Source organism: Coptis chinensis, chromosome 6 (assembly GCF_015680905.1).
Source record: "Coptis chinensis isolate HL-2020 chromosome 6, ASM1568090v1, whole genome shotgun sequence".
Taxonomy (NCBI): domain Eukaryota; kingdom Viridiplantae; phylum Streptophyta; class Magnoliopsida; order Ranunculales; family Ranunculaceae; genus Coptis; species Coptis chinensis.
This window is the reverse complement of record NC_141461.1, coordinates 19,812,058-19,884,146: the sequence shown is the minus strand read 5'-3', so window position 1 is coordinate 19,884,146 and position 72,089 is coordinate 19,812,058. Positions and strand designations below refer to the sequence as shown.

General features: G+C 38.0%; 3 protein-coding genes and 1 pseudogene across 5 annotated transcripts; 3 read left to right on the top strand and 1 right to left on the bottom strand.

Moving 5' to 3' along the window:
• The first annotated feature begins 33,903 nt into the window (after window positions 1-33,903).
• On the top strand, window positions 33,904-45,174 carry LOC147491998 (phosphatidylinositol 3,4,5-trisphosphate 3-phosphatase and protein-tyrosine-phosphatase PTEN2A-like). The gene is made up of 13 exons (XM_086566726.1): window positions 33,904-34,257; window positions 34,521-35,047; window positions 36,155-36,256; window positions 36,356-36,412; window positions 37,050-37,115; window positions 38,063-38,239; window positions 38,348-38,434; window positions 38,547-38,611; window positions 38,692-38,768; window positions 39,964-40,010; window positions 43,864-43,994; window positions 44,226-44,295; window positions 44,477-45,174. Exons 2-13 carry the CDS (start codon window positions 34,610-34,612, stop codon window positions 45,014-45,016), a joined length of 1,857 nt encoding a protein of 618 aa, XP_086422852.1. The 5' UTR covers window positions 33,904-34,257; window positions 34,521-34,609; the 3' UTR covers window positions 45,017-45,174.
• Window positions 45,175-46,035: 861 nt separating this feature from the next.
• Window positions 46,036-49,412, top strand: LOC147491997 (Mannose-P-dolichol utilization defect 1 protein). Of its 2 annotated transcripts, none has more exons than XM_086566727.1 (8): window positions 46,036-46,248; window positions 46,356-46,509; window positions 47,102-47,174; window positions 47,300-47,366; window positions 47,532-47,591; window positions 48,325-48,385; window positions 48,482-48,523; window positions 48,971-49,412. In XM_086566727.1, exons 1-8 carry the CDS (start codon window positions 46,096-46,098, stop codon window positions 49,069-49,071), a joined length of 711 nt encoding a protein of 236 aa, XP_086422853.1. In that variant the 5' UTR covers window positions 46,036-46,095; the 3' UTR covers window positions 49,072-49,412. The 2 variants fall into 2 exon arrangements, with proteins under 2 accessions (XP_086422853.1, XP_086422854.1); XM_086566728.1 differs by having other exon boundaries at window positions 46,054-46,248; window positions 48,468-48,523.
• Window positions 49,413-51,752: 2,340 nt separating this feature from the next.
• On the bottom strand, window positions 51,753-53,545 carry LOC147491996 (putative F-box/LRR-repeat protein 8 pseudogene; annotated as a pseudogene). The gene has a single exon (XR_015199198.1). The product of XR_015199198.1 is annotated as a putative F-box/LRR-repeat protein 8 pseudogene (transcript).
• An 8,052-nt stretch (window positions 53,546-61,597) lies between these two features.
• LOC147491995 (uncharacterized) lies at window positions 61,598-62,317 on the top strand. Its single transcript, XM_086567375.1, has one exon. The coding sequence runs from the start codon at window positions 61,598-61,600 to the stop codon at window positions 62,315-62,317; it is 720 nt and encodes a 239-aa protein (XP_086423501.1).
• The last annotated feature ends 9,772 nt before the right edge of the window (window positions 62,318-72,089 follow it).

Here is a 72,089-nt window from a genome sequence, read left to right as displayed (position 1 = left end):
AAAACCCAAGATCCGGTTAAAGCCCACGCCAAAGGCACCCACGTTCCCCTATTTTCTTCTCCCCACAAAACCGGATCTTGGTCCCCAACATACACCCGGCGCGACCACTCCACCATCGAAATCGACCACAAGACGCGGTCAACCTCCACCAAACTCCACCCCTTCCTCCAAAGAGCACCTCCTCCACCTCCTCTTACTATTTGCACTATCAAAATTCAATTTAAACCGCTATGGCAGCACGAAGACGAATTACTAATCGAGAGAAATTTCAAAATCTATATAATTCGGGATGTTTCACCCATTTTTTGATGAGGAAATTGAAAGTAGAGAGTGGGAATATCTTTTGCATCGAATCCCAGCTCAATATTCAAGAAGATTTGGTGTTGAAATTTTATAACAATGGAGGTTTCGGGGTGACTGAATTTTGGATTACGGCGGATGGGATGGAACGTGAACTCACGCTGAGTTGATTTCGAATACCGCATTTATTCGATTAACTCGATAGCCCGACCTACGTTGTCGTCGAGTATCCGACCACGAGGATTTGATGTTTGACACGCTTCTCGAGGGGAGTACAACATCGCTCGAATCTGCGTGTACCCGGCATTCGCCGGGCGTAACCAATTAGCCGCCACTCAATGGTTGGCGACAACGCCGTCATTGAACTTCAAAGACGCGTCGGCGTGAACAAGACTTTCTTGCACCTCGCTGTGGATCCTACAGAGAGGAAGCACACTTTTCTGTATGGTCCATTTCCGGGCCATATTCTTACGACCGCGTCAAAACAAATTCGACTCCTCTTCTGTACTTGTTACTTCGGCTTATGCTTAATTTAGGGTTCCTACTACTTCTTTGAAACAAGGGCTTTCGAGAATTTTGGAATTTTGAGACTTGTGTTTTGGACCATTGGGACCCGGTAGCTAGAGATGACATTGAGCATGATAACGCACTACCTCCTCCTCCGCCTTCACCACCAGATCGTTTTTAACGAAGATACCATCGCCCGAATAAATACTCCTATGGATGCCTTGAGGAACATGAATTCTAGTATCGCAGGATGTTTCTTCGCCAGGGAAGAGATGATTACTTCTAATGAATTCCAAAGAAGAAATGAGAAATCGCCAAGGCCAATTCGAGAGAATGATGATGGCTAATCAGCGAAGAATTCCAAGATCGATTGCTACTGATCTATAGGCCACATTCTGCCTATCAACTTCGGCTGAAGTTAAAAGTAAGTGGGTCAAGGCGTAGAAACCGGGTTCATCTTCGCTAACCCGGAGGATTCCCAGTAGTTTTTTATTTTCTTTGGTTTAAAAATGACTATGTCATTTATTTCCCTAATGCATCGCATTTTTATTTTTTAGTGCTAAATTATTATATATCGGTTGATTTCTCATAATTTTGTATCTCCGCACCGGTTTAAATGAGAAATTATTTATGTTATCGCGAATATAGTACTTTCAAAAATATAAGTTTGCTCCTTGATTCATTGGGCCTACTCTCACAAGCCCAACGGTCGAACCCAAATGGTTCGATCCAAACGGTCACATGCCCAACGGTCAGAAACCAAGTTATAAATACAACTCTCCTTTCCTCTTTCACTCATTCCCTTCTCTCAATCTTCACAACTTCTTCTTCACAAATTTTCAATTTCTTGACAATAATGAATAAACTAGAGCGATGGGAAAAGGAGCAACGCGAATGGGCTATCACATTAATTGTGATGACAGTGTTTATCATCATTCTCTTGTCACTCATGCATAACACGATGCAGCATAACTAGATCTATGTAACCGTTTTTCTTTTTTCTGATTTTCATTTTGTATATTAGTATGGTGTGTTAAATAATTCTCACACATTTGTACGGGTTACGTATTAAATGGAGAAGTTCCGTATTAATTAGTTGTGTCTATTAGTTGTCTTTTCGTCTCTAATATATATATATATATATATATATATATAATAAGTAAATAAATAAATAAACCATAACAACGAAAAAATATCCAAAAATTCAACAAAATCATTAATGGATACACATGGTGTTCAGAGAAAATCACGCACGCTACAAGGTACACATAACACTTGTCACAGATGCGACTCGATTATTCTATCCATATTCTATTACTGAGTTATGATCATCAATTCTGAAATTACGTAAGTTTAACTACCCCCAATGAAAACTTTCCTCCGTCTTTTCTAAACATTCAACAATCTCATTAATTATATTTGGATATCTGACATGACAAAGACTTACTGTGGATCCCCTATGATGCTGTTCATAATCACATGGGTCATTAACTACACTTGGACTCCAGATTGGCTATAAATCTCTTCTTTTTAAGCCATTCTTATTCATACAATTTTCACTATCCTTCCCTCAATAATGGCTCAACCAAGAAAAATAACGGCAGAGAAAGACTACCTGAAATCTTTCGAAGAGGGCCGGTTTTCTCCTTATTTTGACACCAAAATCGTCAAATACCGATGGGCGCCTCTTCTATATCATTCATCAGCTAGTTATTCCCGAGAATTGGTTTTGATGTTCTACCAATTTAGCGGTTATGAAGATGGAAGATTCTATTTCAATGCCTATGGACAACGTTTGGAATTGAATAAGGACATGATCTCCGACATACTTCAAATCCCAATAAATAACCAGGAGTCCCTTTTTCAAGAGTCATCATTTGATTCCGCAAAAACTTTCTTCAGCTACCGTGATCTCTCATGGCGGCGTCGAAAATACACATCACATTGTTCTTCAACGCTCTTTGAAAACAGAATCAACGTGTTGTGCTCCAATCGGTTGGGACATAATGTGTTAGGTACATCACACCAATCTGAAGTCACAAAGCCTCAAATTTCACCTACTTTGGATTTTGCAAACTCGTAGAGATGACTTTTGTATGATCCAACACCTGCGGAACGTAATCACCAAGAAAACAAGAAGGTCGGCAGAGCTTTACCCACTTTGGTTACGCCAGATTATGATGCGTTGGGGTTACCCAAAGAATTTCTCCGAGACACCCCTTCAAAGAGCATATATAAAGGTCTTTCAAACGAGACTACTCTGTTGGTTTTGGACCCCTAATACTTTCGATAGATGAGCGAACACCCCAAGCTCAAATTCTGACCATTTATTTGATGAAAATGCCATGGTGAATATTATTAATCCCATGGATGGCATTAAACTCCTTCATCGGGGTTTGAGGGGAACTACCACGCTTCGTCGAGAATATCATCATCCACAACTCTTCGGGATTTCCAAGATCGTCAAGCAACTCATGATGTTGAATAGAAGAGATCTTGAAACTCATTCTCAATCCTTGCAAAATCACGCATCCTAATGGAAAATCAAATCGTACTCTCTGCCCGCCAGGGACATTCCGGATCAAACTTCGGCCAACAAATAGAAGACCTAAACGATGCGGTGCAAAATATGCATCTCCTAGATCAATATCGGAATCCATGATATTACTAAGTCAATAAGTATATAATCATATATGTTATTACGTTTTTCCCCGTGACTATGTATTTTATCTTATCCTTTTGTTTTATTTTTGTATGAAATGCTTAGTAGGATTGTCATCATTTCCATTGTGACTAATATAATTTTAACATGTGCTACAGGAGGGTCTATTTTCTTACATACTCATTTTTCCATCCAGTTGCCGTACCTAGTTTATTACTTCATCCACTATGGCATCTTCATCAATCACAGCATCTTCATCATCCATGGTCCCTCCCAAACTCATTCCTGAGCAATCCTTTCAGTCTATGATGGATTCCAATGCCTATGGCCATCTTTTCCATGATTACATCACAAACATTGGGTGGTCTTCCCTAATTCTTCAACCTGACCAAACTTATTCTCCTAGTTTGGCTGCATACTTTTATGCTAATATGGATGACACACCAGCATTCAACCATGCGCATGGTTTCTACTTAGACGGGTTCACAATCCGAGTTGATGACACACCTCATATCTTTTCTGAACAACAACTTGCTCTATCTTTGGACCTCCCATATCACTTAACCCGGTTTGCATCTTGGCGGTACATCTTTCATAATTCTTACCGTTCCTTTCGGTGGCAAAGCGTTTAGCGACTCTTATGGTGATGGTCTTGAGATCAAACGGAAGGAGATGGCCATGTGCCATGGCGAAAACATCACCATTCCATTAGCAAGCATGACCATGAACATGGGGACTGCCATGTTATTTGTACTCTAAACATTATGGGAGATTGGCATTTTTCTATCGCCAATGAGGTCGCTTATGTTTGTATTGATTGCACTAGCTTCGTGGTCATGCATTATTTAACATTTTAGGTTGTGTTGTCTCCACCTGAAAACGAGCTCGCGCACTTTTCGGGATAAGTATATACTTTTACCGATCACCGCTTGCGAATCATGAAGACACATTTCCCACGGTTTGCGGCTACTTTTTCATGACTGGGTCAAGGTGGATTCCATGTGCCCAAAGAAACGAATCATTAAATTTCATTGAGGTTTTTCATTAATGGAAGCGTCCCCGCCTCGATACCGAGGCATGTTCGATGTTACCCAAAGGATGAAAAGATGAAGACCAATTTGAGAGAATCCGAGACAAAGAATGGGCAGAAATTTGGCGGAACTATTATCTATTGGCGTGATGCTAAGGAAATGCATTTCCTTAAAGAGGGCCTTCACACGCCACGATCTGGGATGGTAAACTTGAGTTTGCCATTGTACATATATCTAGCTAAACCTTTTGTTTGGTGTGCTATTGTTTTTCACGTTTCATATGCGTGGTTTATTATATCGTGCTATGTTTAGTGTGCTATTGAACATTTTCTTGTTCTTTCGAATAATATATATTATGATCTCCAACCTCTCGGTTCCAAAGAATCTAGCCCTAATTTTGCTCCACGGTTCTCGTGTACTTTCTCTTTTAATTATTGATCCTTCGAGGACTAAGCATCATTCTGTTTTGGGGTGCTTTAAACCTATAGCAAGAATTAGGCATCTTGTAGCCTATATATAGTTTTTTTTTTTCATATTAATAATTGTACTTAGTGATAAAGTCTTGTTTCCTTTTCAATGATGAAAATTGTCTAGAAATCTCACATTAGTATCCGAATTAGGATTTGTTTTTAAGAAATTTTAGATAATAAATGACGCTAATAGTTTTATACATCTTTTCATGAATATTCATGTAATCGAGTATCATTGATTGTACATAGCAAGTAAGTTTCGAAACAACGGTTAGTTACTTAAACTATAAACCCCGTGAGAATCTAACCAAAAGCCTTGATATGAGTGATTTGTGTGTGATGACACGGAGGAGTAGTTTTTCCGATTAGAGGAAATTACGATCTACTTACTTGATCACCACTTTCGAACCCTGGGCGAGAATTTAGGCCTTCTTTGGATCGACATAGCTAAAAATTCTTACATTACAAATATTACCGCTAGTCACTCCAATCGAACCTTTCATCAAACCTTTCACTTTCACCACAAAAAATTCCTTACCCATCTATTAAACCAAATAAAAGAGACCTACCTAAGTGATGAGTATGAGAAATAGGATGAAATGTGGAAAGAATAAAGAGAAAGACTTGTCCCAAATTTAAGTCAGTTACTTGCTTCAGAAAAGAAAAATAGAATCATGTTCTTAAGCCTTATAAAAAAAAAAAAAATAAAAAAAATAAAAATAAAATAAAAATAAAAAAAATCTTAGTATCCAGAGGCTTAAGAACAAGGTTGGAAAAACTCAGTTAGAAGAAGGAAAGGAAAAAAAGGATTTCTCTAGTATAAATATATGAAGACCCTATTCTCTCATACTCGTAAATTTTGATTATCCATTTCCATTTTCTTGTACACTATCACCTAAGCCCCACAATACCTAATAAAGACCTCTAGCTCAATTAGGAGTAGGGTGGTGTGATAATAAGTAGTAGACGTGATTGATCGACATCGGCTCCTCTGACTGTCATTGAGATGTAAGGAAACGTGTGCCCACTGCACACTGGAGTTAACAAAACCTGAGTGGAAAATTTTGAGTGAATATGTGTTTCAACACATACCGCGGAGAACCCATTTAGGTATGCTCTCCAAGGATCCGAGAAACAACCCTGCTAGTATATTTCAATGAAAAGTTCAATGCATGAATAATCATATGTAGATGTTTTAATTATTGAATACATATTAACTTGAGTTTCAAAGAAATAAATCCTCGTTCCTGCTAAGGAGATGTATGGATATCCGAGATTAATTTAGGAAACAAGTTTCACATCCGAAGTCGTTGTAGTATAAAATGAAGTTTGTGAGTATCTTTTCTCGAAAAACTCTCACGAGGGCTATAACTCGGTCCACTAGGGAATTCCTAGTGGTTTAAGGCCTTGTTGCATATGGTCAATGCAATCGCACTCTTCTGCTTGAAAACGAGAATTAGTTTAGGACTACACATTTTTTGGCCACTTATCTATTTTAGTGTCTCTTCTTTGCTTGAGGACAAGCAAAAGTGTTTGTTTGGGGGTAGTGTGATAAGCATCCAAAAGTGTATTATGAAACCCCATTGAGACATATAAATTTGGTTCATTATGTGTTTAATAATCATGAAATAAATATGTTTTCATACTTTTTTGTGTATTTGCAAGAAACATGGAAATATTGGTTAAACCTGCAATAAAGCAAAGCCAGGAACGGCGCGCGATATATGAATTTTCTCAAACCCACGTAGAAGCATCATACTTCCAAAGCTCCTACCTCTCGAACCGGGACTCGAATCGCGACAAGAGAGCTGCTCGGACAAATCGTATGCATGAACTCTAACTCGCGATAGGCGGAAGTTGTAAAAGCGCCTAAAAATACCGGATCGCCATCGATCTGCATGGACCCACTATCGCGGGGCCACAAGATTGGATGAGTCATCAATCATGGAGCATGTCAAGACAAAGATAACAAATTATTGGTGCAAAGTTGACACCTTGCATGTAATAAATTAGATTAGGTGTTAATAGTGAGAAAAAGGCAAGGTGTCACTTTGTTTTAATGTGGTAGATAAAAATGAATCAATGTGGTTTGATAATTCACGTGGGAGGAAATGAGATTTCTCTCAAATGGAGAAGAAATTAGACAAAGGTGGGGGATACTCCATTTACTCCCTTGACTTATTTTCCTCACATGGCATTATTTTAGTTCCTTAGTGAAAATGAGAAGTTTTTATTTTTATTTTGCAAAAAAGCTTGTAATAGTTTTAATGGAGGAACACTTGTTCTTCTAGTTCTTCTAGAAATATATAAGTGAGTTTGGTTGTGGATTCTCTCTCTCTCTCTCTCTCTCTCTCTCTTTTTTAGTAGTTCATAAGTCCTTGTCCCAAGGATCATGAGCTAACTTCCCTTTGGGGAGTTAATCCAACTCATGTGAGGGAAAAACATTGGTTGTGAGTTTGGTAGGTTTTAGGATAAACAACTAACACTACATCCTATCCCAAAATGATAGTTGGTGTAGTGTCTAGTTAGAAATCAAACAATGAGCTTAGAGATAAGTCATTATTTGGTTTCACTTGCTAGCATGTATGAGCTCTTAAGTGAGCCATGCATGCTAGGGATCAATTATATTTTTCCGTTAGGGACTTGTCTATGAGTTTAGGAAGAATAAAACCTATTTCAAATCAACACTAATGGTAGCTCACATGAGGAGGATTAACTCTCCAACTTCTCTTCCAAATTTCTATTTTTAGTATCAAGTGCATGTTTTCAACTTAATGTTTTCTTAATGTTTAAGTAGGAATGATAAAAATCTAACATTTATAATAGACCCTTACTCCTTAGTTCCCTTATTGTAACATCCAATTTGTAGTTGTTCTATACTTTAGGTAGTTCGAATCCTTATTCTAACTCTACTCAACGAAGATCGTGAGTAAGGAACCTTGATTTCTTTTGCTTCAATTTAGAGAGTTCTAAACTCTAAGTGGTCGTAAAAAGCGAATATCAATGGTCATACTGGCTAGTGGAATAGTAAAGTCCGGCCATTGGCCAGCTTCGGCACGTTCTTTTACATGGGCAACGCCATTGCCATACCGGGCAGCAAAATCTTCCCTAGAATAGTCATTAAAGTCATTCTCTATCATGTATTGAATGGGGAGATCTGGCTGAAGAGGAGGAAGGTCTAGAGCCATAGCCACTGTTGGCTCATAAAAAGCGTCGGTGTTACCAATACGTAGTGTAAAACCATTCAAAGGGAAACCCTGGACAGCTGGTAGATCTTCCATGTGATCATAAAAATAAGTTTCCAAACCTGGGGAGTATGTCTGCTCCGGGTGTAGAATGAGAGAGTTCCAACCAACTTGAGTGATGTAGTCTCTGAATAGATGTCCATATGCCGGAGAATTCAGCAACGAATGGAAAGATTGTTCTGGATTCATCTTTGGCGCTTCCATTGTAGAAGATTTGAAAAAAAAATGTGACCTGTTTAGACAAGGATAGACAAATATTAGAGTATGATGAGAATAATAAAGTAAAAACAAATTACCATACGAAAATTAAAAACTAAAAAGAAAATGATAAATAATATAAAATTGCAAAATTTAAATGGTTTCATTGGGCCAAGTAACGGCGAGGATCCTTTTGTGGGAGGGATCTATTTATAAGATTTTCTATGCCGTCAATCCGTGCAACAGCCTGTTGCAACATTTTGCTTTCTCACCGTAAATCTCAACGTGGTTCTCCATTATGAGAGTGTGATTTGCCAAGAATTGGTTGTGGTACATGCAAGAATTGTGTTTGTTCCTCTTCGTTTATTGTCCGCAGTCCCGAAATTCAAGAAGGGGTGATGATAATGTTCGGCGTTTGAATAATGTCATCATCCTTGTTGAATTAAGCGAAGCCCTTCCATGGGATTAAATACGTTGCATAATGCATTTTCAGTGAAGATGTTGTCGGCAGAACAATCTTCGTTGGTTTCTGACCGACATGGGTTCTTTGCAACGCCGGGTTTCGAGAATCCGTTCCTACATACTGAGTGAATGGTAAGAATGTTAGCTGTTCAAAGAGGTGTATGAGGAGAAGTACTAGAAAAACCTTAATGTATCATGATAAGTGTCACAATGGTTGGTAAAGGAGCTGCCTTTTCCCCGCACGCATGATCGCATTCGAGAGAAATTTAATAATGCAAAATCATTGCGGTTACTCTCCAAGACCCGAGTAAATGGAGGAGGGGTTTGGTTATTTTGGAAGTCTTAGACGCGTCGAGGACATTATCAGCTACCCATTGGATCACGATAATTGGTTCTTTGTAAAGATCGCCGATAAACAATGCGGTTTTCGGTTGTATTCGCCGTGAAGGATAGTTGCAAACATCGATGCGGATATTATCGAAAGGTGAATCTGAAGGTGTACTCCTTGGTTTGTAATAGGAATTTGAAGTACCTCGAGATGATTTCCATAGTCAATTCATGTTCATCCGATTCGTAGCACGGACAAAGAATTGTCCGCTTTGGAAATAACCGCTTTTATAAAATAACAAGACCAATTCTCGGAATAAAATGCTTGTTTATGGTGTGTAAAGAGGGTACCATCCTCGACGTAATATTTCAGTGTCAAAAAAGGATGAAAAATACCATTTTGGAAATTTTCCATAAAATTTTGCTCGGCACTAAACTTCGAGTGAGGGCCATTAAAGATGGAGCGGTGAAAAAGATTATTTTGGAAAAAGGGAAGTTAAATTTTTTGAGGTGTCTATCCTTGTTATAAATAGGCACCCATCCGAAAATGTAAAAGATATGTTTCGAGGTGTCACGGTAGTTAGACCACGGTATCTTCTAAGATATCGCCAAAAAGGGATGTAGTGTGGATGAGAAGAATGGGGCATGTGACAAGGAGTGCCTTTTTTTTTTTTTTTTTTTAAGCGTATAAGTAGAAGGACAAGGAAAATGTAGATATAATGATCACAATAAGATGTAAGAACGCATAAACGGTATGGAAACACAACATAATGATACGATGACTTAATTACAAACCTAAATATTAGATAGAACTATATGCCACATTAACAACATGACTATAATAAAACAACCGAGCATGAAAACTTGAGTAGCATATTCAATCTGCTGCTGCTCAAACTATAACAACCCCAATTTTTAAACAACATAAATTAAATTATTTGATTGAAAATAACTATTATATTATGAAGTCTAGCTTATTCTAGAATTTGTTTAGCTATTGTTGATTTTTTTTAAAAAAAAGTTCATGTTTTTACTTGAATTGTTTGTTAGAACTTATGTGGGTATTTTATAATCATTTTGGGCTTGAAAGCATTGTTAAAATGTACCCATTCATATAGGTATGGACCTTGGGTATTTTTAGACCCATTGGAGGCCCATAGGTTAACTTAAACAGACTTAAAACATGGAATAAATAAGAGCTGCGAATTTTCTCTGTAAAAATATGATTATTCAAAATCAAAACCCTAGCCTCCAATAAAAAGAAGGGGAAGAGGAAGAAAAGAAAAAAAGGGGATGCAAAGTATTGGGCTCACCGCACTATTGATATTCATAGTTGTTTACATCTTGTAGACTTAATAAGGTGAGTTATATTTATTTCTTTTATTGTTTCCATAGAAATAGGATATGTTGTTTGTTATGTGTGATCATATGGATTGTATATTGGGAGGATAAAGCCATTAATAAATTGTATAGAGTTTTGTGAAGAAGATGAACAGTTAACAGTAAACACCATTCTAGAAAAGTTGTCTGCGCAGTCTTTTAATTCTGCTCAGATGGAGATCTTTCCGCACACGGATGTCTCTCAAATTTAATCCATAGTTTCCTGACACATTGTAGTCTGACATATTAAAATTTTAGACAGATCCAACGGTTGGATTTCTGTCGAGGCGCGCATAAGCGTGACACGTCGTAGTGTTTCTACACCAGAAAAACTGCAGTGTGCAGTCTTTTGTTTCTTCTTAGATGGTGACCTTTCCATACGCGGATTTGTATAAAATTTAATCCATAGTTTCCTGACACATTGTAGTCTGACATAATAAAATTTTAGACAGATCCAACGGTTGGATTTCTGTCGAGGTGCGCATAAGCGTGACAGGTCCTAGTGTTTCTACACCAGAAAAACTGCAGTGTGCAGTCTTTTGTTTCTTCTTAGATGGTGACCTTTCCGTACTCGGATTTGTATGAAATTTAATCTATAGTTTCCTGACACATTTTAGTCTTCCATATTAGATTTGTAGATTTATCCAATGGCTTGATATCTGTCAAGGCTTCCATTAGTGGGACTAGTCGTAGTAGAAACTACACCAGAAAACTGATGGGTGCAGTCCTTTGTTTCTGTTTAGATGGAGGTCAACCTATTATCGGATTGACCTAAAATTTAATCCATAGATTCTTGATATCCAGTTAAATGACATATACAAATTTTAGGCAGATCCAATGGTGGGTTGTCTGTCAAGGCACGGATTAACAAGGTTGTTAGAATTAGCTCAAGTTTAAAATAGATATAGTTGGGTGGTTACATGATGGCATTAGATGGTCAAGATTATACTTTCGATATATTCTTACTATCGGAAAATATTAGTGTGGAATGAAAATATATCTATATGTTTTATTTTATCGATTATTAAAATATTTGGAGAATTGGTTAAGAGCTACGTAAGGCTTAATTCTAATCTTAAAAGATTGGATAATGAGGCACCTTATGTACGGGTGCGGATTACTATATCTATAATATATATATTAGTTTGTGTGATAACTATGTGATTGTGTTAGAAATCTTGTTGTTTTGATACTACATAAATATATATGTGTGAGATAGAAGTTGTATATGAATATAGACTTTAGTATATGTAGATCCGTTTTGGACATTAGTGTGTGTGGACTTGAATTTGGGTTAATGAACTATTTGTTTACAATATTGTATATATGAGTGTGGTTATGTAAATTGTATTTGTTTGATTATAAGTCCGTTTATATTCAATGATGCTTAAGTGCTTGATTTGCCTTGACACGCCGAAAATGACTCTCTACATGTGTGGTCCGTTTTTGACATGAGTAATGCTAGTATAATTATAAGTGATAATAATGTTTTAATGTGTCGCCCACATCTTTAGAACTCTCCATGCCTCGGATTTGGTAATGAGATATTATGACTTGTGATGTCATGTGATAGATGGGTATTCATTGAATGTGCCATGAATGACCCGGTATTCATTGAATGTGTCATGAATGACCCAATAGTTTGACTGCCCTAGAGAGGAACTAAGGTATTCGGCCATGGGTCGTTGGTCGATTCCTTGAATGTACGGGAATGTAGGTTTTGGGTATTCCTTGAATGTGGCGGAATGACTCGGGGGCATTCATTGAATGTGCCATGAATGGCCCGTTAGTGTTATGATGATGGGTATTCCTTGAATGTGGCGAGGAATGACCCAAGGTATTCATTGAATGTGCCATGAATGACCTGATATATTTTGTTATGCCCAAAGGAGGCTTTGTGATTATGTGTATGGAAAGCCCGAGAGATGGTCGTGACTCACAAGTTACGAGTTTACAAGATGAAAATATGTTTCACGGAGGCGATATCCCGCTTGGGACATATGTCTTGTAGTGGTACTCGGTGTGAGTGAGGCGCATGGATATGTGTGATTTGGCAAATGTGTGTAGTGCAAATCGTGGAATAGGATCTAAAGGTTGGGCTGTGTCTTTGAAAAAATGAGTCAACAAGATAATTAATAAGCAAAGTAAAAATATTGATTTTTCGTGTGATGGAGTTATTGCATATGATGTATATGTTTTCTTATGAGAAATATATACGTGGTTTGTATGAGTTGATACCCACACGGGATGAATGTACTCCTTGGGTGTGATATTTTCCCCGTTCTCATAAGTAGACGAGTGGTTTTTAAGTAAAAATATATGAAGTGTGTGATATTATGGATGTGAAGTGGTGACTGTGAATAATATTAGTAAATGATTGTGATTTCTATGTGACCAAAAATGACTATAACGTGATATATTATTCGAAAATATTAATGAATTGTGATAGTCCGAGATCTATGGTTATGCACGAGAAACTTTATGATGTAATGATGTCATATGAATGACTACCCTTGATATAGGTATTATGATAAGTGGTATTCCTCGAATATCTTGGACCGAACTAGGTTATATCAATTAGACTTAAATGTCTTAAATGAGATTTGGTTATGAATGGAAATTTGACCGGGTTGAGATAAAACATTTTATTGTGATGTCTAACTCGTTTTTGCGAGGGTAGGATCGATTAATCTTTTTTCTCAGTAGGGGCGTAAATATCCTACCCTAAGACGGCGTGTTGGCTTAAAGGTAAAATATACCAAACTCATATTTAATTAGGTTATCATATGTGCATTTAATAAGTGGAATGTAAATGGTATTTATGTTGTGAGTTATTTTGGAAAGTGAGAATGATGAAATAATTGTTATATGAGATTCTTGGAATTTGTATATTGGGGTGAAATCTTACTTGGGAAGAAACTACACCGCGTTTTGGAAAACGGAACTATATTGTCTTCAAGTTGAAATGGTTGGTAATGTTATATTTATTAATTTAAAAGACTTTTATATATATTTTGTTGTTAGTCTACTTCATACCAAAGAAATTCAATTTGTCTGTGTTTGTTTGCTTTGTTTTGCAACGTGGGTGTGTTCTTAGGAACATAGATGGTGGAGTCAAGTGGATAAGGACACGTGGTTTTGGAGTTGCTCTTGGAATCTTCCGGTTTTAAGATTTTCCTCGAAGGGTACGGGTTTTGTTTTGAGACGGATGTAATAGAGTTGGTTAGTTTCTTTGTAGTTTAATAATGTGATTTAAAGATTGTTCCTTTTAGGTTTCTTTTGATTTCAGTTTTGTATATATCGTGTTTGATAACAGGGTTTTGGGTTTTGTTTCACCCCGGGTTCCCAGATAATTGAATATAATTGTTTTAAATATTGTCTGGAAATTTGGGGTGTGACACAAACTTTTCTAGTACATCCATGAATCTTGAGCTTGGAGTGATCTAAAAACGTTTTTTAGAATAAGAAGTGTAGAGGGAAGAATATGAAATGAGTGAATATGGAGGAAGAGTTGAACTTATTTATAGAAAGAAAATTGCCGTTTTCTGACCGTTTTTTAGATGTGGTTCATGACCGTTTTCTGACCGTTTTTTATTCGTTTTCATTATCGGTTTCTGAACGTTTTATAAAACGTTAGTTTACGTTAAAATTTGTTGTTTAAGTATGACATTTAAAATATATATTTATATATATGTATATAATTTATTATTACCAATATATGTTCCTACCTATATACTATAATATTAGATATAGCTAATATATCAAGATAGAAATTTTTAGGAAACATCTACTATTAAGCTGGAAAATGCAAACACGTAAATAAAATATCTTATATAAATATTATACAAGACCGGAAAAAATAAATCTAGCTACTGATGATCCTCGTGTGAGCGTAATCCTGGGCCGCAGAAGAAGAACACGAGTCCTACTTGACGTCGTGGCAAGATGAGCTCCCCGTGGAGGCTAATCGCTCCGGATATCACCCGAGTATCCATCACCGAGCTGAAATCGATGCCGGCTCGCCATGAACATTCACTGAACCGGTTCGGCGAGTAAGCATATTGTCCCGAATGCGGTCATGGAAGCTCTCATTTCCTCACTGGAATTACGCCCATCTTTCATTATCGACTTCGACTGGCGCAGTGGTCATATCTGTCCTTAACTCGCCCAAAGGTACGCCTCATCGATACCTGGCGAGTGTACATGTCTCTCAGACCACTGTTCATAGCACGTAAGGCCTCTATGGGGTGGGTGATCTTACTCATGGCAATCTCATCAAAGTAGGGTTGGTGAGAGGATCCTGCGCTAGCGTGCTCGGCAGCCCTAGGTGATGTGGGTTCCCAAGGGTCCTGTATGCATTTCTTGAAGACATACATATTCTCATATTGTGGTATAAGGAGTAGTGGGGTGGCGGACATAAAACCCAGATTAATCATAACTTGCGTTACTAGAACGGCAAGAGGGGCTGATCTAAGAGTGGCATGTGTGATAATATCAAAAAGAAAGGTAACGATGCAGAAGTTACCCTTTCGCTCTTGGAGGATCCAGAGAAGGTGGAGGAAGGTCTTGTTGATGTCTGAAGGCTTCGAGGTGCCAATGACGCTCGCTCCACCATTGATCGAGTCACAAAGCCTACCGGTTCCATCGCGACCGAAGCCGATACGCCGCATTTCCGCCGATGTTGTACTCTCCCTCGATTAGCATGTCGAGCATTAGGTCTTAAGTCCGTGGGTACACGGACCATCACCGAAGTCGATCGTGGTTGACCCGGAGGAATGCCCGTGATCCCGAGAGCAACACAGTGTGACTTCGTGGGCGCACACCCTCGACGGTGACTCCAAAAATGGTCGCCATTAAAGCTCCCATTGTTGTAGAATTTCATCACCAAATCCTTGGAATAAAGCCCTCTATTGGCATATAACAAACTCTCTCATCCTCTAGAGTGAATTTCGTGATCAAAGAATGGAGCAAACATCCCGTTTTCAAACAAATTTCCAAAAAAATTCCACACAAATCCGCTGTTTCCGCCATTCTTGTCTTAGAGAGGGATGGCTATTGATTCGATGAGGGAAGAAATGGGATGTTCTCAACGGAAGGAAAACTTGGTCGAGATGTGAGGGTCTCCGCGAGACCGGTTTTTAGTGTGGGCTGTCTCGTGTGAGACTAAATCGAGAGGGGGCAAGATCCGGTTTTTTAGGGAGAAGAATGATGTAAATGTGACGCGTGTGTTCCAGTTTTTTGTGTTTAAATGGACTGAGAATTCGATATTTTGGTTGGGCCAAAAAATTTCCCCAAGCCCAAATCAAGCCTAAAACCCGATTTAAGCCTAAAAAAATCTAAATGCTTACCCACGACTCGTTTGGACTCCGAATTGGACAAATGAGATATTGAAATGATCGGCACAAAAAATGCTATCCAATTGTATGAGTCATCCTCAAAGGTCACAAGAGTTTTTGAAAAGAAAGAGGGTGTTTTATTTATAAACCAAGATTTTATTTATATACAAAGGAGATAAATGTGAAGAACACTGGATGTCCAAAAGAGTCACCATCTATAATCATAGACAAACCGTCATGTCGGCTCGAGTGAACCTAATCCAGCCAGACTGTGGCTTCACCTCTATGTATTATGGGGTTAGGGGCAGGATGGTACCATCCTGGACCGCGGCGCTATGGTCTAATAAAATTGCCCTTATTACATACCGACTATCCTCAAACCGCCCTGGGAACCGAAAGTAACCAATTCTAGGGTTGGTCCGGTGGAATCCATTGCCCGTTTATGTTCCAAGTATGCGACATCCAAGGTTGGACACGAATCTCATGTGCAAAACTTAATGCAAAGGGAAAAGGCAATAATATACACATATCTACAAGATGAGTCTTTTAATGTCAGATCCTCAAGATGAATCGAGTCTTTTAACGTCCGATTCTCAAGACGAATCCCAACCCGGGAGGAGAAACGGCGGCGGCGGCGAGATTATCTATCCCGGTGGTGTTAGACAAAAAGTATACCTTAAACCGGCTAGTATCGGATAGGAAGTCGGGCCTAGATAATGGTGTTTGGCAATGCATACACCAACCCTATCCTTCACGCCGCGCCGCTTACGAGCAAAAAGAACTACGACCATTCCCTATTCGCGGATGAGTGAGACTTACACCAAATGATTAAATCTGAAGTTCATGAGGTAGAGAGTAGAAAAGGGAAGAGAAGGAAGGAGGTGAAATTTTAGGTACCCATCGTTTATCGAAAAAGCACGCTTACTCGTGTTGCGAAAGACATTTATACTTTCGGTTCAAAAAAAAAGTTTTCGTGGACTAAGGTTCCGGCGCTTGCAACCACACACTTCAAAGAACTTTGGAGATCATAAGATAGAAGATGGCCCGGCTACCAAAATGGCGCACCCTCTATATAAAAACAAGATTGAGTGCCAAAAAGAAACATCTAGTCCGCATTGTATACCGGATTCTCAAGAAGAGTCCGCGTTCAACATCCGTGAGCGTAATTAACTGTGTAATGTTTTAGGGCGTTGTCCATTGACTTGAAATTCAATCATTATCTTTGGATTAAGCAAAGAGATTGCCCCATAATGTTTCACAAATAACATAATGAAAGGACCGCACCATCGCGGTTTTCAATTTACCAAGAAAGATGTGTAACTGGGTTGTATGCGAAAAAACTTTTGGCCAATTTTGAAATCCTTACGCAAAATGTGCTTGTCGTGCACTCTTTTCATATTAATTTTGTAGGATTTCGAGAGATCATAAGCATCACTCCAAATCTCCTCTAGCTCATTTAATTGCAGTTTTCACTTCTCGCCTGCCTCGATGATATTGTAATTAAGGCTTTTGATAGCCCAAAGGGCACGATGCTCAAGTTCAACTGGCAGATGACAAGGTTTTCCAAAAACAATGCGGTAAGGAGACATCCCTATAGGTGTCTTAAATGTCGCTCGGTATGCCCACAAGGCATCCGATAAAGCGAGAGACCATCCTTTCTTGATGGGTTGACAGTTTTTCTCGAGAATAGACTTTATCTCTCCGTTGGAGACTTCCACTTGGCCACTCGTTTGTGGGTGGTATGGAGTAGCAACCTTGTGAGTAACTCCATATTTCTTCATTAAAACCCAAAAAAATTGTTACAAAATGTGTACCCCATCATCGATGATAGCTTTGGGAACACCAAAACGAGAAAAATATTTTCTTTTACAAATCTCACGACAGTCTTATGGTCATTTGAGCGACATGCGAGTACCTCGATCCATTTGGACACATAGTCTACAACGACTAAAATGTATAGAAAACCTTGAGAAATAGGGAAGGGTCCCATAAAATCAATGCCCCAAACATAATCAAGATAGGATTTAGGGGCATCATATTTCGTTTGGTAATTCGACCTAGGTGCTGACAACGAATGCAAGCTATGCAATGTTCGTGTGCATTGTGAAAAAGGGTAGGCCAGTAAAAACCACATTGTAACACCTTGGCCGCAGTTTTCTTTCCACTGAAATGACCTCCGCTAGATTGTTCATGGCAAAAGGATAATACGTCGGTGTGTTCCTAGTCGGGAATGCAGCGACGAATGAGTTGGTCGGAACAATACTTAAAGAGGTAGGGTTCATCCCAGAAATAATATTTCACAGTGGATAAGAACTTTTTATGATCAGGACGTGACCAAAAGGAGGGGACTTCCTCAGTAACTAGGTAGTTAACGATATCTGCATACCATGGAGATGAGAAAATAGAGTACAAGTATTTGTCTGGGAAGGAATTATTGATAGCTTCAGAATCACTATCGATGTCACCAACCAGCCTTGATAAATGGTCGGCTACGACATTTTCGATTCCTTTCTTGTCTTTGATTTCCAGGGTGAATTCTTGTAAGAGAAAGATCCAAATGAACAATCGTTGTTTTAAGGCCCTTTTTCGCGAGTAAGTACCGAATCAAGCATGGTCAAGATATATCGATGGTCGATGTTCCAACTAGGTAGGGGCGAAACTTATCCAAAGCATAGACAACAGCTAGGAACTCTTTCTCAGTTGTGGTATAATTACGTTGAGCGTCGTTAAGAGTTTTACTAGCGTAGTAAATGACAATGGGTTTGTCGTCACGTCGTTGGCCTAGTACGGCGCCAATAGCAAAGTCGCTAGCGTCACACATCAATTCGAATGGTTGAGACCAATCAGGGGGTTGAATGATAGGAGCGGTAGTCAGAGCAGTTTTTAGAGTATCAAAAGCTTGTTTGCAATTGAAATTGAAGTCGAATATTGCATCCTTAAGCAGGAGATTGGTTAAGGGTCGAGCAATTTTAGAAAAATCTTTAATGAATCTCCTGTAAAACCCAGCATGGCCTAAAAAGGCTCAAATATCACGAACTGTACGTGGGAAAGGTAGCGAAGCAATTTTAACAATTTTATCTTTATCAACCTCTATCCTATCTTTTGAAACAATATGACCTAGAACAAGTCCTTTGGTAACCATGAAATGACACTTCTCCCAATTTAGTACTAGATTTTTCTCTTCGCAACGCGTTAATACTTTAGAAAGGTTGGATAAGCAGTCGTCAAAGGAATTTCCGTAAATGGAAAAGTCGTCCATGAAGATTTCCATATAACGTTCCACCATATCACTAAAAATGTGAAGCATGCAGTGTTGGAAAGTGCCTGGGGCATTACAAAGACCAAAAGGCATTCGTTTGTATGCAAAGGTTCCAAAGGGACATGTGAAAGTTGTCTTTTCTTGATCGGCAGGATCGATGACAATTTGGAAGTATCCGAAATAGCCATCAAGAAAACAGTAGTAAGCATGACCGGCTAAACGTTCTAGCATCCGGTCAATGAATGGGAGAGGAAGTGATCTTTACTGGTTCCGGCATTAAGTTTGCGATAGTCAATGCAAATTCTCCATTTCAAAGGAATGCGAGTGGAGATGCACTCACCATTTTTATTTTATACAACTTGAATGCCGGACTTTTTGAGAACAACGTGGACAAGACTAACCCAGTCACTATCAGAGATAGGGTATATAATACCCGCATCAAGTAAACGTAAAACTTCCTCTCTCACTACTTCCTTCATGGCGGGATTAAGGCGGCGTTGTGGTTCTCGCGATGTCTTTGTCCCGTCATCAAGATGTATGCGATGCGTGCATATGCTAGGGTCTATTCCCTTGATATCATCTAAGGACCATCCAATAGCGGAGCGGTGTTCACGAATGACATGAATCAAACATGCCTCTTCGTCGGTAGTCAAGTGAGCAGAAATTATTATAGGGTGACTACCATCGAGATCGAGATGCATGTACTTCAAATCAGAGGGTAGATGTTTTAAATCCAGTTGGAGGATTGGGGATCAAGGATTCATGAGGGATCGTCTCTTCAATGGAAAAGAGCGAATCCGGTTCTTTTGAATCAGTTTGCAACGCAGCATTAGGGTCAAATAGTGGTACTGACTCTAATAATGCATGGACATCCTTTATGTACGAGTCATCGTCAAACTCCGGATTATCAAAAGAAAGAAATTGGTGTATCTCGTCTTGGGGAAAAGAGTTTGTGAAATAATCATGTTCCAGACTATCAACCAAGCTAATCTCACCCTCCATTATAGGATCGGGAAACTGTTTCATTAATTTGAACACGTTGAGTTCGATAGAAAGGTTCCTGAAAGATAATGTCATTGAACCGTCCCAACAATTTATGAGAGCGTTGGCAGTTGCAAGAAAAGAACGTCCCAAGATGATAGGGATGGAGTCACAGGTTACTTCAGTATCTAGAATGACAAAATCAACTGGGTAGTAAAAATCTTGGACCTTTACTATAACGTTCTCTACTATGCCCTTTGGGTACTTGATGGAGCGATCCGCGAGTTGCAGAGTCATATTGGTAGGTTTTAATTCATGAAGACCTAACTGCTTAAATAAGTAGTAGGGAAGTAGGTTAACACTGGCACCTAGGTCTAAAAGTGTGGTAGCGGTATACTTGTCGCCCAACGTGCATGGTACAGTTGGTCTACCTGGGTCTTTGGACTTTACCACACCATTGGTAGTGGTAATCGAGGGAAACTACTCAGTGAGGAACACTTGTTGAGGAACATTCGTACGTCGTTTGGTGGTGCACATGTCCTTCAAAAACTTGGCATGCTTGGGCAAATGCTTTAGCGCATCTAGGAAAGGTAAGTTTATGGTCAAATTTTTGAAGGTTTCACGGATCTCATCAAAATGGTCGTCATGTTTGTTCTTTACCAAACGGGCAGGGAACGGAGCTTTTGGGCGGAATCGCGTATAAGGATTAGTGGTATCTTTTCCTAGGGACGTCGGTGTAGATTTGGAAGGTACAACTTCGTCCGTTATAGGTTGTGAGGTAGGAGTTGGAAGGACGTCAGTCGTGGCTTCCGTCGATTCCTCGTCTGGCATACGTATATTATTATCGATGGTTTGGCCAAAACGGAGAGTGGTGATGGCATTTACCTCACCCTGGCTTGGATTACTAGATCCTGGTGCATTGTTGAGTTCAAAAGCAGTGTTTGTAGGCTTAGGGTTTGGAACTGCTTGGCCAGGGAACACGCCCTTTTGACTTTTATCCCCGAGCTAACAACCGAAGAGACCGGTGGATAGAAGCTAGGATTTGATTCTGTTGATTCATGTATGTCAGAAAAGTTTCAGCCGTTTTATCGGCTGTGGATTGTACCAGAGGAGCAGCAGGAACTAGTTCACGGTTATTATTCACGGGTTGATTTTGGTAGTCATATCCTTGATTAGCGGGAACAAGGTTGCGGTTGTTTTGGTACCCCATATTTGCGTTGTTGGGAAAATTACTTTGCCCTTGCTGAAATTGCGGAGGATTTCCTTGACGATAGGAATTGTAGTTCGCGGTTGGTCGTACAGGAACGTTGTTGACACCTGGAGGAGTTTGTTTTTGGAAAGGGGGTACCCAAGCTAAATTCGGATGTTGTTGCTAAGGTGCATTAGGGATGTTGAAAGCACAAGCCTCTTCAGAAGATTGGGGAGGGCACTCGTATACCAAAGGACAATAAGAATCGGCGTGCTCAAGACTTAAGCAAAGAAGGCATGGGGAAGCGTTGGCAGCCATAACCTGTTTGGGTTTTTGTTCATTTACTTGTACCGAAAGAGCATCGACCTTTTTGTTTAGGGACTCGATTAGAGTTTTTAATTCCGGATCAGGTTTGACCTCGAACATAGACGTAACTTTGGCAAGAGTGTCTTTAGAAGATCTAGAAGAATCAGTGTTTCCCCAATGGGTGCTTCGTGAAGCCTGTTTCTCAATAAAAGTGTATGCTTCAAGAAATTTTGTCCATAAAACAACCGCCGCTCATGATATCTAATGTTTCTTTTTGATGGTCGAGACCACCATTAAAGAATGAACGGACTAATACAAATGTCAAGTTGATGATGGGGACATTCGAGAAGCAGATCAGTAAATCTACTCCATGCTTCCGAAAAGGATTCCTGGGGGTGCTAGCGAAAGAATTGAATCTTTTGAAGCATTTCAGTAGTTTTCTTCCTCGAAAGTATAAAACTTTATCATGAATGTTTGTGCGAAGTTTGGCCCATGTGTCAATGGATTGCGGGCGCTTGTCCAAATGAGCCAAACCGGCTTTATCGGCTAAGGTGAAGGGAAACAACCTAAGCAAGACTTGTTCGCTGGTAACGGTCGGGATGGCGGAAAGTGGTGACTACTTGTTGCATCCGACGAAGATGATTGTACGGTTTTTCATGGTCTAAACCATGGTAAACAGTAACAAACCGAAAATGTTTGGCGGGAATGCAAAAATCACCTACAATCGTGTCGAAGTTTAATGCAGAAGCGGGCCTTCAGTAAAGGCGAGATAGAAATCCGAAAGGGATTTCTCGACTGTGATATTTTCCTCAGCCATAATTAAAGGAGATAATGGCAACGGAGATGTTTGACGAGGTTGATTTACGGTGGAGGAACTATGTCTAGGTGATAACATAAACAGTTGTTTCTTGTATTTTCGACGACGATGTGTAAGTTCTAATTCCTTATGCTTACCAGACCGTAGTCTCATACAAATATAAATTTTAATTTAAGGCTCATAAGGAACGAATAATGACTAGAGGTTTTAGAATTTAGGAAGGAAGGAGATGAAGCACGTCTTCTTGAGCTGTTGCTAACTCGAGCAAATAAGCTAGGATAACGTGTGAATATTCCAGCAGCCTAGGTCACCGGAGAGGGTTGAGGGAGGTTGTCCGTGCTAGCACGTTCCTTAATTAGACAACCTCAATCTTTTCGAGTTTCCTAGACACTGATGGAATAGGATGATAATTTATGATGGTGTATTATGCGGGGTATTATTAAGATTATTAAGATGAAAATTTTAATTACTATGATTTTTATTTTTTTATTATTTTATTATTTTATTTTTAGTTTACGTAATTAATGTATTATGGAGACGTGATTATGAAATATGCAATTAAAAACGATAGATGCCAAAATAGAAACTAAACATGCTAGTTTACACAGGAATGTCTACACATGCAATCCAAAATTACTTTATACGTGCAACTATATGTGAGTTATATGTGAGCTAGGGGAATGTCGAGAACGAACTCATGCAATTGAATACCGCGTACGTGAATTGATGTAACATACACATACAAAAATATTCTAAACAGGTGGTTTGAAACTACGCATATATCCAAATATATTCGAATCATATTAACTGTGTTAATATGTAATAACGAACCACATTTACATACAAGGAGTTCTCATGCCAATATACAAATATACGAGGTAAAACAGGTTATAGCAAATAATATCCTCGACAAAGTTTGAGGAGTTTAAGAGTTTGAAACCTGGAGTCCTGCGATTCCTCGTATAGCGATCGACTAACTCCCGAGCTTATGCTTACTAGAAAAACAGGACCGTAGAGTCCAAAAGTAGTAATCGAAAAGGAAAGTGGCCTATACCTGAAAACCGGAGTGTTGATACTCCAGGTTAGTCTCGCATGCTACTAATTTAGTCTCGTCCGAGACTCTTTTGTCTGTTCAGTACTTCAAATTCCTACGGAATACTTAGACTGTGCTAATTAAAATAAACAAAACTTGATTCACAGATATTTGTTAGTAGAAAAAGTTAGGGTAAAAAGTTACGTAACTCGTTAGTATTGTAACAGAAATGAAAATTAAAAAGATGAGGAGGTAGGGGAGGGGGTTTTTATGGATGTATTCCAGTTATTACGTTAAGTCCAGAGTCCTTCGGCGTGCAGCGGCGCCATTTGATAAACCATCGTTTTCACACGTTATTTGGTTTTTATACTTTAGTTAAGTCCGAGTTCCACAAATCAAGTCCAAGTCCAAAGACCAAAGTCCAAAGTCCAAAGTCCGTTATTAGTCGTGACGCTTTTAGTCAAGTTACCTTACTCACGGGTTTGGTAGGATAGGTCGAAAAGTAAGGGATCGCCCAAACCTTAGGGCTCGGATAGGTTCACAACCGAATTACAACTTTTGGTGAGTAGGATTTTTAAGTTTTTTAATTGGTTTAATCAATTTTACGGTAATGCAATTAATGTAAATTACTACGGTGATTTTATGTAGGTAAACAAAGATGGAGAAACAGGGAGAGAGTTAATCATGCTCATGCAAGAATCATTTTTCAATAGTCTATATTACCACATTACTACATCTCTAATTCGTCTCGTGTTTGGAGACGACGTCGAGTATTGATCCCTAGCACATGCCCGCATCTCTAGGTCGCATTGCACTAGCATAAGGAGTTTAACTAATAACTCATCTCTAGTATATCATTTCAGCTCCTGGCTCGATTTCACATCAGCTGGACAAATTAGAGAGCTGTTTGACACCAGAGAGTCACGCGCGAGACATTTTAGGTCGCTACACAGAGACTGTTCTAGAGCATCGGCAAATTCAACTTTGTACCTCTCGCCATTTTGGGACCGGATGTCAAATCTAAGCCTAATTCCTAAGTAGTAATTCTAGAATATTAAAGAGTCAATCCGGATTTTTACACGAGCAGCATAACCCTCCCCCTGAGGGAAGGGGGATTAGCTCATGGTCATAGAAGGAATAATAAAACTTGTCTTTGTATACATTAAGTAAATAAATCTTTGGACAGAATTAAACTAGAAAAAGAAATGACTATTATTAAGGGTAAAATAACTTACGATTTTAAAATTTCTTTGGAATGGAAATGACAGAATGTAAGTACTGAAGAAATAAACTAACTAGGCGGAAGCTAAAGCATGAAAATGCTGAAGGGGAAATAATGAAGGCGACCCCCTCATATATATAGGTTGGATGGCTTGTGAACCATTTAATTGAGTTTTGTTCGTTAGCTAATTGATTTGTTCAAAACTTTGAGAATCAAAGTTTTGTTTTGATCTGTTTAGCTTTTTGTCTTTTGCTTTTAAGTTTTTGTTTTGTAGCTCATTTCAATTCAAACCACCTGGTTTGAATTGGTACGTGTCTTCTCTCTTGCCAGGTGGTACCAAATTGAAACCATCCTTTGCCACCTGCCTATGCTGACTCGTCATGCCTTCTGGACCCGCAGAGTGGGTCCACTTAGTGTGTCCAGTGGCGGCGCCGATTTTGGCGTTTTTACGACTTTCGTCCTTAGCGAGTTCGCCGCCTCGTCGCTATGGCAAACTTCACTAGCCAACGCGTCGGCATCTAGATTTATCCGATTTGAGCTTTGGAAGTTTGCCGCTTCTTTATATGTAGACCGCTTACGACCGGGTTTTGTTCTTTTGGAAACTTCGGCTCTAGTCAGGCTTTGTTGGGCTTCACGGGGGTTGAGTGGGAAACTTCAAATATTCCCGTATTCCCGTACTTCGATGCATATTTTATCACTATATTTATTTTAATTGCGGAAACCTGCAAAAGTATGAAAATATAATTATTACATGATTATTAAACACATAATCGGCCAAAATGCTATATCTCTCGGGGTTTAATATTACAGTTTTGGGTGCCTATCAATTTACCATTATAAAACTTGTTGTGGACTCTCCCGATGGCCGCAGTGCTATCTCAGTGTATCAAGGTAGCAGCCACCTGTCTATGCCAAACCAGTATGTGAGTGAGTAGGTCCCGTAACCAACCAGCCTCCTCACTTGCACTAGCAAAAGCAATCAGCTCAGACTCCATAGTAGATTGTGCTATAATAGTATGTTTTTTGGACTTCCAAGACACAACACCTCCACCAATGCAGAATACATATCCACTAGTAGCCTTAGAGTATTCTGAAAGAGTATTCCAATCAGGATCAATATACCCTTCAAGAATAGTCGCAGGAAATCTCTCATAATGAATACCTAAGTTGATTGTTCTTTGTAGGTATCTCACTAACCTGCCTATTGCTTGCCAATATTCAACACTAGGGTTACTAGTGTACCTGCACAAAACACCTACTGCATAGGCAATGTCAGGTCTTGTACAATCTGTAGCATATCTTAAACTACCAATGATACTAGCATATTCTTTCTGATTCACAAGTTCACCATTATTAATAAACAATTTAACACTTGAATCAAAAGGTGAGCAAACAGGGCTTACAATCGAAGTAGTTATACTTCTTTAATACTTTCTCAACGTAGTGTGACTGATCTAACCATATGTTGTCATCTGATGATCTTATAATTTTAATCCCTAAAATTACTTCTGCTTCTCCTAAGCCTTTCATATCAAAGTTAGAAGACAATAAGTCTTTGGTCTCTTTTACAGCATGCAAATTAGACCTAAAAATCAATAGATCGTTAACATATATATAAGCATATTATAACACATGTATTCCATCAGAGTACTTATAGTATGCATTTGTCACTTTCGTTTATGTAGAAACCATTAGCAATCATAAAGTTATCAAATTTTTCATGTCATTGTTTCGGTGCCTGTTTTAAACCATAAAGTGACTTCGCTAACTTGCATACCTTTTTACTATTACTTTGTTCTACATAACCTACTGGTTGTTCCATGTAAATCTCCTCTTCTAAATCCCCGTTTAGAAAGGTTGTGTTAATATCCATCTGATGAACAACTAGATTATGAACAACAACAATAGATAATAATACTCTGATTGAAGTTATCCTAGTAACTGGTGAATATGTATCAAAGAAGTCAAAATTCTCTTTTTGTCAAAAACCTTTGACAACTAGTCTAGCCTTGAACTTTTCTACTGAACCATTGGTTTTAAACTTCCTTTTTAAAACCTATTTGCTTCCTATAGTTTTACAACCATGAGGCAAATCCACTAACTCCCAAGTCTTGTTTTCCATGAGAGAATCTATCTCACTTTGAATGACTTCTCTCCAAAACACAGAGTCAGAAGAGGCAAGAGCTTCTTTTATGGAGGAGGGATCTCCTTCCAAAGAAAATGTCACAAAATCATATCCTAGATCTTTAGCGACCCTAGCTCTTTTACTTCTTATTGGTTCAGTTACAGTGTTTGTGTATGTGTCCCTATCATGCAATCTAGATTCATCAGAAGCATAAACATCTTTGGTAGGGGTCTTAGAGGAAGATGCACCCCCAATATTTCTAGATAAATAGGGAAAACTATCTTCTAAAAACTCAGCATCGGATGATTCAATAATAACATTACTCTTTATATCCAGAAATCTATAGGCCTTACTATTCATAACATAGCCTAAAAAGACACACTCATAGGCCTTACTCTCAAGCTTAGAGATTTTGGGGTCATGTTTCCTTACAAAGGCCAGACAACCCCATGTCTTGAAATAACTCAAGTTGGGTTTTCTATTTTTCCATAGCTCATAAGGTGTAACCTTAGTCTTAGAACTAGCAATTCTATTCAAAACATAGCATACAGTTCAAATAGTTTCACCCCATAAACTTGAGGATGTTCCAGAACTAAGCAACATAACAACAGTTAATTAAGCAACATAACAACAGTTAATTCCTTAAGTGTTATGTTCTTACGTTCAGCTACACCATTCATTTCAGGTGAATAAGGAGATGTTGTCTCGTGAATTATACCGTGTGATTATAAGAAAAGATTAAAATCAGTAGAACCATACTCAGTACCTCTATCACTTTGAATTACTTTAATGTTTCTATCATGCTGATTTTGAACCTCAATAACATAAGCTTTAAAAGCACTTAAAACAGCACTCTTATTCTTCAACAAATAAACATAGGTAAATTTTGAGAAATCATCAATGAAAGTAATAAAATATTTTTTACCACCTCTAGTTAGAACACCTTCAAGTTCACAAATATAAGAATGTACTTCTCTCAACTGATTTGTGAGGTTTCTTAGTGATTTTGGCCTTAGTGCGTGATTCACAGTGTACAAAATCATCATTCTTCAAGATAAGAATTAAATCTAGTGTGCTCATGTTCTACATACTTCTTATTAATATGACATAATTTACCATGCCAAATATTAACATAATAAGTAATCATGTAAGCAAAAGTATAAGTTTTATTCATGTAAGCAACATTCAACTTAAGCATCCCCATTACATGCATATCCCTTGCCAACAAAAATTCCAGACTTAGTGATCACATACTGATCACTACCTATCACTTGCTAAAAACCAGCCTTGTTCAAAATAAAACCAGAAACTAAATTCTTCCTAATATCATGTGTATGAAGAACATCCTTCAAAACTAGTTTCTTCCAATCCCAGAAGTAAACACCAACTTTATATCACCAGAACCTACGGCTAATAGAACTTCCTGGTTCACAGTTGTGGTATAACTTTTGAACCATTTTCTATCAAAACAGACATGCCTAGAAGCACCAGTATCAGCCCACCATCCCTCAGAGACATTGACAGAGTTGACTTCAGTTATCATTGCCACAAAAGTGTCCTCGGTGACATTAGCCTCATTCCAGTTCTTGCAGTTACGAGCATATATAATGTCCTTTCCTTTTACATGTATAACAAACAACTTCTGTCATGTCTACTAGTGGCCTTTGGTTCATATTAACCTGGTTCTGGTTCTTATGTGGAGCTTTCTTATTATTATTAGGTTTTGTTCTTCATTGCCTTTTTATTAGGTTTCAAATTAGAATTGGTTTTATTAACATGTTGTTTTATGATATTAACTTTAGCCTTGGCAGATGACATAGCCACTTCCTCATTGTGGTCCTATTTTTGGGATTCTTCTTCAATCTGGAGTCTCATAATGAGACTCTCCATAAAAAAACTCCTTTGATTTATGTCTAAGAATGTTTCTGAAATCCTTCCATATGGGAGGAAGCTTATTAATGATGACTGCAACTTGAAATTGCTCGTCAATTTTCATTCATTCCCTCATAAAGTATTTCATATATGAACAATTAACCGACTTGTCATCCACCATATGGAATTTAAGGTAACGACTTACAACGTACTTTTTTGAGCCAGCCTCCTTAGTATCATACTTCTTCTGCAGGGCATCCCACACATCATAAGCAGTTGGAAGATAGCAGTATAGGTCGTCAATAAGTGCATTCATGATATAGTCCTTGCACTTGAAATCCGCAACATTTTATTTGTTGACAGCAACAGTAAGAGCAGGTTCCAACATATCTTTCACCATAGGTCGTTTCTCTGTCAAAACTAACATTATCAACCTTCATGAAGGTCAGATAAAATGCCATTTTTGTTTTCCATTGTTTGAAGTTTTGACCGACAACCTTGAAAGGGCGATTACTATTTTTGTAGTTTATGAACTAGCTTCCTTCCTCGTGTTCCATTGTTAAACATACACAATACCTTAAAATTTTTTGGAAACAATCTACAAAAAAACATGATTAATAATGAAAATTGGAAGCTGAGGCATGTACTAGGTCGCTCTCTTTAAGGTATTGCGGGTCTGTTCCTCCTGGTGCAGATAGACACGGAACCTCCAAGATACAACAACCTCTGTAAACGTCTTGATGATCACTGCACAGCAAAAATCAAAACCAGAAAAGAGAACAAAAACTAATAGTCTACTATCATTATAAGTGAGAGAAGTTTTTCTTAAAGAGAGGGAAGATGCTGCGATCAACTGGTGTGTATTGGATTGCTGCATAGCCAGGTTTTTATAGGTAAGTGAAAGCGCAAAAAGGGTTATGAGTGGAAGATTGGTAACAACCCAATTCCAAAAACGAAACGTCTTCTCCATTTTAACCAATTGGTTATGCACAGAGAAGGTATCAAGAGCCCAAGCCCAATATGATAACACTCGATTTAAAATAACCAACATATATATATATATATATATATATATATATATATATATATATATATATATATATATATATATATATATATATATATAAAAAAGAAAACTCCCCTATCTACAGTATCAATTTCCACTTTTTCCCATTTAATTTTTCATTTATTTCAACTATTATTCAAACCAAATTAATGTAATAAGTTATAAAATAGAAGGGTGTAAAGGTAATTTAGTCACTATACTTTCCATCTACAAGACATTTCCTTCCAGTTTTACCCTCTTTTGTTTTCAAAAATTACAATACTTACAAAATCCAATACTACTTTAAAGAAAACTCCCCTATCTACTATATCAATTTCCACTTTTTCCCATTTAATTTTTCATTTATTTTAAGTATTGTTCAACCCAAATTAATGTAATAAGTTATAAAATAGAAGGGTATAAAGGTAATTTAGTCACTATACTTTCCATCTACAGGACATTTCCTTTCCAGTTTTACCCTCTTTTGTTTCCAAAAATTACAATCCTTACAAAATCCAATAGTGTTAATTTGAATTAAAATAAGGGTATATATATCACTTTAATCCAATCAAACTTTTCAACAAAACGCATGGCCCAACATGTATCGCACGTGTGTTGGAAAAGATTAAAATAATAATAATAATAATCTTTTTTCAAACATTTTATTTTCCAATTATACCCTTACTCATTTAATTAATTTACAATATCCAAAACATAAAAATCGAGTAAATTCAATTAAAGACAATATTCATAATTTACAATTATATTATAGGGATATTTAGGTATGGGTCCTAATAATAGTTGGTTTATTAGGGTTTGGTCCAAAAAAGCTTGAATATTAGGGTTTAGTCCTAGTTACGGTTGTTGGCAATTATGCAACATCACATGAATATATAAGTTAGACTTTGATACAAAAATAAGGTCATCTTCTAGGACTTGGTCCCTACTATTATTTGACAAATTAGAGTTTAGTCCTACATGTTCAAGTTGTATCTAGAAATTAATCAAATATCAAGAGTCATCCCGAAGGGGGATTGGGAACCTTGTCAACCTCATTGGATTAGGCCTATCAATCACTTTCAAGGAAATATTCCATCTTCTATCGGAAATATTCAGACATTGCAAAATTTATATCCGGAAAACAACGACTTGACTAGATTTATCCCGATCTAGTAATCATTACTCACTTGTCCCTCTTGGCTTTATCAACAAACAGTTGGAAGGAAGCATTCATACATTTTTGGTGATTTCAACAAACCATACCTCAACAAATCTTGGTATTTAATCCCCATCGATTATGCTAGACCTCTCTCGTAATTCTTTCTTAGGCCCCCTATCTCTAGAAGTAGGCAACTTACAAAATCTTGGTGCCTTGGCGCCTCGCATGTTTGGAAAGAACTTTACTTGTAGAATAACTTTTTGAAGGAACAATTCCTCTCCTTGAGTTCTCTAAAATTTCTCTAAAGAATATTCTTTCTTAGGCCCCTATCTCTAGATTTACAAAATCTTGACTTATCAAGCAAAATAGTCGGGTGAAATACCAAGTAATCTTGTTTGGTTCACTAATTTGGAAGAACTTTACTTGTAGAATAACATTTTTGGAACAATTCCTCGATAGTTCTCTAAAGAATATCCGATATATTGACTTATCAAACATTGTTTGAAAAGGAGAGCTTTTCGATATCTCCAAAGATAATCTTTAAAACATGTTTGAAGGCAAGGTACCCATAAAAGGTATCTTTAAAAACAAATTAAACTTCAGTTGCTAAAATTTCAAGCTTTGTGGGGGTGTTCAAGAACTAAACTTCCAAAGTGTCAAAATTTCAAGATTTGAAGGTTTCATATAGAGATCTTTTTCGAGCTATAAGCGGTTTTCTCCAACTAACATTACTAGCTCGGTAGTTTTAGGTCCGTCTTTAAAGGAATCCTCCAAAGAAGATGAAATGATTGTTTTCCAAAAAACCTTCACCACACGGATGCTTCCAAGAGTTTCATGATTGTGAATCATTTAAAACATCCATCACATAAATCTTGTTAAGATCCTAAGTTGTTGTTAAATTACAGATTTGAGGTAATGATTTCAAAGCACTAGTTTTTCAATGCCAAACGGAAGTTGATAAGTAGGACTAAACTCTAATTTGTCAAATAACAAGAGGGACCAAGTCCTAAAGATGACCTTATTTCTTGTATCAAAGTCTAACTTATATATTCAAGAGGGGTAATATTTCAAAAATACAAGCATTGATTGACCACAATCAACCCGGTTTGACGGACAACCAACAACCAAAACTAGGACTAAACCCTAATATTCAAGTTTTTCTGGACTAAATCCTAATAAACCAACTATTATTAGGACTAAGACCTAAAAAACCCTATATTATAATGAAGTTTTTTTTTTCATTTGTTTTTTCTTTGTAAAAATTAGGATGAAATTGAGAGTGCTGGAAATTAAAATAAATGTTTATTAGTAGGGAACTTATTATTCAAGTTGAAACATGAAAGTGTTTACTTTTTATTTATTTTTTATTTAATTTAATAATAAGGCTTAACAAATAAAATAAAATAAAATAGACTTATGAAAGAAAAAATAATCTATTTATCACAAAAAAAAAACAAAAAAAACAAAAAATAGAGTTTGAGCCTAAAGCCCACATTTCCAATTTAATTATGGATAAAAGACATTTGGTTTTTTATTTATGCATAAAGCCCACCCGATTGACTTTTTAGTTAGATTACCACTTTGCCCCTTAAGACAAAACAAATCACGTCAAATAAGAAACCCAACTTAAATTTCTCTTATGAACTTTGTCTCGAAATTTCGCATTCGATCGGTAATTTTGCCCTTAAAATTCTCTCTCGATTTCTCTCCATAAAATTTTCCCTAAACTAGATATCTCACTGCAATATAAATGTTGCATTGTCAACTATATATACTGCAACATGGATATTACACTGTCTATTAATATTGCAACAACCACTGTCAATTCAATTACTGCAATATAGATGTTGCACTGTCTATTACTATTGCAATAACCACTGCAACATGAATGTTGTACTGTCTGTTATTACTGCAATATAGATATTGTATTGTCTATTACTACTACAATAACCACTGCAACATGAATGTTGCACTGTCAAACTCTATTGTAACATGTATGTTGCATTGTCTATTACTATTGCAACAATCATATATTATCAACTCCGATTGTGACATGGATGTTGCACTGGCAACTCTACAACAACATGGATGTTGCACTAGCTATTACTACTGCAATAACCACTATCAACTCCCACTGCGACATAGATGCACTGGCAACTCTATTGCAACATGAATGTTTGCATTGTCTATTATTATTGCAACAATCACTGTAAACTCCCACTGCAACATGAATATTGTATTGTCTGTACTATTACTGCTGCAACAACCATTGTCAACTTTCATTGTAATATGGATGTTGCACTGTCAACGTACTCCCACTGCAACACTAGACTCAAGTCACCTCACATTACACTTGATATGTCGAGTTCTTTTGTCACATAACTAAGATAAACAATGCAATGTTCTTCAAGTTTAGAAATTAACCGAAATATTATATTAATGACTAAAAATACACAAAAACAACATAGATTCTATTGACTATATGTAGTATCATTTATTTGTGGCTACAAATTTTGATCACAACACATACAAATGATATCAACTATACATATATATACTACCATCAAAATGAATATTGATCCATATGGATTCGAACTATCACCTTCATACTTAATGAGCGCTCTTCCATTTTGAGCATACATGTCATTTTATTATTCTCACACATGCATGTACTAATGGACATACTTAGTAGAAAGTTTGTTGTAGAGTGGATTAATATAGTAGAAAGTTTGTTGCAGAGTGTATTAAGGGCTCCAAACATGTAGGACATTCTACAAATGACAATTTGTACATGAGGAAGGTACTTGTAATAAAGCATGGTATAAACTCACAAAAGCAAAAGGCTACTTTTTTTTAGTATAAAACCAAAAAAAGATGTTAGCTTATTCAAGAATACATTTTTATATAAGTAATAAGTTGTTTAATTAATCAACTTACACAAACTATAAAAATGAGTTATCTATCAAGTTACTTATAAAAAAAAAAAGGGATGGACTTTAGCAGTAATTAATAAAGTCAATAGATTTTAGGTTGATAAAGACCGGAATGGAATCAGGATTTTGAACCTAGTTTTTGGATTCGTGCACAAATTGCTATGTATATATTTCAAAACAATAATTAGAAATTCAACGTGAGTTCAGTATGTGTTGAGTACTGCCACGTGTTCCATAAACAAGAACAACACTTGATGGCGCCATCACACGATTGAACCCTCTCTCTCTCTCTCTTCACAAAAAATAAATCCCGAACAAACAAAAACTCTAATAAAAAATAAAATCTCATTTCCCATTTCAAAAACCCTAGAACGACGACTTCTCATCAATCAAATCAGGTATTAACACGCTCTTCTTTTACAGATTATCTATTACTCCCAATTTGGTCAATTTAGATCTTGTTTCAAATGAATATCGTTTGGTCAATTTTGACTCATTTTTTTTTTTTATATATAAATTGACTTTTAATATTAGGAGTCCCTTTAGAAGGAAGGAAGGAATTTGTTTTTCCTTGTTTTGACATAATGAAAGCATCTGAACACATTGTGCATCGTGGTCCTATAACTTTTATTTATTTTTTCTTATGTCTTATATATTGCAGTTCTTTGGTCTCCTCCCAAATCAGTTTATGTCTCTTAGTATATTGTTTAGCTGTGATTGGCTTTGAAACATATAACTTGTGGTTGGAGAATGGATTCTGAATCTGCTGATTCATCGTCTTTGCCTCCTGGTAAAGTTCCTGATAAGCAAGCTCCTGATATTCAAGTTCCTGCTTCTTCTGGACAAGATAAATCTCCACGCAATGCACCATCTGTGTTATCACCATCTGGTATATCGTCATGGGCCAGAAATCTCAAAATTCCACATCCCTTGGCTGCATCTTCAGAGGAATCAGAGACTGGAAATGCTGGGAAATCAACCTTTGCACGTTTTACCAGTGGGATTGGCTTGCGTTTGTCTCCTAAATCACCTGTGTCAGAAGGGGGTGATGAGGGCACCTCGACAACTCCACAAACTGGTGTTCTTGGATCATTCACGAAAGGGATAGTGGACTCATCTAAAAATGCTGTAAAGGCCGTGCAGGTCAAGGCTCGGCACATGGTCTCTCAAAACAAAAGAAGATACCAGGTAGCTTTTCATTTCCGCTTATACTTTTCATTTCCTGTTATTGTTTTTATAGAAAGTGTGAACTGCATAGTGTATCTTTGTTTTTTAATAAGATTTTTTCTAAGACACTTTGTTCGTTGTCACGATGCTTTATTATGTTTACATTAAATGGTAAGCTTAATTCGTGTGTACTGCTAATATCCCACCACAATGCATATTTTGTCTAGCATGCTGAAAAAATGATCTTGATATGTGTGATGTTGTAAGGAAATTGCATTCTCTTGATCACGAGTTCCTTTTGAGGTAAAACTAATTTGCATTGGTAGCTCCTATATTGACTTGGGAATTAATTAGGCATCCTTAATTTATGAACAAAATTAACACCTAATGTGCCAAGAGAAAGGATAGTGGATGAGTGTGTGATTGACAGAATCCACATTCAACATATACAAAGGGAAAGAGATCATTTTCCAACTGGGACCCACCCATAAGTTATATAGTTATGTCTTATGCATGGTTAGGAACTTAGGATCTTGAGTGTGCTTAACAAATAGGGACTTAGGGTGTGCTTGAGAAAAACGGGGTTAACCTAAAAAGTGAAACCGGTGGGATTTCCATTTCTATGCGTGTTATTAAATCACTTTGACAATGAAATTAGATTGACACTGTAGTGTATCCTATCTCTAGCTTATCATAATGCTTATGGAAGATTGGATATCTGTCCAATGTAGCTTTTAACATGCTTTTACTGGTCAGAAGAAAAAGGAAGGCACACTTTTACTGAAATGCCTTCACATTGTTGTTTTAGTATGTATTTACTGATGCATTGATATGGAAGTTTCTGGGAGTTCCAAAGCTGCTGGTGGTATATGAGGTACTTGTATAACAGTGAGTGGCAGGCATAGCTGCATACTTAGGCACTAATGTAAGGATACATTTGTATGTATTTTTTGGTATGACCAAGTTGGTGGTATACGAGACCCTTGTTGTACTTTTTACGATATAATATTTTTGTTTTTAACTCTGAATGAGTTTCTTTGAAAGACACACAACTTTTTAATTAGCCTCATTCTGCTGGTCAAATACCTCTTCCTCATTATATAACCACGATTTTAAATCGCTTTGCAGGAAGGAGGATTTGATTTGGATATGACATATATCACTGAGAATATTATTGCCATGGGGTTCCCTGCTGGTGATATGAGTTCTGGATTGCTTGGATATTTTGAGGTAAAGAAACATTTGACTATTTTGCACTTCAAGTTATTAGTTTGAATTGAATGATCTTAGCTCAACAACATTACGTTGATATTTGGACAACTTATGCAGGGGCTCTATCGAAACCACATGGAAGAAGTGATCAAATTTTTTGAAACGCATCACAAGGTAATGTTTGTAATGATGCTTCTTATGATTGTATGTCATATCAATAACAAGTTAAGAGAGTGATGTTTGGTGTGGGTGAAGTTGAAATTATTTAGGAGTTGGAAAGCATTTTGGGGTCTAAAGTGTTCTTTCTCCGAGCAGTCGGATGCTAGATAAAGTGATACAAAAAATGTTGGATATAGTGTTGCAAACGCTTAATCGAAGTATGGAGAAGAGGTTTTTATCACTCTCATCTAAATCACCGTCTCACTTTTCCTGTACTATTTTTCTGAAATATCCGCTTAACATCTTTTTGTACAGTGTTTTTGTTATTATTGTTTCAATGTTGGTGGTTTATGGATGGGATATGATTACATAGTTATTTGTGGATCGATTGGTTTAAGAAGTAGAATGTCACTAGCTTTAAAGAATTGTTTAGTATTGGCTTCTGAAAACAAAAATATGGACGCTTGTTTGAAATTTGAATATCCAAATTTGTATCAGATACATGCCCATGGTAGGAGGTTTGGCATTTGGAATTTGGTTGGGTGTAGTCTAATTAATTGAAAAATAAAACAAATTAATGGCTGTACTTATATTTCATCTTCAAATCAATTACCCATTAGCTTGCTTATGGTGTCTTTTCATCCTTCTGTAGGGAAAGTATAAAGTTTACAATCTTTGTTCAGAGAGACTATATGATGCATCACTTTTTGAAGGAAAGGTATGCTATTTGTGTTTTATGCAGATTATTTTACTTGAGATCTTGTAGTCATGCCTTTAGCTGCAGTTGCTTGTTATGCTGAGTTGAACCTTTTAAAAGATTGATGCATGCATGGGGATAGCACCTCTTCTTTTGAAAATTATCAAGGTCATAAATAAGGGGCAAGTATAAACATATTTAACAGATAAGGTACCTTAATAGCTATACCAAAACCATAATATTGGTATCTGCCTAGATTTTGAGCTTTATGCTTTTACCTCTTTACCCCTTAACCGTATGTCCGTATCTCTGAATCCCATCCACTTCTCCTTGTACTTAAAGGTACAAGTGTGGGAGTTACTTCCATTTTTTTTTTTTTCTCTTTTTTATAGATGTATTACGGGATAGTTCACTCTGTATTCTTGGAGGGTCATGAGATTCATGTAGCTGGCGATATATATGGGATAAACTCCTACTGTCCTGACTATATCTTATACTATTATAGTTTTGGAGTTTTTTATTCTTCAATAAACAATTTGGGAGTTGATCTAGTGATGTTGTCCAAGAAAGTATTAAATTCTGTGGGCTTAGAAGTGGTCATACATGTTTACCCTTTATCCCATCATCTGATATAATTTATGCATTGAAATCACTGAAGCTCTGGATGTTTGACAGATGTCAAGTGAGCACTAAACTGGTGACCATCCTTTGCTTAAAATACAATAGACCTTTCTGACAATAATGTGAAAACAAGTTTTTTATTAGTGTCAATTGAAGTCCAAAATGGTGTGCAATAGGTTTTTCCCTGAGATATAATAATAGTACATTTTTTGTTATCCAAGCAATGACACTGGCCTCTTAGTTTGATGATTTGGTATTCCTGAGCCAGCTATTGACTTATCAATTTTTGTAAAAGAGTTGCTCTGTAAGTTTTGTGCTTCTAATATTTTTTCCCCTACTCGTGCCAGGTGGCTTGTTTCCCATTTGACGACCATAACTGCCCGCCAATCCAACTTATAAAATCATTTTGTCAAAGTGCATACTCATGGTTGAAGGAGGATATCGAGAATGTGGTTGTTGTTCACTGTAAAGCTGGCATGGCTAGGACAGGATTGATGATTTCCAGCCTTCTTTTATACCTCAAGGTGCACTCATAACGATGTCTTCACCTTTGTAGTTTTCATCTAGGTTCTGTTTGATATGCAGTATGCATTTTCAAGAGAATGATGCTATTGTTACTACCCTCATTACAGTTCTTCCCAACAGCCGAGGAGTCCATTGACTACTACAACCAGAAAAGATGTGTGGATGGGAAGGGGCTGGTTCTTCCAAGTCAGATTGTCAGTCCTTTTTCTTTTTTGTTTAATTTATGTGTATTAGTTATTCATAATTTTTGAAGAGATGCATATCTTTCACAACTGTTTGACAAATGCTATTTTTATCTTCTTATAGAGATATGTCAAATACTTTGAGCGCATCTTAACATACTTCAATGGAGAAAATCAGCCTGGACGCCGGTACTAATTGTTTTATCTTTGTCCCTGCATAATACTTTGCTATTAGAATAGCTTATAACTTAACATTGCCTTCTGAATAGGTGCATGCTTAGAGGATTTCGTCTGCACAGATGTCCTTATTGGATTAGGCCCTCTATTACTATCTCTGATCATAATGGTATTCAATTGAGATCTTTCTTCCTGTCATTTCTTACGTGATAGCTTTTGCTTAGTACTCGCTTACACCTTTTATAGTTTATCTTTCTAAGATCTCACTTTCATTGCCTTGATCCTTGAAAATTTCTCTCTTTGTTACTGTTATTATAAGTAATGCCTCATTTTTTTTATTATCTCAACTTAGAAGAGCATGTTTATGTAGTTCAATCTGGTGTCCACAGTTGTTTATGAACCCTTTATTTGGAAAGATATGAATTTTTCAGGCATTCTGTTATGTCTTTAGTAATAGATATCCGTTTCCACCTTCATACAAATCTTTGTCTGTTTGCAACTTATGTAGCACACATGATGCGTAAACACAGCCGTGATAATGAACTTACTGTATCGGTTGGAGAGTTGGTTTGGTTTGTGAATGCCATGGAATTGGAGAAGTATATTGTCATCTGTCATTCTGTTGCATTAAAATTTATTTTGCCTGGCCGATAAAAGAAACTTGTTTGAAAGTAGCTATCCAAGTCAGTATGGAGAAGCTTGTTTGATCACGTATTCATGTCCACATGGCCTTTACCGAGTTGCAAATTTGAATTTAGTGTCATTCTACTTAAACAATCCATCTAACTGCTCATTCAACTAGGGGTCATATGTCAGGTGTGCCATTAAGATTGGCCTTGCCTTTTGTATTCTTGATGCCTGAAGGCTTGATTCTTGTCAGATTTGAAGTGATGAGCACCATGTGGCTGGCGTGTAGACAATTTTCTATCTACATATGAAACCATAATTCCATAATGAACATGAGATAGGCGCTTGTCATATAGAACCAGATAACGTCATACTTTGGCTCTATATGAGATTGAATTGAGGGAGCTTTCTCGTCAGGATCTTGTCACTGCAAACGTCAGTCTCATAGAATGAATAAGAATATCCCATTCCAAAATTAGTTGCCTTACTGACTGCAACTTGAATGTTAAAACTATCCATTTCTGTGTGGTCTTGTTCGTTCTTCATATGTGACTAGGGGACAAATGCACAATACAATGATCGTGATCCCATTGCTTTTTATACTTTATGAAACTATTTAGCTCCCGGTCATGGCATCTTAACTACTTCATCTTTAGAGACTGTTTTCACTTTAGCTAGTAGCTGGCTTGGTGGGCTGTTACTTTTTCAATATGATTTAACATTTCCTTGATATGCAGGAGTTCTATTCTCTACAAAAAAGCACCCAAGAACTAAGGACCTAATGGTATATTGTCTTCTTCAAATTGAATATCCCATTTTCAACTATTTATTCACACTGTAATTTGTTTTAACTTCAAACTTTTTATCATATTTTTGGTTCCATCTGATGTATCTTGTTGGCGGAAGCTTCAATAATGGATGAACATCAATTATGATTAATGGACAAAACACCTAAATCTAGGGTTTAAACCTTCAAACATGAAGAAAGAAATAATATTCATAAACAACCATCTAACAATGAAGGCCTAGATGGCTTTATATAATAAACCTTGTTCCTAATTCGAATTAGAAACCAAAATAGAAACCTTACTAAATAACCTAGATCTAAAACAAATAGGAAACTCTTCTAACTTAATAAAACTACCAATAATATAATTAGAAGCTTCCATGCCCATGCATCATACTCCCCGGCTTGAAAGAAACTCGTCCTCGAATTTTGCATGTAGACCCGCCAAATTCAACAAAACTCTTGTACTTTACCATCACCCTCCCGCGGTTCAAAGGAATTCAGCCTCAAATTTTGCCTTTGTATCCGGTTATAAAAAGAAACAACCGCCATAATGTTGCAGCATTATCTGGAAGAATCCAATGATAAGAACCATGGGATTTAAACACGGCAAATACGTCCTGTGTTTCACTATTCTGTCCGAGAGAAACATCCTCTATGAAATTGGAGAGGAAAGTATCTACATATTCTGACTTTTCGCTTGTTGCATATCATCTGAAATAGTTTCAGATTGCATGAATGCATTGGCATCATTAGCAGAACTGAAATTTGAGTCACTAGTAAATTTTGCTTGACTTGACAATCCAAAAGTAGAAAGATGGGCACGAGAGAGAAGCTCAAAATCATCTTGAGAGGTGATAATGAGGTGGTCATCTTCTGACTTAGCAATATCAGTAGTAGCCATGGTAATCTTGAAAGTATTAGTTGCATCGGTAATGGATGATTGCACATTGTCTATCTGAAAAAAATTGGCTTCAAGGTTTTCCTGTGTTTGATGTAGTCGTTCAGCAACTATATTCTTATCAACCTTATGCTTAGGCTCACATAATCCCATCAAACCAGATTCTCCCTTTAGTCTCCCTCTTCTTTTAAAGCGGTTACTGCTTGGAATAACTTCCATAACATATGTCTAATACATGACATTTGATATGCCAAACACAACACGTAATCCAAGTCTGATTGAGACTTGTCTTCTCGAAAGTCCAATTATCGAAAATTGAAGAGAGGTCAGAAATTGGTACCTTAATCATGGAAGAATTGCATTTCTTTTTGGGTTCCTCAAGCACATTACGAGTTGCTGCAGGAACTTGAACATTCAATGGAAAATTTAAGTAGTCAGTAGATGTTCCACTTTGTAAAGCACTATCCTTACAGTTTGCACCCAATCTGATCAAAGGAAATTCAGGTTCGTTTTCGTTAGTGTGAAATTCTGAAGTAGTCGTCGAGTGTATCACTTCAGCCAAAACTTTGTTCTTATGGGTGGGTGGAAAAGGTGAACCTTGCTGCTTTGTGTTAGCAGGAACTTCTTGGAGGGTAGTTGAGATCAGTTTATTGCTTTGAACTCCAGCATGGATCTCTTGCAATAGGTCTTGATCATTGGCATGAACCCGCTGATACTGTTGTTGACGATAGTCACTGATTATGGTTTGGCGAAACAAAAGGTGTTGTCACCTTCGCTCATATTCATAATTATCTGGCGGAGAAATTTCCCATGTAGGTTCACGATTCCGACTTTTTCTGTTTTGAGATGAACTACCAAGTTGATCAGGAAGAGAAGGTTGGGGAGTTCGCTTGACCAACAAAGGTGAATTTTTATAGTGATGGTAGTGACAATTTTTAAGAGGGGAAACACCATCCCTCGTTGCATGGTTGGAATCGGCATTATACATTGATTCGTGGGAGGAAAATTCGCATCCCTTCTCTGACTTGAATTTTCGTCTCAAACTAACAACCGGTGATGGAGGAGGGGAAGGAGGTTCATACCTTCTCGAATGAGTAAAACTCTCGCGGCGGTTGTGATCCAAATCAAAAGCTTTCTCATAATTGTGATCGGTATAATACTTCGATCTATGGAAACTTTGATGATTGGGCGGCGGCGGTGAGTTTCTTCTACTTCTCCTACGATACTCCATGAAAATTAACCAAGACAATTGAAGAATCCTTTTTTTCACAGTGAACAGTGTTTCGATGAACAATGTCTCGACAAATAGTACTCGTGAACAGTGTTTTTTGAAAATAAATTCCCAAAGATCGATTGGCTCTTGATACCAATTTGATGTATCTTGTTGGCAGAAGCATCAATTATGATTAATGGACAAAACACCTAAATTTAGGGTTTAAACCTGTGTTGCATGGGTACGGGACGGAGTGTCTGGTTTGGACACGGGTATGACAATTTGGGCACGGCGAGATCTGAGAATTAGGTACTGTTTTGCTTGTGGCCGGGTGTCCGTGTCCGTGTCCGTATCTGTATTTGTGTCTGCACGACACGGGTACGCGATACAGAGGAAATTAGGGTGTACCCATGCAACAGAGGTTTAAACCTTCAAACATGAAGAAAGAAATAATATTCATAAACAACCATCTAACAATGAAGGCTTAGATGCCTTTATGTAATAAACCTTGTTCCTAATTCTATTTAGAAACCAAAATAGAAACCTTACTAAATAACCTTGATCTAAAACAAATAGGAAACTCTTCTAACTTAATAAAACTACTAATAATATAATTAGAAGCTTCCATGCCCATGCATCACCATCAATATCATATGTGCCAATTCGAACTAGTGGAAAGTTCTAATTCAGAAGAATTTGAATGGTACGACAGTGTAAATCTAGGAAAACTGAAGAGGAAAAATAAGAGTAGTTTCTAAAAACATTTAAAGCTATTAGTTTTAGGTTTTCTTTTGTCTCTCTTTCTCTCTTGGTTTACTTCAAGTTTTTCATCCTAGCTACTTCTCTTGTATTTTATCTTACATTTGTGCATATTATGTTCTCAGATCTGTACAAGTGTAGGGATTTTTAAACTTATTTCTTTTAGTATAAAGGACCACTGCAAAGATAGAAATTAAATTACATAAAGATCTTTTCCCCCCTCAAGAAATTCCAACATGATAATAAAGATAGAAAACTCAAGCGCTTACTTTGGGGAAGGCATTGACATGATTTGAGACGACTATTATACAATAGTTAGTAGAAGGCCATATAAAGAGGTTGCATATCAGTAAATAAGTGGGCCCATTGACATCTAAATGAACTAACACAGTGAACAGAATACGTAATAAATATCAAAGCTTCGTCAAACTATTTTGGCTGACGAGGAAAAATGCAGCATTAGAAGGAACTCCTGAGGTAATAAATTAATTATGCGTTCACTTCTAAGCTATTGAATATTTACTCTACTTGATTTTTGCCAACAGGATGTTATGTTTTGTTATAGAATTGTTTAACTTTTGGGAGTAATTAAACTTGCTCTGATGAGTCCCTATACTGGACAAATGCTCCTTTGACCAGTGGCCATGAATTCTGGCAATAGTCTAACGTGGGATTAGAGACGATCTTGTTCTTATACCTGTGATGTAAACATCTCTATGTTTGTAATTTGGGCTTTGAGGATGGTGGATCAGTTTTATTCCATGCCCCTTCTGGAAGAGGTGGTCATTTACTTGTCCCCTTTCAACCAAATCCTGTAGGCTGTCTGAGTTTGTTGGAGTGAGAGGAACTAAACTATCCTGTGCAAATTAAAGTTGCTAACCGTTTGTTACTGGAAAAAGTTTGCTTGATATGAGACAGAATATCTTGAACCAAAGTCTCCTACTGCATGATGAATATGTTCTTGCATCTTTTTGCAGCCTGAAGAATTTTGGTTTAGTGCACCTAAGAAAGGGATCATGGTCTTTGCTCTACCTGGTGAACCTGGTCTGACAGAGCTGGCAGGCGACTTCAAAGTCCATTTTCATGACCGCCAAGGAGATTTCTACTGGTATGTACATTATAATTTGGTTGATTAGTTCTTGTAACTAGTTGTATGCCTGTAAACTAGTAGTTACTTTGTAATTATCATACGGAGAATTACATTTCTTACTATAACATCCATGTCTAGAGTAGAATTTGGTAAGCTGTATTTTATGCATTTTAGTTATTTTCTAAAATGTAGTGTTATCTTGACTTTTGTTAGTGAATAGCTGCTAAATTGGATTCTATATTTTTTCAGTTGGTTGAATACGACAATGACGGAAAATAGAAAAATCTTGAACACATCTGATCTTGACAGTTTCGACAAGGTAAATTATAGGAGCTATCTCGCATTCGATTGTTTAAGAAAATATGGTTATTTGCAAAACAAGATTTTCTTTGTGAGAAGTAGTTCCAAGTGTTAATGGATGTTGTTTCTTCATTTTACTCTCTTTTTGTCGGTGCTTGTCTTATAACATCGATCTGTTGGACATGGATTGTCCTCTGCAGAGGAAACTTCCCTCCCCAGGATTTCTGGTTGAGGTTGTACTTGTGGACTATGATGGAACTGTTCCAGCAAAGGCCACAGCTGAAGCTACCAGCAAGAAACCGGATGAGAGTACTAGCACTGGTGTTGCCACCGGCGATGGGGCTCCAGCTACCAACCCAAGTAAAGGTTCTGGAAGCAGTGATAAAGATGATGTATTCTCCGACGGTGAGGCCGAAGAAAGTGTATCTTCAAAACGTAGACAAGCTGAAGTAGCCCCCTCCTCTGGACAAGTTTCTGCTGCTGTAGGCGATCATAGAACTGGGACCACACCTGGGGAAATAGCAGCTGTAACACGAGGAACTGAACAAGTTTCGCTGGGAGGTGAGGGAACTACTACAAAGACCTCTGCTGCCAGTGAATCAAAGACCGAGGGTGTTACTGGTGCCTCAGGCCTCGAGGTCCCCAAGTCAGAACCAGAAAGGGTTAGTGAATTCAAGGCAATTGCCGCTGATGCTTCAGTTTTTACATTTGGGGATGAAGATGACTATGAAAGTGAGTGAACTATGGTGATAACACATGATGGCTGTTTGTGACTTGTGTACATTTTTTTCCCGATAATACTCTTGTGTACATAAGTGATCTGTTAGAAGTTGCACACACCTCTTCCTGGATGTCCGAGTAATTCTTACTTCAAAGTAAACATGTCTTTCAAAAATGATTTCACATGTGTTGCTTTTGGTTGACCTCTTCTTTGATGTGTCTAGTGTTGAAATTGAAAATCATTTGTTCCAATAAAGAAAAAATAAAATGTACAATATATCAATGTTCCAATACAATTTGAGTTTCAACGTAGTGTTCTTTAAATCGTCTCGAAGCTCATTTGTCTGATCGGTAACAATTTCTTCAATTAGGACTTGGCGATAGTTAATTAATGGGTCCTATTATTGACAGACCCAGATTGTGTTGGGCAGACCCCACACATTTATGTTGGGCACAGGCACAACATAGAGTCCAATACACCTCCCACCAACAATAGCCCGAACGTTTCGTCTCCTTGAGCCACCTTCTTCTCCAACCGACTGATTTCTCTCCCTCTCCCTCTCAACCACCATTTAAATCGCTTAGAACCTATAAATTTATATAATATTTCAGAACGAAGCCATGAAAGTGAAATTGTTGTTAAGAACAAAGCCATGGAAATTGGCTGAAAGAAAATTGAACCACGTAATTTGAAGAAAGCAAGTAAAGAAATTATGATTGCAAAATTCTCACTAGTTATAAATGGCCGAAATAATTGAAAAATGGAAATGGCAAATATCTATCGTCCATAGTGTTTAACTTGGTTGTACCCAATGGACAAGATTGCCCGAACACAAAACACAAAACACAAAACATGTTTTTTTAGGGCATTGACAAACTTGGAAGGTGCCCATAGCGAGTACCTTAATTAATTACTACAATACCACCTCATCAGCACTCAGCGGCCCAGCCTGGGTAAAATGACCTAAATATCGACATATGTCACGATATGTCAGAACCATGACTTAATTCCGCGCCACAATTTCGATGATTTCGAAGTGAGACCTTTTAAAAGAAAGTCTTTAACGCTAACGAATCTAAAAAACTCAGAAGAAGAAGAATGAGGACGGAGATATTTGGAATAGATTTGAGCTGCGTGGTGGGATCGCTAACCGATGGGAAAATACCAGAAAAGGAGTGCCTACTCCCACTCATATCTAAACTCCTCGGTTACTCCATCGTTGCTGCTTCCACCATCGTCAAACTCCCCCAGGTAATTAAACACTTTTTTCTTTTTCTTTTACGATACGATATAATTTTTATTGGTTGATAAATTTGGAGTTTTAGTTTTATTATGACATTTCTTTATCTTTTTTGCAGATCTTGAAAATATTGCAGCATCGTAGTGTGAGGGGACTAAGTGTTGCAGCCTTTGAGCTTGAAGTTGTTGGTTTCACAATTGCTCTGTCTTATTGCCTTCACAAAGGGCTCCCTTTTTCAGCTTTTGGGGAGTTGCTTTTCCTATTAATCCAAGGTAATTTACTTATTCAACAGCGCATCTACTTTTGGTTTCGACTTTCGACATAGGAGAATGTAAGACTCTAAGAAACATTATGGGGTTCATAAACCATAATAGCTTGTGCCACACCTGTAGTCAGCCGTCTGGAGGTTTGTCCCTTAGGGTTATGAAAGTTGGGCTCTAGTGGATTCTCTCTGTTACTGATTCATTTCTCGAGTTGACGGAAAGGACAAAAGGTATATGAAGTCAATTATTTGTTTCTGTGGACGTTACGGGCATATTCGTGTCAATTAGCTAATGGGCAATATTTTGTCTCAGGGTGACTTGGTTGCAAGAGGATCCAACACATTATCTTACATGTTTGGTCTAGCTTATGCATTTGAGTATGAAAGTCTTGTGATTGATGGATGCCTTTAGTGATACATACTCCTAGCAACTTTCATTGATAAACTCTATAGATTGATGTACTTACTCCTACTGGACATTTTTACGTTGTCCTCCATGAGGCAGTGAAGATACTTTGATGTTTATTTAAATTACTTTGGTAATACTTTGTTTTGACTTCACATTTCAAGGATCTGACCAGTTCTGTTTTTGCCTGTTGCAGCTATAATCTTAGTTGGTATAATTTACTATTTCTCACAACCATTGGGAACCAAAACATGGGTTAGAGCGTTAATGTATCCTACCCTACCTTCCTGTTATGAGTCGTATTTTGTTCAAGTATGCTGAGATCTTCATTGTAAAATGAATTTGATCTGTTAGAGAATGTAATTTGGTTTTCCTTATATCACTGCTTGTTCAGATACTGTGCTCTATCACCCACCATTTTAGCAGGGCAGATCGACCCTGTTCTCTTTGAGGCCCTCTATGTGAGTTTCTGCCTTTTCTGTCATTCAGTACTACGTTCGTTTGTCTCATTCTCTTTATGAATTTATTCCTAAATACATAAGCATGCGTCGGTGCAAATAACCTAATATCCAGGCAGTGTTTGTTGACTCTAAGTTTCTATGTTCTAACCGAGAATATCTTTACAGGCTTCTCAGCATGCAATTTTCTTCTTTGCAAGGGTCCCACAAATATGGGAAAATTATAAGGTAAATTGTGAAACCATTGCTTGCTGTTTTGATTGTTAATTTTTTTTTTCCTAGCTGCACCTGCCCATCGGAGAGAATGAACTGCAGAATTCATTAGAGAATGGATTGCTTCTTTCGCCTCTTCGGTTGTAAGCAGGAAGCAGCTGTCTAAGACTTTGAATTCTCATATAGTTTTAGTTTATAGTCTATAGTGATACGGAACTGCTGTAAGAGTGGGTAGAGCAGTAGGGTGGGGTGGGGGAGGAGAGATGTAAGAAAAATGATCACCAAACCAATTTGTTTCTTTTGGTACTCAATCATTTTTTGCTGGTATACCCATTTCTACTCACAATGCTCTAACGTTATATGTTCTTTATGATTTCTTTTAGAGATTGTTAAATTCTTCGTGATGGACCTCCGTTTCTAAATTATGGGAAATAACCTGAAACCTTGCTTGGCAACCATATTTCCTTCTAGTCTTTCTGGATCTTCAGCCTTGACTTTTCCTTTGAGAAAGAACTAGAGTCCCAATTTCACCCCAGGGGTGTTTGATGTCTCATATGCTCCTTTAGAAAACCTTGTAGCTTGGGTTTGAAAAAGTCAAAAACCTATAGTTATAATACTAGATCTAACACTAGACCTTTCAGGTTTATTATTCTCAAGAACGTATATATTCCCGTCGTAATTTTTTCTTCAAATTATTTTGCAGTAACCTTTCTAATAATTTTTGTTATAACCATTTTGCATTGATCAGAATAAAAGTACAGGGGAACTTAGCTTCTTGACATCTTTTATGAACTTTGCTGGTTCAATGGGTGAGTCTACATTGTTGTTCGCATTATTTTGGCCAAAGTTGGACTTCCTATGGTGCACTGGTAATGTAATTAATTTTTAAAGTTTTTGCTTTGCAGTAAGAGTCTTTACCAGCGTTCAGGAACAAGTTCCAATGAGTGGTATCCTTGAATTTGACTGATATACATTCCTTCATTGTCTTTATTTATGTTCTGAATCTGTTAAAAACCATACGTAGTGTAGTGTTATAACTTAAATATTTAAATATGTCAGAAGTTCAAAGTAAGATACGAAATACCATTTGAATCTTTTAAAACCGGCAGTTTACACGAGCGGCTTAGGGGAACAGTGTTTTATAGGGAAAGCCCTCACAATCTATTTTAGTTCAAGTCACATGTATCAGTGTAATTAATAGATATCCATGCTTTCTTTTGGTGATTGTATGCCATTATCTCTATGTATCCAATTGTATATGTCGGAGAAACTTCTCTGGGCCTTACAGCTGGACTACATATGTTGAGAAATTGTCTTGGTATCTGGTCTATGAGATCTATGTTCAGTCGTTGTATTCGACTTTGCAAAATTTGCATGCCTTAATCTTTATACAGTGATTTTGGGTTCTGTACTGGGAATTGTGACAAATGGCACCATCCTGAGCCAGATAATTTTATACCAAAAGTGGCCTAGAAAAGAGAAGAAACAAGAATGAGCATGTACCTGTTGCACCGAGTGGCATGCTAATCAAGATTCATCGTATATGTCCCAATTGAGCTGCAGTTGCGATTGTCATTAGCAAAGAGGTGATATCAGTTCTGATCTTCTGATTTAAGTTATTCCGAAGAATTGCATTTTTAGTTTGTTGTATCAATGAAGTCCTTGGGTTCACTGGGCCTCTTGCTCTTTGAGATGTCCCGAATAACGTGTTCACACAGCTCTGAGCCAGATAGGAGGTATATTGTAACATAGCAATACTCACAGTGGATATGACAAGTAATTTTATTAGCTGAAGTAGACATACCCTCAGAAGGATTTATTTTTACTTTTTACCCCTGTTTCCCTCTTCCTTATTAAGTAGAAAAACCAGTTACATGATATCTAAGAACACCAGGCAGACCAATGCTACAGAAGGGTTTTTCTGATAAATCTGCTAAAAACACGTTCATTGAGGTGTCTAAAATCCACAGTTGGTCTTGACTGAACCAGCAGTCTCCTGTAGATAGATTGCCAGGTGGCTTGAGTGCGTGTAATATGCAGTTTGCCCTTTGCTTCAGTTTCCTTGCATTTAGGCTACGGAAAAGAATCACTTAATGAGTAGAAAGGGTAATTTCTTTGGTGTCTTTTCAAACTTTTCTTGTACTGCATTCTTTGCCATTCCTATTTGCAGAAATGCTAAACAACGAGGTGGCCAGCCAATGTCAAGTTGTTCCAGTTGGTACTCATCCTGCCAATGAATGACTGCGTTTCAAAATTGTATAATCAGACATACAGACCCAGGAGAGAATTCTGTTTATTGATGAGAATGACGACTGGCAGGAATTGCATATATAATGTAGCATATGTTCTTCAGTTTTTTAAGCTTGTCAGAGTACTGTTACACATTTACCGTCTTATGTGTTGTTAGGGGGCAGCCTTTAGTTGTGAAACAACAGAACTCGTTAAGCAAAGCCAGGCTTTTACTGTTACAGTGTAAAATTTTGCGTTCTGTCACGGTCAATGTGTGAGAGGAAAGCTAGGACTATACTAAAAGAAAAATGGCAATTCCTAATTTCAATGATTCAAAGCACCATTAAATTAAGACAACCCCCAATAGAAAGAGAGATCACTAAAGTAAGATTGACAATTGGACCAAAAAATAAGGTGAGTACAAAAGATCCGAAATCTCTTGCCTCCTCATAGACTGATCACTGATACGCTGGAAGTTTTTCAACTACTATGAAAAGAGAGAGTGGTGCGAGAGCGAGGAACTCGTAAATGCACACATAAGTGGGCATACTGTTTTCCAAACTCCAGCCTAGAACTCTCATAAACATATTTAGAAGAGCACCTCATCATGGATAACAGTTTGGATTTGCACAAAGTGATAAAAGTACATGAAGAGAGTAATGTGGAGCTACTACCATGTCGGAGACAAGTTGTAAATGTATATTACTATGATTTCCTACCATCATCCTTGAGATGAAGCAACCTTTCAAGTGATTAAACTGATCCAGAGAATTTCTCAGTTAAATGTCAATTTTGTCGCAAAATATTCATGTATATGAAGAGGAAAGCATAAACAAGCTGCATCAGAGTTCAAGAGCTAACAACAAAAGCAACGTCCTCCACACAAAGAGAACCCAAAGACCTCCCGAAGGGACATAGGAGTCAACATTTCATAGAACACATTTTGCTAATTTTACAACCAAATAAAAATAAAAAATGATAATATGATAACCACGCAAATACACAGTAGGAAACTTCCTGAATGAAGTAAGAAAAGAGTGGTTTCACATAGATAGAACAGAACTAGGGAACAAACAAACAGAAAACTTCTAGAGACGTAACCACAATCTATACTGCATGTCATAATAGTAACACCATTAAAATGATGCTCTGAAACTTCGAACACAAATAGAATGACAACATGCAGAGAACTTCACACCGACAAAGCATATAGAATGACAAATAGAATGACAACATACACCTTATCATCAATCTTTAAGAAGAGATCTCTCTTTCTTTAAACACTCTCTAGATTTTTATCAAGAGCCTCACTATATCCACCACAGTGATTCACTATTACTGGTTCAGCTGTAGTTTCAACTTTCAATAACAAGATTTGTGTGTCTGCAAAAGTCAGATCTGGGAAGAAACGTGTGCAAAAGTCATAACCACCTACAAGTAGAAGTACAAGCAAAATATACTACTCGGGAATTAAAAGATACCTACAGGGAACACTTTTATGTACATCCACTGATCCACTAAGACCATTGGAAGACCATCATATTATAACCTAATACACAAAGCTACCCAGATAATTGCTTGTAAAATAACCAAAACCACCCAAATCACTTGTCCTAATAACTACCTCATACAAACTATCATTACTGTTCCGAGTAATCACTCAAGTTAGTGCATTTTCAGTTAAAGCAACCAGGACCAAAACTAGTGTAATTGTAAGAGATGAGTAGAAACCTTGAAGTAAGATGACACTAATGAAACTTTATTGTGGAGCGTTGTACCTACTAACTATATATGCAACAGCACGACTGCTTTCTGATATAATGCGCTTAATAATATACAGTATGGAACAGAAACCAAACTATAAAAAGGAAAAATACAAACCATCCGAAATGTCCTTAATCAAAGAAATTGTGTTATAAGAATGCCTCAATCTTGCCAGACAACAAATAACCACAGAAGCACGTCTTCAAAGATAACATATAATAGTTGCTTATGTTTCCATACAAATATGCAAGGGTGCTTTCTTGTAGCAATTTTTTTAATAAAAATAATAAGAAGGCATCCCATGTGCCCATAACACGTTCCTACCAAGAGAATAGGAAAACAAGAAAATGCATCTAAGTGAAGGGACTATATATTCAGTGCTCTCAATGGTCAACACTTTCTACATCAAAATTATTCCACAACTTTTGTTACCTGCATATTGATCATTTCAGACAAAATACTTAAGCCCCGCAACATTTTCCTCTAACCCACCTTCGCCTGCAACATCCTCTGGAATTTCATTTGCACCTGTATCCAAATTAACAGCCAATGATCCATGACTTTCTCTCAACCAATTTACACCCCTGCACTTCCTAACCTTCACCTTAACCAAACTAGGACAACCCCCAGCAAGTGCTTCCATCCCATGATCTGAAACAGGACACCCTTTGATACAAAGCTTCCGCAAAGCCCCGCAGTTAGCTGCAATACACGATATTTCAGCATCCCCAAATGTCTCACTTCCACAAAGCGCCAAACATTCCAAATTCTGGCAATTAGCAGCTAAAAGCCCCAAACTCAACAAAGTAGGATTGACATCAATCAATACCAACTCCTTAAGATTAGGACATCTTCTAGCAATAGCAATCAATCCTTCATCCCCAATCCTATTCATCTTCGACCCATCAATATGAAGCTTCCTCAAATGCTTACACCTATCCGCCACAAGCCCAACATTCGTGCATTCCGGAGCCTTAACAAGGTGCAAAATCTCCAAACCCAAACAATTCGACACGGCCCCAAGACCTCTATCACTAACTTGAGGCCTTTCTAGATGAACTTCCACCAAACAACTAACATTCTCAGCAAACATTTCCAACAACCCATCCCAATCCCCAGAACACCTAAACAACTTGAACGTTTTCAAATTCTTCGCCCCGACAATAAGTGGACCTATTAAATCGCTAGCAGCGCCTTTCTTTATCCCACGAAGATGCTTAACTGAAAGTTGTTAAAGCATACTGCAATTATAAATCACAGCATTCATACCTTTAGCACCAAAATTACAAGACCCAACTGATAATTTCCTCAGACCTTTACAATTTTCCGCAAAAGCAACCATACCCAAATCACTTAAATCCCGACATGTCCTCAATTTCAGCCCAGTTAAATTCCGACATTTCAAAGATATCAATATTAAAGCTTCATCTCCAATACTTACTGATCTACGGTCGCATTTTAATGATAGTTTTGAGATGGAGTGAAAACGAGTAAACAGTAATGGGATATATGAAATGAGGTCGGATCTTGCGTCGAGGGAAAGTCTAATGAACACTTTTTACGGTCACCAGAATTTAAGGATTGGAATATAAGGGATAAACAGTTGTCTGGTAGTTCTGAGATGGAACGGCGAGGATGGTTAGTGGGCCCGGGTGGAGCTGATGTTGTTGAGGGGGACTGGTCCATAAAAGATGGTGGTGTGGTGGTGGCTAACGTGAGCTGTGAGAAAAGGAGCTGCGCTTCCTTCATTAGATAGAGAGAGACAGAGAGTGGGAAAATAGATGTTTTAGTTAGGATTATTTCCTTTCCTTCGAAAAACCGTAGTTGGTATTGACATTGTGTTAAATTATGTTAGGAGATACATATAGTTATTAGCTAGTTAGGTTAAAGATATGGGATTAGCTAGTTAGGTTAAAGATATTGAGTGTAGAAGAAGAAGAAAAAAGGATAGAGGCACAAGAAGAATGTAGGGTTTAGACTATATTTACTCTAACCTGCAATTTATATATTTATACTGGTGATAGACTTCACCGAAATAGCAACTACTTAAATAAGATACGGTCTCACACTTATAGAATGTGTGAGACCGACTCTACATACTTCAACACCCCCCTTCAAGCTGGAGCATAGATATCGCTCATACCCGCTTGTTACCAATATAATTCAAAACTGGACGGTGAAGATACCAGCTAGCTGATCTCGAGACGCCACATAAGAAGTAGACGCCACATAAGAAGTACTAATCTCCTTTGTTTCAACCTTATGTCTGACATAATGACAATCTACCTCTATGTGCTTAGTTCGCTCATGAAATAATGGATTAGAAGCGATATGAATGGTCACTTAAATTGTCACAATGAAGAGGGATCGGTAGCTATACCGAAACCTAACTCATGTAGCGGTTACTTAATCCACATTAACTCACTCAAATCCGCGAGCCATAGCTCTATACCAAATCCTGCACTAGACTTTGACACAACTGTTTGCTTTTTACTCTTCCATGTCACCAAATTTCCACAAAGAAAGGTACAATACCCAGTGGTGGATCGTTTATCTGAAATTGATCCTGTATAATCAGCATCTGAATATCCAATAACATCAAAATTTCCATTAGAACGATATACCAATCCACGACCAAGAGAACCTTTCAAATACCGCACAATACGAATAACTGCCTGGTAGTGAGGAATCCGTAGTGCATACATATATTGAGATACCACACTGACTGCAAATGAGATACCTGGGCGAGTGATAGTAGCATAGATCAGCTTTCCCACCAGTCTACGGTATCCCTTAATATCGGCATACAACTCTCCAACATCTGAGTAGAGTTTGTCGTTCGAATCCATAGGAGTCTCTACTGGGCGAGCACCTAAATTACATGTCTCAATCGAAAGGTGTCTAATACATACTTTCTCTCGTGGAGAGATGAATTTCACCGGGAACCTTGTAACTTCAATGCCTAAGAAATACTTCAGTTATCCTAGATCTTTGTCTGGAACTGTCTTGAGAGATTGACTTTAAGTCGATCAATACCCTGTTTGTCAGACCCTGCGACAATGATATCATCAACATACACAGCTAAGACAATAATCCCTTGCTGGGTCTTTCGGCAAAAGACGGAATGATCATATTCACACCTAGTCATTCCATTAGCCATCAAAACCTGGCTAAACTTTGCAAACCAAGCTCTAGGAGACTGCTTGAGCCCATAAAGAGACTTCTTCAATCGACAGACTTTCCCACTTGAGCAACAAAACCAAGAGGTTGTACCATATAGATTTCCTCCAAGAGATCTCCGTGTAAAAAGGCATTTTTCACATCTAATTGAAACAGAGGCCAGTGATGATGAACATCAAGAGAAATAACAATACGCACAGAGGCTAACTTTGCAACTGGAGAAAACGTCTCGGAGTAATCAATACCATAAGTCTGGGTAAAGCCTTTTGCAACTAGGCAAGCCTTTAAACGAGAAATAGTACCATCCGGATTATGCTTAATAGTGAAAACTCACTTACAAGCAACCGCTTTCTTCCCCGAAGGAAAATCTGTAAGGACCCAAGTGTCACTAGAATACAAGGCACTCAACTCCTCGTCCATTGCTTGCTTCCAACCAGGATGGGATAGAGTGTCCCTGTAGTCAGAAGGGACAGCGACAGACAACAAGGACATAACAAAAGACTTGACAAATGGTAGTAAATGATCACTGGAAACATATTAAGAAATAGAATACTGAGCATACTTACTAGGAAGACGCATACTGGCAAGTGGGCGTTCAAGTTTCCGTAGGGCAATAGGAACATCGAGGTCAGACGGAATGGCAATAGGATCCACAGACATAGTGGGAAGAGGTGAAGGCAGGGGAGTAGTTGAACTTTCGGCCTCAAACTCTCTGAATAGCAGCTGTAGGTAAGGGGCGCGTGTGCGCTTCTGGAAGGCCATCTGGTGGGCGCGCTTGCGCTCCATCTAATGGATTGCGAACATCAATAGAACGCACGCTTTTTGTAGGACCATTGGTATGACGCCGCCCGCCTTCGAGCTCCAACATCATCGATGCCGATAACCTGATTATGAGCTCCCTCATTAACACCAATAGTCGCAGGAAGATCATATTCAACAACACCAGATGGCAGAACACAATCCTCAATTGGTTCAGAGGACATCTTCCCTTCTAAAGAGTAAAACGAAACATCTTCAAAAAAAGTAACATCAGCACACACAAATGATTTGTGCAGATGAGGACTATAACACTTGTACCCTTTTTGTGTACATGAATACCCAAGGCAAACACACTTAATAGCACGAGAGTCCAACTTATCATGACTCGGTTGAAGATTATGAACAAAGCAGACACAACCAAAAATACGAGGGGGAAGATGGAAAGAAGGTTGATCAGGAAAAAGAACAGAGTGTGGTGTTTGTCCGCCTAACACTGAAGAGGGCATACGATTAATCAAGTATGTGGTAGTAAGGACTGCCTCTGCCCAATAAAACTTTGGGAGATTTGTTTGAAACATTAAGCATCGGACGACTTCAAGAATGGGTCTGTTCTTTCTCTCAGCAACCTCATTTTGTTGAGGTGTATCCACACAGGAGGTTTGATGTGTAATGCCATGGTCATCTAAAAAACACTTGAATATTACAGAGGTATAATCTTTGGCATTATCAGTTCGAAAAACATGCATGTGTGCTAGGGGTGGGCAATGGGTCGGGTCGGGCTAGCCCAAAATTTAAACATTTAAAGCCCTTAAGATATTAGGGCGGCCCTACGGCCCGACCCTAAAAATCGACATAGGGCGGGGTCGGGCCGGTCACAAGTCGAAAACCTCAAGCCCACCACCGACCCTAGCCCTCTTTTAAAGGCTTTAGGGTCGGGCTTTAGGTCGGGCTTTAGGGCGGGCCTATATATTTTTTTTTTTTTATATATCGGTTTTAAACTCATTTATATTACAAAAATGTACAATAATCTACAAACTCAAAGTCCAACCAATCTAGTAATAATCCTCGTGATAAGTCCAAAATTTAAAATGCACATCCACAATCTAATGACAAGTACATCGAGAGTTCGAATTTGTTCTTCCTTGTACTCAAACCTCACTAAAATTACATTTAACATTGAAATACATAGACAAATAATTATATTATCATTTTAAAGGAAGAAGTAATATATATAAAGAAGAAACATAATAGTTTTGGTTAAGGTCATGGAAGTTGTTAAACTATTTGTAATATCATAAATTATTTCTATAATAGATTCAAACAAATATAATATTACATTTCTTCTAATTTAAAAGTGATTCAAGCTTTGTATATGGAAATGAAAATATTGGCTTTTGAACAAGTGATGGAGAAAGGTTTGAGATTACAAATGTCATTTTTCCTCGACAAAGGTTGTTTTGGTTTCTATGTTACAAATGTCCGCTCTCAGATTTTGCTTTTAATGGTGTGGAAGGAAATCTTTAGTTTTAGACTTGGCTTGGATGTGAATAAAAATATAATTTATAAGAAATAAGTGAGAAAAGAAATTGAGAATAATAAGTTATGGACTTTGACTTGATGATCAAAGGAATAAAGTCTTATTTTTATTAGGCTAGTGCTCATTGTTCTTCATGGTCGCTAAGTTGACAAGTTTTTGTTATATAAAACAAGTTATTGGAAGTACCCTTGGGTGTAAGTGATAAATTACAAAGGACAATGTTATTTTAATTGAAAATATTTAACAAAGAGTTGGACAATTATGGTATGTGTATTTATAGTGAAAGTATGAAAAGGGCGGTTAGGGCTTGGTTAGGGTCGGCCTATGTTTTAGAATCTTAGCCCTAGCCCTTAGAAGAAGGCATTAGGGGGGGGCGGACCTAAACTCGTGAGGGCTTTAGTTGTGAGGGCTTTATAGGGGCTTAGAATCGGTCGGTCGTGGGCGGGTTAGTCGTTAGGGCCAAATTCCCACCCCTAATGTGTGCAGAATATCGATTAGTAATCTCAGCATAGAATTTTTGAAAAACAGAGAATACTTGAGAACGATTTTCCATAATATATACCTAACAAACACGAGAGAAATTATCTATAAATGTAATAAAATACTTGGCTCCAAAAAGGCCAGTGGTTCTACAAGGACCACAAACATCTGAATGGACTAACTGAAAAGGAGCACTAGAACACTTATTTAACCTATTTTTGTAAGTAGCACGACGATGTTTAGCTAACTCACAAACCTCACAACTTAAAGACTGAATACTAGAAGAAATACTGGGAACTAAACTTCGCAAACTAGCCAGAGAAAGATGACCAAGACGTCTATGCCACTGAACGGGAGAGATTGAGACTGTGAGAGCCTGCTTTTGGTGAGAGTGCCCATAACCATCTTGAAAGTAATAGAAGCCCCCATGCTCATATCCCCCACCAACTAGTGTATTTGTCTGTAGATCCTGAAATACAACTATGAGTGGAAGAAAACATGACATTACAGTGAAGAGATTGGATGAGACGATGAATAGACAATAGATTAAAAGGGAAATTTTGAATAAGCAAGACAGAGACAAGTGATATATTACGAGTTAACTGAATAGTACCCCTACCAAGAATACTAGCCTTAGCCCCATTTTCTAATATGACATATGATGGTGTGTGAGTATACTCAAGATTAGAAAACAAACTGGGGATTACCTATCATATGATCAGAAGCTCTTGAGTCAATGACCCAAGAGTTGTTACCACTAGTATGAAGACATGTTTTACCTGAATCGGCTAGGGTTGCAGTGGGTTGGTTGGATGAACTCGATGAACTGACTGGAATAGCTTGTATCCGCTTCATCAGGGTTGCAAGGTCTTCTTGAACTTGTTTAAAATCGGTCACTTTCTGATCAACTACTATGTCATTGTTGGCTTTGCACAAAGGTGGGCGTCCTGTTATATCCTAACAAAAATCATAACTATGATTTGTGTGCCCACAATGCTCACAAGGGTAAAAACCGCCAATACCACGACCACGACCACTCCCTTGGTTACGACCACCTCCACGTCCACGACCGGCTCTACCCCTTCTACCTCCATTACCACAACTAGAGGAGGGGTTATTATTGCTACTTGGAGGGATCAATAAAGCCGCACTGTCATTGTGCCTTGGAGGAGGTGCAGTAATACGAGAAAGACAAGAATAAGCTTCAGACAGAGTAGGGAGCTTAGATTCAACTTGAACTTGGGCTTTCACATTAGCAAACTCGAGACGTAGCCCAGATAGGAATTTTGAGACTCGAAATTCCTCTCTTTGTTTCTTCAACTGATTTATGTCTGTAGTAAGTGGGTGATAAATATTCAGTTCTTCCCCACTTGCTACGAAGATAATTGTAATATTCAGAGATAGACATATCGCCTTGAGTGAGATCAAAGATGTTCTCATACAATTGAAAGATACAAGAAGTATTATGAGATTGAGAGTATGATTCATGTAGATACTCCCAAATTTCCTTAGAGGTTTTGAAAAACCGCACAGTATTACAAACATCCTTTTCCATAGTATTCCACAGGAAATTCTTAACCAAGGTGTCATCTTTCGTCCAGGTTGTCTTTCCTTTATCATCTGGGGAATCTGTCAGATGATTTTCCTTACCTTTTCCAAAGAAGATAAACAAGATGCGCCTCGCCCATTGAAGGTAATTGGCAACACCCTCCAATTTGACAGAGGTCATACCAACAAAGAAAATAGACGTATTATTGAATTCATCGGATTTTGGAACAACATCAGTCATTGTAAAGAGAAGAAAAACTTACTTGATGGAAAGAATAAGAAACTGCGAGATACAGTACTCCGAGCGCGTGCACGCCTCGAAGACTCTTTAACTGAGCGAGTGCATGCCTGCACGTAGAAATTGAGAGATACAGCGAGACGACGATGTATGTGGCACCATATTTGCACCATTATAAACAACCATCGTTGGGTACCATTATAGTGCCACTCACTACTAGGCACGATGCCTAAGATTATGGCATGCCAGCGCCGCCCAAAATTATGGCGTGCCTGCGCTGCCCAAAATTATGGCGTGCCTGTCCTGCCCAAAATTATGACGTGCCGGCCCTGCCCAAAATTATGGCGTGCCTGTCTTGTCCAAAATTATGGCGTGCCTGCCCTGCCTAAAATTATGGCGTGCCTGCCCTGTTCAAAATTATGGCGTGCCTGCGCTGCCCAAAATTATGGCATGCCTGCCCTACCCAAAATTATGGCGCCATAAGCTAGATATAGCAAGTTTAGATTTAGAAAACATATTTGTCAAGATATGCTTCCATATTAAGACTTTACATAATTACATAAGATTTTCTAGCAATTAAGGAAATGATATTTCTCATTATTATCCTATAAATACCCCATTCCTTTGAAACAAAGAACTACGTTCATTTGAGAGACTTGATTCCAGAGAACGATTTGGATAATGAGGCAGCCATTGAAGATACAGTCTCAACAATTCATTACAACAACCTCCCTTACGAAACCATTGGTGTGTTTGGGCGAGTTCTTACCCAAACATAATTGGTGCCGTCTGTGGTTCTTACCAACGAACCTTCGTCCACGTTCTTTCTTCCAAGATTCGGTAATGGCAAAAACAACAAGTGAGCAAGTGAGCAAGAACGCAAGATTACAACAAGAAGAAGAAAACAACTTACCCAATCCCGGAGTTCCGACTAGTCAGACCTTGATGAATCAACCAGTCGCTCCAGATCTACAAGCTCAGCCTTCAAACCTCCAGGTGCCACGACAATGCAGATCTAGACGTACACCACTTCAGGCTCTAATAACTCATTCTCAAGATCTAGAGGCAAACAAAGCGGATTCAGATAATATGGAGATAGGAGATGAAGATGTGCCTTTAGAAGTGTTGCGTCAGAGATTCAGAAGAGAGAAAGAACATAACAACTACTTACAGAAGCAACTGGATAAAGGGAAGCAAGTACAAAGGGATGACGCCGATGCTACATCTTCCACACCGGCAAGAGCCCTCAGATCTGGTGAAAATCGGAATGTATTCAACCGACTACAATTTAATTACGCTACATCCCATCCATTGGAGCCTGTCCCTGAGCATCATCAGAATCACTCAAGGTCAACTAGACATACATCCCATTCAAGAAGGCGATCCAGATCTCGAAATACCAACAACACTAGGCGTAGCAGTGGTCATAACATGACAAGATCATTGAAGGTTGATCATAGCGCATCAGAAAGGTGGACAACATCCACCATAAGGCTCAATGTTGGACACCAAGATTAGGACCTCAGAGACGAATTGCAACATGACCTTAGACATGGATTGAATGTAGCAAACCGATACAGACAGGTTAACAAAGGTTAGCCTAGAGTACGACGACCCCAAAGAAGCGCCTCCCCAGTTCGACAGCTTAGCCCTTTTTATCAGCATAGGTCTCGCAACCTAAGGAACCAGCCAAATATTGAAGAAAGCAATAGTTGGGGGCGACAACACCATGAGATGCAACGTGGTGAAATTACTCCTCAAATCAGAAATCTAGAAGTCACAGGCGGGCATTCACGGAACAACAAATCAAAGACATTGTCAAGAAAACAATAACCAACGTGGGTGTCGCTAATGCACGATGGAAATACCTTGCAGTGAACGAAGATGTCGTCGGGAGATTTTCCTTAAATATACAAAATGCAGAGTATCAGGAAGGATTCAAACAACCAGAACTTCCTACATTCAAAGAAGCAGGAGGTGACCCGAACGATCATATTATGGAGTTTAAAAGTAGGCTAATTCTCTGGCGCAGAGATGACCCCCTTTTATGCAAACTTTTTCCGTCTACGTTAAAAGGAGAAGCTCTACGTTGGCTTTCCAGCTCAATCTATCGCGTCATTTCAGGAATTAGCAAACCAGTTCACAGATTAGTTTAAGCATAATTGGACACGTCCTAAGGATGTCAACATCTTGCTTAACACCAAGCAGCAAAAGGATGAAGCACTGGCAAAGTTCGTAATTCGTTTCCACCAACTACAAGCAGAGGTCACCGATGTCCCTGACGTAATGATCATTCATGCATTCAAGGAAGGAGTTCATTTTGATAAAAACAGAATCTACAACTCCCTTGTACGGGACCCCCCACAATCAAAGTCCGATTTGTTTGCACGAACGCAACAGTTCATTAATGTGGAAGAAGATGTCAGATCAAAAGCTTCCAGAGATAAAAACTTTCGGAGTAAAGACTCAAACGAAGGTAAAGAAAAACATAAGCAAAACATATCGGAAGGGCAACAACAGAAATCTGAAAATGTTAACACAGTTCGTGAGGAAATGAAGCTCACTCCATTCAATGCCAAGTATGATGCGATATATGAGAAGATCAAGGAACGCAACTTACTTTTTCCTCTGATGCCCTTACCTGAACACACTAAGTCTAAATGTGACAAAAATCTTTGGTGTCACTTCTATAATGATTTCGGCCATGAAACAGAAAAGTGCAGATCCCTTAAGGGAAAAATACAGAGACTAGTCGACAAGGGACAATTAGACGAGTTTTTGCTTTCAAAAACTGTGAAGCAAAATTTAGTAATGACTAGCCACAATGTCATACTAGCTGGTCATGCCAAAATCAATGACATTTCACGAGCAAGGCAAAAGTGTGAACAACGAGCTAAGTTCGATTTCTTCGTGAATTTTATCACGCCAATAACATTGATTTTGTTGAAGGAATTCGTTCAGAAACTACAGAGCCTGGTCCCCTATGTTTTAGTCATAGAGATCTAATTGGCGTCCATCATCCTCATTATGATCTTTGTCGTCATCTCGCTTTTCGTTGGATTATGGCGAAGTTCAAATGCATCATGATAGGTAATGCTTGGAAGTTACATCCGGTACGTCGTTTTTGCGGGGTTGCTACAAGAACATGCAAAATGTAAAAAATTTAATTATTGCAGAAAATAATCCAATCATTGGGTTTGTGGAACAACAACAACCCCATAGGGAAGAGTCTCTTTACCACGCTTAATGGACAAGTCAATCGACATTGAATTCCTTCGATGAATTGCAAATCCCCTTACAATGCAATCCTAGGAAGGGACTGCTCCACAAAGATGGACGCAAGATGAGTCTCTACATTTCACCGTGCAATAAAGTTCCCATCTCTTGACAAAATTTGTAACATCTTGCAACAGACGGATGGCTTCCACAATCCGCGAAAAGGTCTTGGAGGAATATCGTCAGTCGGATATGTGGGAAAATACAATTCTCAGTAATTCGCAACAAGTATCTAAATCAGAATCAGTCCCACACAATATTTACACTGCTAGTTCAAGAAATGAAGGACCGCTGACCATAGACCGCCTTTTAGAAGTTCAGATTGGGAATTTAGGCGGAGAAACAACTTTCATATCGGCAGAACTGATGGAAAATGAACAAAAGGAAATGGTAGCACTCCTCAGAAAGAACAAAAAGATTTTTGCTTGGTCAGTCGAGCATATGCCAGGAATTAGCTCAGAAGTTCAATGCCACACACTTGACATTGATCCTACCATCAAGCCAGTTCAGCAGAAGCCTAGGCGCATGGCCCCAGAAAGAAAACTCAAAGTCAGAGAGGAAATTGATCGTTTACTCTCAACTAAGTTTATACGGCCAATTTCATATCCGCAGTGGTTGTCTAATGTGGTTGCATTACCAAGAAAGAGGGGTAAAATGAGAGTGTGCATTGATTTCCGCGAACCTTAACAAAGCTTGCCCGATTCATCCCTACCCTCTCCCACGAATATCGAATTGGTGGATGCTACGCCTAGCTACCCACGATTATCATTTATGGATGCGTATTCGGGTTACCACCAGATCCCACTAGCTGTGAAGGACCAAGAAGCAACTGCATTCATAGCTGACCAAGGGATTTTTTGTTACCAAGTTATGCATTTCAATTTAAAAAACATAGGGGCTACGTACCAGAGGATGATCGACACCATATTCGGAGATATGTTAGGCAAGACAATGGAGGCTTATATTGATGACATGGTTGTAAAATCCAAATACAGTGGAGATCACATCTCTGACTTACAATCAGTTTTTGACAGAATTGATGAATTCAACATGCGGCTAAATCCTTTGAAATGTGCTTCCGGACTAATATAAGGGAAATTTATAGGGTATTTGATGACTCATCAAGGCATCGAAGCTAACCCAGAACAGATCCGATCCATTCAAGCCATGCCCTCTCCAAAAACAAAAAAGGAGATTCAATAGCTCACAAGGCGCTTAGCAGCACTAAATCGATTCATCTCTAAGTACTCGGACCGGTGTCGTCCTTTTTTTCAGACGTTAAAAGACTCAGCAAGGTGGAATGATGATTGTGAAAATGCTTTTCAATCAATCAAGAACTACCTGGTCTCGCCACCAATCTTGGCCAGCCCAGCTACAGGGCAACCTGTTGGAGCTTACTTGGCATTCTGATATCTGCAGTAAGTGCGATCCACGTTTCATCGATGGAGAAGACGGTCGTCCGATCTTCTTCATTAGTAAAACACTAATGGGGGCGGAAAGCAGATATTCGAGAATTGAAAAAATTGCTCTAGTGTTGGTTCATGCTGCCAGACGCCTCAAGCTGTATTTCCAAGGGAGATTGGTCAAAGTATACACGGAATATCCTCAACGCAAAGTTTTCCGAAGTGCCTAGGAATCAAGTAAACTCGCAGAATGGGACATCTACTTAAGTGCTTATAACATCAATTTTGAACCTCGCGTTTTAGAAAAGGGTCATGCACTTGCATCCCAAATGGCATATTTCCCTATCGACAATTTCATCCCTGAAGTCAACCAAGACGAAGGCATCTCTAGTGAAGCGCCAGCAGTTGGGGGCGAGGAAGGCCCAACAAATCTTACGGCCCTATCTCCCGATTCATGGATGGTTTACACGGATGGCTCACACAACAAATTCGGCTTTGGATTAGGATTTGTTTTTATCAAGCCAGACAATTAGTAGTTTGGGTCGACAGTTCCTTAGAACTGGTCCTTGAAGTAATATTCTTTTGTTTTTCAGATTATCAATCATCAATAAAATGCATTATTCCATAGTTCTTTATTTTCATTCAGTTAGTAAGTCAAAAATAATATATATCAATTACTCAGTTACCATTCTTAAAGACAAACAGTTGATATGAAGGCTCAACTCATGGAGTTTACGTTTTCAACACTTCTCTCCATGCACCAAAAAGTCGTGGAGTTTGCGTTTTCAACACCTCTCTCCATGTACCAAAAAGTCATGGAGTTTGCGTTTGCAACACCTTACTTCGTGCATCACCAAGCCATGGAGTTTGCATTTTCAACATCTCTCTCCATGCATCAAAAAGTCCGTGCATCACCAAGTCATGGAGTTTGCGTTTACAACACCTCTCTCAATGTGCAAAAAAGTCATAGAGTTTGCGTTTGCAGCACCTCTCTCCATGCGCCACAAAGTCGTAGAGTTTGCATTTGCAATCCATGCACCACAAAAGCTCAAATTTTACAACAAAGCTCAAGTTTCACCAATATTTTATACACACCTTAAAACTGGGGGTAAGCATTGGTTGATATTGAATAGTTGGAATATCTATCCAACTGTCGTAGAATATGGTTGTTTCTCCAGTGAAATGCCAACAATTGGGGGCGACTGCGAAACTTTTAACGCCTAAAAAATTTCTCCATCTAATTAGTATTGAGTGTTTTCATACCACTGGTGTTGCCTGAACTAAGCAGTGAACAAAAACAACGATCAATTTCATGGTCGTACAAACAGCCTTAAGCATTCATGCCAAGCAAACAACCTTTGGTTGCTTTCTTTTCACAATCTTCACCTTTGTTTATAACTTCCACTGTCGCATCCTTTTTGAACCAGTTTTTGTTATTATTCTTAACCACAAGGAACTAGTTCCATCCGGCAAAGAGGGGGCAGTGTATGTGCCACCATATTTGCACCCTTATAAACAACCATCGTTGGGTACCATTATAGTGCCACTCACTACTAGGCATGATGCCCAAGATTATGGCATGCCAGCGCCGCCCAAAATTATGGCGTGCCTGCGTTGCCCAAAATTATGGCGTGCGTGCGTCTGCCCAAAAATTATGGCGTGCGCGCCCCTTCCCAAATTATTATGGCGTGCACCGCCACGCCTAAAATTATGGCATGCCTGCCTTGCCCAAAATTATGGCGCCATAAGCTAGATATAGCAGGTTTAGATTTAGAAAACATATTTGTCAAGATATGCTTCCATATTAAGACTTTACATAATTACATAAGATTTTCTAGCAATTAAGAAAATGATATTTCTCATTATTATCCTATAAATACCCCATTCCTTTGAAACAAAGAACTACGTTCATTTGAGAGACTTGATTCCAGAGAACGATTTGGATACGTAGGCAGCCATTGAAGGTACAGTCTCAACAATTCATTACAACAACCTCCCTTACAAAACTATTGGTGTGTTTGGGCGAGTTCTTACCCAAACAGACGATACCACGCCTTCCCCTTTTGAAAACCTAACGTACTCCTTTTTATCAATACCGAGAGATTGCGGAAGCGAAATAATACTATGACAGCAACTAATACTAAAACTGGAACTTTGAAACTGCGGATCTCTCTCCTAGCATTCTCTAAACAGAGTCGGCTCCTGATACCATATTAAATTATGCTAGGAGATACATATAGTGGTTAGCTAGTTAGGTTAAAGTGATGGAGTGTAGAAGAAGAAGAAGAAAGGATGGAGGCACAAGAAGAAGGTAGGGTTTAGAGTATATTTACTCTAACCTACAATTCATATGTTTATACTGGGTGATAGACTTCACTGAAATAGCAACTACTTAAATAAGATACGGTCCCACACTTATAAAATGTTTGAGACCGACTCTACATACTTCAACACATTGTATAGAACGTACACATAGAGTTTGTGGCATGACTCATTTTGAAAGCTCATTTTAGTCATCTTATTTGCAGACTCATCTCCATCTTCCTTAAAATTTAGCAAATTAAATGTTGCTAGAAGAGAAGGACAAAGATTTGGTAGTATATATATGTTTCCACTTTTATTTTGAAACATGCAGTGAGTCCTTAACACTGCCCAATTATCAAGACCCTCCTTTACAAGCAAAGAAATTAAATCTTTTGCCGGCCTTCTGATTAATTATGAGACCAATGGTATGCCCCTCACTGAACAAGGAAGGAACTTTGACACCTTCTCAAATCAACCTTTCTCTGTACAAGTTCTGTTCTTTGTACAAATTGAATGTGGATAGGAAGTGCACCCTCGATTAAGGTGAAGCTCAAGTCTAACAAAGATTTTCCTGGTTCAGCCAGTTGAACCCTGCGTCCCCTTTTTTCTTTTTGCCAAGTAAGATAGAATTGTAGTATTGTTATAATCTAAATGTACATGTAGGGAGAGTGGTTCAGTAGCAAAGATTGCTCAAACCATGCGTCCTTGTGCTGATATTGCTTATATATGCAATTTGTGCATGTGAAACTTCACAGATTTAGAAGCCAATAGCCAAAGACTAAGTTTGTACTGTTAATTACTCATTTGTAATCGTTAATTCAGTCTTCGTTCATTACATTGGTGGGGTTTTTTTTATAGCTAACTTTCTGAGAGTGTGTGATCATTCTCTGACCAGGGGTGTAAATGTTTTATTTTGTCTAACCTTACTAGAGTAGGTAATTTGGGGGAGATGGATTGGTTAATTGGGTTTAACCGAGTTCGTATGGACGAATTGCCTACATATCCAGTTCTCTCTCTAGGGGTGTCACACCCCAATTTCGGCAGCATCTAAAAACATTATTTGTCCCCGACTCTTGATCTCAGGGTGTGCGCCTCTCCACTTCCAAAGCCCATAAACAGTTTAAAATATGGGATAATTAAAACCAATAAAAATTTTAACTTAAACAAAGTCCTCTTCATTATAAAACAATTTACAAATGAAAATGTAAATAATATTATCTCAACTGAAAATCTATATCACCTCAAGGGGAAAACAAAACACAACCTTGAAATGCAATGCTTAACCACAAGCAAAGAACAATCTTCTTCATCACTAAACCTTGTCAAAACTTATCAACTATGTTCATTGAATGAACACACCCGATAAACAAACATGCAAATCGGTTGGCATTATAAAAATCTTTGGTGTGAGTAGCCCTAAAATACAACATATAATATACATATATATACACAATCCATAAAGGCAGTTAGTTCCTCCACCGAGGCCTTTTAACTTTCAACGGCTAATATAACATATCTTAAAGTTAATAAAGGCGGTTCCTCCCATCGAGTGCCTTTAACTTCCCACTAACCACACAACAAACTATACTCATAATAAATAAGGCATGTAGTTCCTCCATCGAGGCGCCTTAGGTTCTAACTAAACTATAACCAGCCAAGCATATACAATCATCTATCTAAAGATACATCATTAACCAACACATTACCATAATTAGATTATTTCAAGCTTTCTTTGCGTGTCCCTAAAATCACGTCGTATCTATGTCTTACCTAGTTTCCCTGGCTACCACAATCGCAAACCCAACGCCGAACATGTACATCCACATGCCTCCCTTACATAATGAGCCACTCCGTGCGTAACCACCCTGAGCGGGATGCCGCACACCAGGTAAATCCTCACACGGAAGCCAAATCTATGTAAGCACTGCCACTATTCGGCATAAAATATTATGCGCATCATCGTTCTTTTTCGCGACGGAATAATCAAGCCACTATTCGACTCGCCCCAGGGCCATTTCGATTAATGAAACGCCCGGAAGGGCGCCCGAAGGCCATTCAGATTAACTGAAACGCCAGAAGGGCCAATCACATGAGTTGTGGTAGTCAGGTTCTAGGATTTTCGTTATGTAATTTATTCAGGTGTCATACATTAATGACTCATAAACATTTCTACTATATCACGTGCAGGTCAATTACCTTATTGCACTAAGCCATAATATCTAGAAACATCTCAATTATATTTCATAGTCACTTTCATTCTTTCACGTGCCAATATATTATTGCACTACGCCACAATCCCGTGGGCAAATATTCACCGATACTATATTAGCATCTCACATATAAAATAATGGAGTGTATATACATTTCTCCAAGATATTGCATTAATATAACTATCCCAGCATATTATATCATGTCACAATGCTTCAACGTATCGCATACATCTTTATTATAACGTATTAGGAATATAATGTCTCCTAACACCTCAATATCGTCCGCGTGTCAAAATACACAACATCAAGGTCAAATCTTTCTTAGATAATGACCACCAAATTATACAAGCTTCCACAGCATTTTATTACTACATATGTCCATATAATATACACATAACACGTAGCACAAATAAACAGTCCACAGTCCACAATCAAAGCCCAATATGCTTTACACACTACTCACGTCAAATCTAAATTAGATAATTTACCAACCAAGTTATACAATATCCGACAGTATTTTATTACTATATATATCCATATAAACAAACATATGAAAAACTGGAAAAGTCAACATTCACAGTCAACGGTCAAAGTCAACGGTCAACGGTCAAAGGTCAACACCTCATGGTCAAGGTCAAACTCAACATGTCATGGTCAAAGCCAAACTGTCATCGTCAAAGTCAAAGGTGAAAGTCAACCGTCCATGGTCAAAAGTCAAAGTCAACGGTCGATGGTCAAAGTCAAATCCGTCTAAATCAAAGTCAAACTATCCCCGGTCAAAAGTCAAACCGTCTCCGGGTCAAAGTCAAACCGTTTTTTTTCCTGTTCGACAGTCGAGTCATAGCCATGGTTCATGGCTTGGACAAAGTCGTATGCTCGTGGGCTCGTGACCAAGGTCATGGTTCGGACCCAACTGGCCAAGCCCAAACCTTAGAACCTGAAAGTTTAAACATGTAAAGACCCAGAAAGATCTATTTTAAGTCCAATGGACTGGTCCAAGCAATATTAGAAACGGGCCCAACACATTAAGTTAAAACCGGTCCACAAATACAAATGGAAAAAAAACCAACCACTTAAATTAGATTTCAGCCCACATAAAACTAAAACTGACATTTCGGCCAACCACCATCGAAATTTCGGCCAAGCCACTAATAGAATTTGGGCCCAAACCAAACACTTAAACATTTCGCCCAACAATCTAAAACAAAACAAAGGTCGGCCCAACAAAACTAAACCGCCCAAAAAACAAAACTTAAGGTTTTGGCCCAAGGCCCAAACCGAAATTGAAATTACTCGTTCATCATCCCTCCCACCAACAATGACCCCCAAATCCGCCACCACCAACCTCCACACAACCACCCCCCTTTCAACCCATCGGTTTTACTCATCAAGAAAACCCTCCAACTTTAACAAAGGCAAAACTCCAAATCATACAATCCAAAATTATTCCTAAATCTAGATCACGGAATTTCGGCCACCATTAGAGCTTGCTCCAAGCTCAAATCGACAACCCAACCATCCCCACTACCACCAAACATCATCCCATCAACCCACCATACCAAAACACAGTTTAAACAATTTTAAAACGATCAAACCAAATCCTCTAGAAAACGCGGTAATGGCGTGCGCCATTGACGGATTTTCCGAGCTTCAAACCGCCCCAACAAAGACTTCACTCCGACCCCACTCATCCATCATAATCCCACTACTCCAAACATCCTAACCCAACACAACAAAACAACCCATTCAAGGGCAAAGACGACCTTGCTGGGTGGACGCCATTAACAGAGCTTTACAGGCTCCCATCCTACATCCCGGCGTCCATCAACCAATACACACACACAACAACATTTAACAGTTAACTAAAATAGAAAATGGTAATCGGCCATATCTTCTTGGTCATAACCTTGGCGCCATTAACGACCTCAACATATCTACAAATTTCTATCAAATGTACCGACACCCCCCAAAGATCCAAATATTTCAATGATAAGTGAATACTATTCTAACGCCTAACCAAAACGAATGAGAACAAAAACCCGACATAGGAAAAAACGAAACCTAAGCGAGAGCTAAACTCTTACAATAAATTCAGAAATACTAAACCGACGAAAACCATAGTTTATGAAATTGTAAATTCTAAATGGACAAAATTATAGTTTTAGTACTTTCGAAAAGATAAAATCTACTCCACAGTCCTAACAAACTCCACGAATTTCTCCGAATCCGGAGCCGTCAAGCCGCTCCACCCTCCAGAAATCCAGCTTTAAGCTCTGCCTCCATTTTCATTATTCTATTATTCTCTGAACCCTATTTTCTAGAAAAAAGTGTTTATATACTTGGGTCCGAAACCCAAGCCCAACACCGACTCGGGCCCAAAACCAGGCCCACGTATCCCGAGTCCAATCCGACGAATTTTGAAAATAAATAATTTAATTAATTAATTAAATAGGAAAATACGTATTTAAAAAATACGGGCGTTACAGCTATACACATCTCAAAAGAATCTCGTCCCGAGATTCGGAAATAAAACTATACAAACAAAAACGTTGGTTATTAACTTAGAACCTATACAAGAATGCATGTTGATTAAACTTAAACAAGATAACATTGATATTAATTATCTTTAAATAATTTCAGAATATATGTCCTCATGCCATTACAAAACCTATTATAGTTTAACTGTCTATATTAAAACAAATTATTACTGTCCCTTAAACGCAAGATAAACATATCATATCTTTTTAGCATGTAGTTTCTTAACACGTAGCAAACTCTACGAAAAAATAATATTCTACTTAAACTAATCAATAATATGGAGAAAGTTCATCCTGGTATAAAACATAATAGAGTTTTTCATATCATGCATAAAATGAAATTAGTGTCCTAATACACTTAAAACAAAAATCACTCATGTCATTGATACTACAATAAACTTTATATTTACTTTAGTCATGCTATCAGAAAAATTAAATTTAAAACAACCCTTGAATCCTAATTCATGCTTGCAACTGGATCAAATATAGCACGTATCCAAAAATAATTTTTCATATCCATGTATCAAAATCATATAGACTGAAACAAAACAAGTAAGAATAAATGCTCGAATAGGCAAAAATCATGTGAAACTAATTTAACGATATTAATCAATCATATACGCACGGTAATAGTTCACCTATATACAATAACATAAAAACGTGTATACGCAAGTATACACATCTCAAAAAGAATACACGTGTATACGGAAGTATACACATCTCAAAAAGATTACACGTGTATACGGAAGTATACACATCTCAAAAAGATTATACGTATATTTTATTATTATATTCAATCTATTTCTAACTAATCACCTCTAACAGATTAATCTCTTATACTTCAAAGTACTATTCCTCCATTAACGTGTACGAGTGAGGCGAGATAGTTCCTCCAACACCGAGGCAATTAGTTCCTTACTCAGTACGTCACAAAGCCATCAAATAATACAACTCATTTAATATAGATTAAAATATCTTATTATTTCTTGAATAATATCATACCACTCAAATACAAAGTTCACAAACATGTGGTCATACTTAATTCATA

Bases quoted from the DNA above. Each gene is read 5' to 3' on its own strand.
- LOC147491998 (XM_086566726.1), top strand. From the start codon at position 34,610: ATGGATTCTGAATCTGCTGATTCATCGTCTTTGCCTCCTGGTAAAGTT. The intron at 36,257-36,355 runs GTAAAGAAACAT...CAACTTATGCAG, and splicing joins GATTGCTTGGATATTTTGAG to GGGCTCTATCGAAACCACAT. The intron at 38,612-38,691 runs GTACTAATTGTT...CCTTCTGAATAG, and splicing joins GAAAATCAGCCTGGACGCCG to GTGCATGCTTAGAGGATTTC.
- LOC147491997 (XM_086566727.1), top strand. From the start codon at position 46,096: ATGAGGACGGAGATATTTGGAATAGATTTGAGCTGCGTGGTGGGATCG. The intron at 47,175-47,299 runs GTATCCTACCCT...CTGCTTGTTCAG, and splicing joins ACATGGGTTAGAGCGTTAAT to ATACTGTGCTCTATCACCCA. The intron at 47,592-48,324 runs GTAAATTGTGAA...TGCATTGATCAG, and splicing joins AAATATGGGAAAATTATAAG to AATAAAAGTACAGGGGAACT.
- LOC147491995 (XM_086567375.1), top strand. From the start codon at position 61,598: ATGATCATTCATGCATTCAAGGAAGGAGTTCATTTTGATAAAAACAGA.